We start from the raw sequence: 51,622 nt of genomic DNA, 5'->3' as shown, positions 1-51,622 counted from the left end.
CTGTCTCAAAAAAAAAAAAAAGAAAGTGGTGATATGTAAAATGTACCTCAATAATTTTATTTTCTTCTATTTACTTTTTTTTTTTTTTTTGAGACAGAGTCATGCTCTGTCACCCATGTTGGAGTGCAGTGGCGTAATCTTGTCACACTGCAACCTCCGCCTTCTGGACTCAGACGATCCTTCTGCCTCAGCCTCCTGAGTAGGTGAGATTACAGGCACACGCCACCACACCTGGCTAATTTTGTATTTTTAGTAGAGACAGGGTTTTGCCATGTTGGTCAGGCTGGTCTTGAGCTCCTGGCCTTAGGAGATATGCCCACCTTGGCCTCCCAAATTTCTGGGATTACAGGCATAAGCCACCACATCTGGCCAATAATTTTATTTTAAAATCAGAACTACCACTCTAAGTAGTCCCACAACAATTCACAATTCAATCAAAAATTCACTTGATTTTCTAGAATCATCTCAGTTCTTATAAACTCATTTCGTATAATGTGTTTTATATTTCCTGATTTGATGTTATCTGTGAACATCTATGTAAACAATTCAAGAAACTTCTGGTTGCCTCCTCATCTATATAATCTATTATTTTATTTTATTTAGCAAATATCTGTTGGGCATCAACTATGTGCCAGACATAGTCCTAGTCTAGACAATATATTTGATGTTCTATGTAAAAGATATCCAATTGTTCTAGATGGAAATGATATAGCAGCGAACAGTCATGTTTCTGCTATCATGGTGCTTGCAGTCCACGGAGGAGAACAACAATAAACAAATGAAAACACAATATGACATAATTTTAAGATGTAATAAATGCTTTGAAAAAAACACAGTAGAATAAGAATATATAAGGGATTGGAGGTCAGGGAAGGCACCTCTGATTAGGAAGCACTGAGCAGACAAGTGAATGATGTGGAAGAGTAATGGACAGGAACACCCAGGAGAACAACTTTCCTGGCAAAAAATAACAAACATAAAGGCCCTGATCAAGCTCGGTGTATCAACAGGATCAAGCTCAGCCTATCCCAGGAATAGCATCAACAACTGCATGGATGGAGGCCAGGGAATTAGGGATGGAAAGAGGAGGCAAGGATCAAATCATGTAAGGCTTTATGGGAAGTCATAGGGAGATTTTTCCAGGAGTGACAAAATCATAGGGGCTGCCATCTAGACTTAAGAGGGAGGGTAGGAGAAGAAACAGAAGAACCAGTTAGGAAGCTGTTGAAGTAGCCAAAGTAAGAGGTGATGGTGGTTTGCACTAAAGACGAGTGGGGAAGGCAGGATGATAATGGTCATAGCGGTTGAAAATTGTTGAATTTAAGATTGTAATTTTCGATGGGTAAAGAAAGCATGGTAAACATACGTAGTGGAATATTATTCAGCCATAAAAAAGAAGGAAATCTTGTCATTTGCAACAACATGGATAAAACTGGAGGTCATTTTGTTATGTGAAATAAGCCAGGCACAGAAAGACAAATATTACATGTTCTCACTCATATGTGGGAGCTGAAATTTAAAATTTGAACTCATAGAGATAGAGTAGAATGATGGTTACCAGAGGCCGAGAAGGATAGCAGGGAGTCAGGGATAAAGTGGAGATGGTTAATGGGTGCAAAAGTGCAATGAGATAGAATGAGTAAGAACTAACATTTGATAGCACAATAGAATGACTACAGTTAATAATAATTTATTATATGTTTTTAAATAACAGAAAGAGTAGAATTGGAATGTTCCTAACACAAAAAATGATAAATACTTATGATTATGGATACCCCAATTACCCTGATGTATCATTATACATTGTACATCTGTTTCAAAACATCATATTTTGAAAAATATAAGCAACGATTTTGTACTCATAATTTTAAAATTTTTTAATTAATGTTTAAAAAGATTATAATTTTCAGGAGGTCATGAATGTTTTCCAATAATACTCCCTGTATATTACATGCAAATATGATTTTCCTCATGTAGAAATAATATTAATATAGAAAATCATTTCTGTAAATCCATTCTGGGAGTAGAATCCTAAATTTAAATTTTGAAAGATTTTTATTCTTTAGAAAAATCACTGTTCCTGCATATCAGTATAAAAGTACTTCTATCCCAATTGAAAAATGATCAGAAGACATGAATAGAAATTTCAAAACAAAAGAAACATATATGACCAGTAAACATGAAAGGGTTGTTCAACCTCATTACTAAGTGTGGAAATGCAAATCAAAACACAGTGAGATACAAGTGAAACTTACATGCCTGACAAAAAGTTAAAAGTCCAATAAAACCCAAGTTATTGGCATCAGACATGGAGAAAATGCAGGGGATGTGGATCTACAAATTGTCTAGGACACTGCTGGTAGAAATGTAAAATTAGTATGTTTTGAAAGATAATTTGCACTATCTTGTGATGTCAAGTATTCACCTACTCTATGAGCAATTTCCATCTCGATATATACCCAAAAGAAGTTCTCACACATGTATACCCTGTGATATGTACAATAACATTACTATATCACTATTTAAATATAAAAAACCTAAAAACAACCTAAGGGCTCATCAACAGGTAAACAGTTACATAAACTGTGGGATACTCACACTTTTAAAAACAAAAGCAAGGACATTGTGAACACAGGATTCCAGGAGGTAGCTGAGCCCCTTGGATGGAGTGAGATATGAGGATGAGAAAGGGAAGGACTATAGATTTAAATGCAAAATATTGTCAATGTCCTAGTTTTTGTACTAAGTGGTGGACTCATGGGTGCCTATTTAAAATAATTAAATAAATGAGATCATAAGTGGACCAATGATTAAAGTATATAGAACCAAGAACTATGGTTAATCAGGGGTCCTGAGGTCAATTAAAGAAACGAAAGAAAGGAACAGAAAGGGAAGGGAAAGGAAGGAAATAAATCATTATCAAATTCCATTTCTTCTATGGTCTTCGCTCCAAATGAATGAGCTTCATGGGCTACATGACCACCCTCACCCTTTGCAAGTCACTGGGCTGACACATCTGATAAGCCAACGGAACAAATGTCTCCATAGGTGCCAACACACTTTGCCTCCTGAATAACATGGCCAGCCCTTCTTACTGTCCTTAGCCCAGTGGTCCAGCAATTTGCCTGTGGAAAGTTGGGCGCTCTGGCAGGCCTGTGGGGGTAGCATTTGAGATCAGGATGGATTTTTCTTCAGGGAATTTCTTCAACTGGATCTTTGCATTAATAACAGTTGTGAATCATTTACAGTACATTTTGCAGAGCCTTTATCTTGAACAATGCTCCACTTCAGGCTGAACTTGAATTTCACTTTCTGAGGGTCAAGTCCTTTCTTCCCTCTCCTATCTGTCTCTAAGCTTATGTCATCTGTATCCAGAGCACTATTCATAGGCCTCCAAGGTGTCTCCTCGAAGACTGGCTGACCCACTTTCCAGATGGAGCCAACATCATCCTCTGTCTCATCCGTAAATCATGAACAGAAGGCCCAGGAAATGAGAAGTGGAGCCCCCACTGGGAGAGGAGCAGAGCTTCCAGCATGGGGCCCACAGCGAGATCACAGAAGCACAGCGGAATTCTCCAGAAAGCCCAGTTGTGATCAACGGCAGCACAGCCTGGTCCTACATGAAATGTCCCTGGATTTTAAAACACAAATAAACAGTAATGCAGAAATTAGAGAAGACGTATCATTTACCAAATTTAATCTGGCACATTTAATAATACATTATGATAATTATGGCACCTGAAAGCTAGACATAAAAACTCATTCCTTTGCAATTCATTGGCAATAATAGTTATTTCTGACATTCCCTCGGACCAATGATGGGAAAGAGAAAAGATAAAGTTAATGAGCTTCTCCTTTGACAGAAGGAGGTCACAAGCCACTCTTCTGGTCGTCATCCCCTAAAAAGGATTAAAGGTATGAGTTCAGGGAAGGATGACTTCCCACAGTACTTTCTTGAAGTTCTTTTGGAAGAAGAAATAGTTAGATACCCTAGAGAGGCTGATTTCAGTGTTCATTTAGAAGCCAAAGGCTTCAGGTCAGACCTTGGTCTCATAATAGATTAGCAGCAAGAGAAATTATTACTGTGGGTTTTGTTTTTGTGCTTATTTACTTATCTAGACATCAAGAAACTGTGAAACTGAGCAGCCCTTCAGTGGGAGCTGGTAGGAAGGACAACTAGATATGTAAGTAATCTAGAAAAACAGCCGTACTTTCAATAATCCATATCAATAAAATTTAGTTCAAATATTTGCCTAAGACTTTCGCTTTTTAGTACTCATACGTTTTACTACTCATTTCAAGTAAATTAAGAATTGAAGTCGGAAAGGCCAGATCACAGAATGCCTCTTAAATATAGGCAAAGGATTTTAGATTTTATACAGTAATTCCTTGATCACTAATAAGTTTGTCTCTAATATTGACCCAAAGCTGAGGAAAAGAGTAGTTCTCAGACAAAAAGTGTCCAGGAATAGGTGTCAACATAGCCAAATGACTTGTGAATTAGTGAATTCCTAAAAGCCAGGACAGAGAAAGTTATTTTCTCCTCCAGTTTATTGGCTTTGTGTTACACTGTCTAGGAAGGAAGCTAGGTTTCCCCACACTCACATCTACTCCCGCCTATGAAGAAGGCAGATGTAGGACAAGGACCAGGACAGTACCGGACCATAGCACTAAGGGGTAGGCTTTTAGGAATTAAGAGTGCAGAAGATAGGCCAGGCACGGTGGCTCACACCTGTAATCCCATCACTTTGGGAGGCCGAGGCAGGTGGATCACGAGGCCAGGAGATCAAGACCATCCTGGCTAACACGGTGAAACCCTGTCTCCACTAAAAATACAAAAAATTAGCCGGGCATGGTGACGGGCGCCTCTAGTCCCAGCTACTCGGGAGGCTGAGGCAGGAGAATGGCATGAACCCGGGAGGCAGAGCTTGCAGCGAGCCGAGATCTTGCCACTGCACTCCAGCTTGAGCAACAGAGTGAGACTCCATCTCAAAAAAAAGAGTTCAGAAGATAAAATTTAAAAATCAATCCATTTTAATCAATAAAACATCTTATCTCTGTATAGTATACCCACCTGAATTCCTTTTTCAGAATCGTTTTCCTTATTTAAACTTGCCATTTGAGCAGCTGAAGTAAAAATATGGGCCCAGGACCCCCTTCTTAGTGAGAAAATCACTTCCTACCCTCACCCCAACAACATCGTCACTAAAACAAATCGATAAAAACAGCCTCCAATCAAAGGTCAAAAGAAACCAGGGGGAGCTAAGGGAAAATGTACCATTAAGTGGGCAGTTCAGCCTGGTCATTTAGATCTTCTTTCTAAGAGCGCTAAGTTTTAATTCATAAACTATCTCTTCCTGGTTTGGCTTGGCTTTTGTGGTTTTTTCCTTGCCATAGAAGTGATAAGGCATGAAATTCCAAGTTTAGAGTGTGAGCCTGGGGGAAAAATAGCCAAGAAAACCACTTGGTTGCCTTCCAGATAGGCTTCTATGTCATAGGGACAAAAAAAAAAAGAAAAAGTTCTTGCAACTGCTCCTAGCTGAACGCACTAGACAGAGGGGCCATGTCCAGGTTGGAGTAGAAATTCTAACAATTAACAGTATGTGTGACTTGGGGGGTGGTTTTCACCTCCTACATATAAAGCTGAATGAGGACCCCATTCAGTCAGGCTGGGCACATTCTTTATGACCAAGCCTGATTCATACCTCCCACTGCCATTGGATGGCTCTGAGGTGGCATACAGGAGTACTGCCTGTGACCAGGAAGGGTAGGCTAGGAGCATGCCCTCTGACCTGGGCTGGGCAGATCTCTCATACCAGGTACTCTGCAACTCAGAAGGACCACAGGGAACACAGAAGAACCATGTGAGAACACAGTCAGATACAGGAGTAGGGGACCAAGAGCATGCATCCATCCTGAATCTTTTTTTTTTTTTTGAGATGGAGTCTCACTCTGTTGCCCAGGCTGGAGTGCAGTGGCCCAATCTAAGCTCACCACAACCTCCACTTACCGGGTTCAAGTGATTCTCCTCCCTCAGCCTCCTAAGTAGCTGGGACTTCAGGCACCTGTCACCACGCCCGGCTAATTTTTGTATTTTTAGTAGAGATGGGGTTTCACCATGTTGGCCAAGCTGGTCTTGAACTCCTGACCTCAGGTGATCCACCCACCTCAGCTTCCCAAAGTGCTGGGATTACAGGCATGAGCCTCTGTGCCCGTTCTGTTCCTTTTTAATGCAAACAATACTTTTTCTTGAGGTCTGACCATTGTACAACAAGAGTCAAGTGCAAGTCACCAAGATTTTGAAACTCCAAATTTGTTTTTGTTTTAGTTTTTTGCTTTCTAATCATCATAAGCAAAAATTTCGGTTAACAAACTCAGATGTATATGGATTGTGGCTTTAAATATTCTAGAAGCTAAATTTTTACTCTAATACTTCATCTAAAGGAGCAAATCAGAAATTCAGCCTCAACCATTCTGGAAAGATCTGCCTGTCCTATACCAGACTGGACCCAGTTCTTGGGCCTCACATGGTGGCAAGGCATTGGGGCATAGTCGTCGGGATCTAGCCGTGCTGTTTACCACTAAGATATAAACTGCCCTTGATTGTATAGACCCAGACCCAGTAGTTTTTTGATGCATGCCAGACTGTGCATGGGCCACGGGCATATCTGTCTCATGCCACACTGAACTCTGAGGTGCGTGTAACCTAGGATTGCCAGATTTAGCAAAAACCAAACAACCAAACACCCAGGATGTCCAATTAAATTTGGATTATTTGAAATTATTTGGAAAAATTTGGAAATTTGAAATTATTCAGACAAATAATACTTTAGCATAAGTACATTGCATGAAATATTTTAGACATACTACACAATTATTCATTATTAGCCAGGTGTGGTGGCTCATGCCTATAATCCCAACACTTCGGAGAGGTAGGAGTATCACTTGAGGCCAGAAGTTTGAGACTGGTCTGGACAACATAGTGAGATCCCATCATCTCTACAAATAATTTTAAAAACTGGAAAAAAAAATGTTTAATAAAGTCTTTTCCAGAAACTTGACAGAGTGAAAAAATAAATATATGAATTTAAAAAATTAAACAAATGGCCGGGCGTGGTGGCTCACTCCTGTAATCCCAGTACTTTGGGAGGCTAAGGTGGGTGGATCACGAGGTCAGGAGATCAAGATCATCCTGGCCAACATGGTGAAACCCCATCGCTACTAAAAATACAAAAATTAACTGGGTATCGTGGCACGTGCCTGTAATCCCAGCTACTTGGGAGGCTGAGGCAGGAGAATTGCTTGAACCAGGGAGTCGGATGTGAGCCGAGATCATGACACTGTGCTCCAGCCTAGTGACAGAGAGAAACTCCGTCTCAAAAACTATAAATTAAACAAAGTATTCAGTATTTATATAAATTTTAATTTTAACTAGACATCCTGCCCTTTATCTGACAGCCCTACTATGATCCCTACCTACCAATATTCTTCTCTAAATCTTGCTGCCTCCCTGAGACACCGTCAGTAATCAAGGCCTGGGTCACTGTTGCTCTGAAATTATGAAACTCTTCTCTTTTTTTTTTTTCTTTTGAGACAGGTTCTCATTCTATTGTTCAGGCTGGAATCCAATGGTATGATTATAGCTCACTGCAGCCTCAACCTCCTGGGTTCAGGGGACCCTTCCACCGCAACCTCCCGAGTAGCTGGGACCACAGGTACACACCACCATGCCTAGTTAATTTTTTAAAAATTTTTGGTAGAGATGGGATCTCCCTGTGTTGCTCAGGCTGGTCTTAAACACCTGAGCTCAAATGATCCTCCCACCTGGGCCTTTCAAAGTGCTAGGATTATAGGTGTGAGCCACTGCACCTGGCTGATTGTGAACCACTTCTAATACCAGTTACCAGGGGAATTTCCTGGGGAATTTATTCTCATTTGGAATAGACTTTTTGAAACAAAGCCAGGAACATCTTGCAGATGGTTCTGCTTTCTACCTGCCACATACCTGCCCTGAGACCATGAATTACCGTCTACAAACTTGAAAGAGTGGAGAAATTAAAGTCTCAAAAGGTTTGCCTATACTTTGTTTTTTCCCTTTAGTTCTCTCTCTCTCTGTCTCCTTCTCTCTCTCTCTCTCTCTGTCTCCTTCTCTCTTCCCCCCCCACCGCTCCTCCCACTTCTTTCTGCTTCCTTTTCACAATATCAAAAGAAAATATTGGAAAAAAGCATTTTTCTTCTTATCAAGAGATTAGGCCAGTTCTGAAATTATGAAAGAGATTTGTTTAAATACAATAAGATGTTAGAATCCCAGGAAGCCATAGGCACCTTAGAGCAGAAATACGAAGGGGCAAATATATTCACATCTCCCCAAATCATTTTTTTTAGATTTATATTTCAAGATGGAAGACTTTCTCTGTATAAGTGTGATCCCATTATAACTGAAAAGAGAAGTACTAAGAAAATACATTGTTGTCTGACAGCTACACATGCTTGTTTTTAAAATGTGTTTTATTTATTTTATATATGTTTCATTGACTAGATTGTTCCAACAAACTCAGGAATTCATTCTGAGGAATGAATGACGCAGCTGCACAAGATATATGTGAAAAAGATGCTCACTGCAGCATTGTTTATGACAAAAGTGTGGACCAATTTAAATGTCCTTCAATCTAACATTGGCTAAATAAATTTTGTTATAATTACCGACTACAGCTATTAAGCTGGATATTTTATTTATCATTGTTTCAGAGTTTCTAAAGAAAATGAAATTAAAAGATATAAAGAGTTGAAAAGAAGTTATAAAATTGCAATTATCCAATGACAACATAACTGTGTTTGCATAAAATCTAAAATAATCTGCATATTAATTATGTGAATTAATAAGTGAGTTTAACAAGGTTGCTAGATGCATGTGCAATATACAAATATTAGTTACATCAATATGGATATTGGATCATATGTATCTATATATATATATATTACACCAATGTAGTTTAAAGTTGAAATATTTGTTTTAAAAAGTTAGGCTAGGTGCAGTGGCTCACATCTCTAATCCCAGCACTTTGGGAGGCTGAAGAGGGCGGATCACTGGAGGCCAGGAGTTTGAGACCAGCCTAGCCAACATGGTGAGACCCCATCTCTACTAAAAACACAAAAAATTTGCTGGGCGTGGTGGTGCATCCCTGTAGTCCCAGCTACTTGGGAGGCTGAGACAGAAGCATCACTTGAACCCGGGAGGCAGAGGTTGTAATGAGCCAAGAATGCACCACTGCACTCCAGCCTGGGTAACACAGCAAGACTCCATCTCAAAAAAAAAAGAAAAAGAAAAGAAAAGAAAAGCTTACAGTGGCTTCAAAAAAGGGAAGATTTGCAAATACTCTGCACAGAAAACTATAAAATACTATTTAGTGAAATTAAAGGAGACCAAAATAAGGGAAGAATAGATGATGTTGATTAAATACAAGACTTAATACTGCAAAAGTGTCCATTTTCTTCTGGTTGAATCTATAAATTTAATGTAAGCCCAACTAAAAACCCAGCAGATGTTTTTATGCCTGATGATTTTGGGACTTAAATGGAAATGCAAAGAGCTGCACAGAGCCAAGACAATCTCGAAAAACAAAATGTCCTTAAACTCCCAGATATTGACACTTTCGGTAAAGCTTCAGTAGTTAAGACATTGTGGTATTGGCTCAAGGGTTGTCAAAGAGACAAATAAAACAGAATAGAGTTCAAAATCAGACCCATGTATATGGTCACTTGATCTGTGACAACGGCGGCTCTGCAGAACAGTGGGAATAGGACCCTTCTCAATACGTGATTCTTAGTCCACTGGATTACACAGATCCACCTTCAGCACTGAGGCACTCATTCTCCCAGTTGCTGGGAAAGTGGGCTGCAGATGGCTTGGAGCCGCATCCTTCTCTGGAACTTTTCTTAGTTGAAGAAAACTGCTTCATCCAGCATGACATTCTCTCCCTGAGAGTAGCCCATATTCAAGAACTGTTTGATGCATAGGTTCAAAGTCCTGGCCCCTTGCCTAGATTGGTCTCTGAAGGATACTTCTGGCTCAAATCTCCCCTTGGGAATAGTTTAGGTCACTATTGCAACAGTACCATTACAGCTTAAGTTCTCCCTCCATCGTTCTGGGGGAAGTGTCAGTTCTGCTTCCTTCACTCCCTTTTACGTTCTGCCTGAGAGTTTTACCCAAGTAAAACTTCACACAAATCTCAGTGTCCCAGATTCTGTTTCCCAGGGATCTTGACCTGAAACACGTTGGAAAAAATTAGCCTTGACCCTAGCGCATACCTAACATACAACCACTTCTAGTCCAGAGGTTATCTAAAAGTAAATGATAAAACCATAAAGTTTCTAAGAGAGCTTCTGACATAAAATCTTTATTACTTTGGAGTAGAAAAAAAATATTCTTAAACAGGACACAGAAACACTAACCATGAAAGAAGAGACTGATAAATGCAACTACATTAAAACTTAACAAATTTTATCAAAGGATATCACTAAGAGTGAAAAGACTAGCCATGGAATAGGGGAAGATATGCACGATATCTATAATCTACAATGGACCTGTATCCCAAATATAAAAAGAAAGACAAAAAAAAAAAAGAAGAAGAAGAAGGTTGACAACCCAATAGAGAAAACAGCGAGAGACTTGAACAGGGAACAGGCACTTCTCCCAAAAGGATATCATAATGGTCATGTGAAAGGGAATCCAAACATATTAGTACTTAGGGAAAAAGCAAATTAAAACCACAGTAAAATACTCAAACCCAGCAGAATCTCAAGACTGACAGTACCAAGTGTTGATGAGAATGTAGAGCAACTGGAATGCTCTGACACAGTTTGTGGAGACTTGTTTGACATAATCTATTAAAATTGAGTGTGTGCATTGCCATACATTGAATGTTTGTGTCCCTGTAAAATCCTTATGTTGAAATCCTAATCCCCAATATGATGGTATTAGGAGATGAAGACTTTGGGAGGTTATTGGTCATGAGTGCACAGCCCTCATGAATGGGATTAATGCCCTTGTAAAAGACACCCCAGAGAGTTCTCTTGCCCCTTCCAGCAAGCGAAGTTACTGTCAAAAGACCCTGTCTATGAACAAAGAAGTAGGCTCTCAGCAGACACTAAATCTGTTCATGCCTTGAGCTTGGACTTCACAGCCTTCAGAACAGTGAGAAAGAAATTTCTGTTGTTGCATCAATAAACCAACTCATCTATGGTATTCTGGTATAGCAGCCTAAATGAACTAAGGCATGCATGTATGTCAGTTTTAGGAATGTTCTCAACAGAAATGAGTATATGTATATACCAAAACACTTGCATAAAAATGTTCATCTCCCATGCAAAGCTGAGCTCTATGATTGAGTACTTTCATTCTTGATATATGCCCCAAAGAAATTCTTGCACATGTATACCCTGTGATATGTGCAAGAATGTTAATAACATTACTATTTAAATAGCAAAAACCTAAAAACAACCTAAAGACTCATCAAGAGAACAGTTAAATAAGGGATACTCACACTTATAAAAACAAAAGCAAGGAAATTATAAACACAGGATTCAGGGAGGTGGCTGAGCTCCTTGGGTGGGGTAAGGTATGAGGATGGGATAGAAAAGTACCATAAAGCGAGATGTAAAATATTGTCAATGTCCTAGTTTTTGTAATATTGTACTAGTATTATTCGTAATAACAAAAAAATGAAATAGTCTAAATTCCTGTTAATTTTTATAGCAAATAGATGACCGGGCACAGTGGGTCATGCCTGTAATTCCAGCAGTTTGGGAGGCTGAGGCAGTTGGATCACTTGAGGTCAGGAGTTCAAAACCAGTTGGCCAACGTGGCAAAACCCCATCTCTACTAAAAATACAAAAATTAGCAAGGTGTGTTGGTGGGTGCCTACAATCCCAACTACTCAGGAGGCTGAGGCAGGAGAATTGCTTGAACCTGGGAGGCAGGGTTTGCAGTGAGTCAACCAAGATCATGCCGCTGCACTTCAGCCTGGGTGACAGCGAGACTATGTCTCAAAAAAAAAAAAAAAGAAATAGAGTCAAAATATATAAAGAGGAATGAAGAAACACCTAAAAAGCAATCAGATTATGCTGAAGCAGAGGGCCTAGAAATTGGAACAGCCCTAAGTGAGAGAATGGTGGTAGAAATTAAATTAAAATTGTAGACATGGTGTCTCAAACAAAAAACTGGTTAATGGGTACAAAAATATAATTAGATAGAAGGAATAAATTCTAGTATTTAACAGCACAGTAAGGAAATTATAGTTAACAATAATTTATTGTATATTTCAAAATAACTAGAAGAGAAGTGTAATGTTCCCACTACAAAGAAAAGATAAATGTTTAAAATAATACATATCCCAATTACCCTGATTTGATCATTCCACATTGTATACATGTATGAAAATATTACATGTAGCCCAAAAATATGTACGAGTATGATATATCTTTTTTGTTTTATTTTGTTTTTATATTTATTCTTTTCCCTTAGGATCTAATATCAACTTTTAGAAATACAAAAATAATAAATAAGTTTTTTAAAAGAAATAATTAGGCCAGGCATAGCAGCTCATGCCTGTAATTCCAGTGCTTTGGGAGGCCAAGGTGGGAGGATTGCTTGAGGCCAGGAGTTTGAGACCAGCCTGGGCAACATGGCAAGACCCCATCTCTACAAAAAAAAAAAGTTAACCAGGTATGGTGATGTGTGCCTGTGGTCCCAGTTACCCAGGAGGATGAGGCAGGAGGATTGCTTGAGCCCAGGAGGTCAAGACTGAAGTAAGCCATGTTGGAACCACTGCACTCCCACCTGGGAAACAGAGCGAGACCCTGTCTCAAAAAACAAAAAAACAAACAAAAAAAAAAACAAAGGGGGAGACAGAGAGAGAGAGAGAGAGAGGAAAAAGAGAGAGATATAATTATTACTTTGTTTATAGTCAAAATTCATATCATTCGTCCCTTTCCTCTAGCAAGAATATTAGTTTATGAGTTAAAATAAGCTGAAAGTAAATAAAGTAGTATATCCTTTAGGAGGCAGCTCCCCATCATATCTCTACTCCTCTTACTTATTCAGTGCAGTAGCAGCACACCACGTCACTGGCACCACTTCCCCCAGTCTGGTAGCAGGCAGCTTTCCTGTGTACAAGCCTGTGATGATTAATTTTATGTGTCAACTTGGCTGGGCCATGGTGCCCAGATATTTGGTCAAGCATTATTCTTGGGGAGGAGGTGGTTTTTTGGATAAGACTAACATTAAAATTGGTAGACTTTGAGTAAAGCAGATTGCTTTGTTAAATGTAGGTGGGCCGCATCCAATCAGTTGACGGCCTCTATAGAACGAAGACTGACTTTCCCCAAGCAAGAAGGAATTCTCTAGACTGCCCTGGAGCTCAAATTGCAACTCCTCCCTGAGTCTCCAGCCTGCCAACCTACCTGCAGATTTTGGACTCACCAAGCTTCCACAATTATATCAGCCAATTCCTTAAAATAAATTTCAGTCTCTCTCTATCATCTCTCTCTCTCTCTCTCTCTCACACACACACACACACACACACACACACACACACACACACATCTATACACATCCTCTTAATTCTGTTTTTCTGGAAAACTCTGGCTAATACAAAGCTTAATACCTAGGAAAAGTCCATTTCCCCACCTGGATAAGCCTGGCATGAATTTTCCTGGCTTCCTTGTATTCCTAGTTCTATGTGAAGACTGCCATGTACATTTCTGTAATCTCTCTGATGCTCATAGTCTTAAATGTGACCACTGTCTCAGTCTCTCAAATGCCACGATTTTTTCTGTGTCTTTACAGGGAATAGACTGTATTTTTTTCCCTGTATAAATAAATATACATTTTTTGCAAGAAATGGGTACCTGTGTCAAGTTCTGGTCCTTTGCTGTGCTTTTGTGTCTGCTCTGACATTTGGATCTCCTCTGGGCAGGCCTGTCCCAGCTCAAGCGTCCTCTGACATGCTTCAGTTCTTTCAGGATCTATTTCATTCTATTAGTCTTTATTCAACAGATTGAAATATCCACAAACTAAACCCTTCTCTTTAATGTGAAAGCATTTCAGATTTCGTTTTTTTTTTTTTTTTTTTTTTTTTTTTTTTAATAGAACCACATTCCCCAAGGTCAGTCTTGCTCAGCTCTGCTACTGAAAAAGACTGATATCCTAAGGTTACAGAATCTTCCCTCTGGCTAACTCCAAGAAATCCTTTCCAGCCCTAAGGTTGATTCACTACCTTATGATTCTCTAGCTCAGAATTACCTGAAGGGCTTATAAAAACACAAATTGCCAGGCCCCACTCCCAGAGTTTGAGTCAGGAGGTCTCAGGTGAGGCCTGGGAGGCCGTCCAAGGGGAAGATGATGCAGTGGATCCAGAGGCCACACTTTGAGAACCACTGCTCTAGCTCTTCTGAATTACTATCTCTGACCCTGTTCCTGCATTGACTCTCTTTCATCTTCAAATACTTTTTTAAGAGACAAGATCTCACTCTGTTACCCAGGCTGAAGTGCAGTGGTGTGATCATAACTCACTGCAGCCTCCATCTCCTGGGCTCAAGCAATCCTCCTACCTCAGCCTCCCAAGTAGCTGGGACTACAGAAGCAGGCCATCATGCCTGGCTAATTTTTGTATTTTTTCGCAGGGGCAGGGTCTTCTGTGTTGCCCAGGCTGGCTGGTCTCAAACTCCTGGCCTCAAGTGATCCTCCCATCTTGGCCTCCAAAACACTGGGAGTAGAGGCATGAACCACCACACCTAGTCCTTCCAAATCTTTTAGAGATATTATTTCTGCTGGTTTAGGATGAAACTCAGAATGGGGAAATGGACTGGAAGCTTTCCACTACAGAGACAGGCCAACGTTAGAGGGAATTCAACATCACAACCATTTCTTTTGAGTGACTAAGCACTTGGAGAGGAAAGATTAGAAAGAACAATAAGTTTCTGCTCTCGAGAAACTTAAGATTTATTAAGGGGAAAGGCCTGCACAGAGATAACTGTAATATAAAGGAGAATATATTGTAATAAGTGTTAAAAAGGCCATGGAACAATGAGGAACACTGTTGGTGCCCCAAGATTATCCCCAAGGCCCGTCCCAGATGTCAAGGTCAAAACTTGCTCTCAGATTTGTGCAAGTGCAGCTCAGTAAGTCCACAATCCTTAAATTGTGCCTAGGGTGACTTAATTGTCTCCCCCAAATCCTGGCCCTGACAGAGGTCACGACAGAGAGTTCCAGTATGCCCTAATGGGTTCCAGCATTTCTCTGCATAGGGATATTCTCAGCCACAGGAGCCTGCTGAGGAACAACCTATCGGATTAGGGACCAATTCTCTTTTAATCTATAGGTTAAAACTTCCTTAAAGGCCCTATCTTCAAATACAGTTACATTGGAAGTTAAGGCTTCCACATATGAATTTGAGGGTGACACATTTCAGTCCATAACAATAATGTTACATGCTACTATGAGATACAGGGAGAATAGAATTGAGTGAATGGGGATCAGGTGCAGTGGCTCATGCCTGTAATACCAGTACTTTGGGAGGCCAAGGCTGGCAGATCACTGGAGGTTAGGAGTTCAAGATCAGCCTGGCCAACATGATGAAACCCCATCTCTACTAAAAATACAAAAATTAGCCGGGCATGGTGGCAGATGCCTATAATTCCAGCTACTCAGGAGGCTGGGGCAGGAGAATTGCTTGAACCTGGAGGTGGAAGTTGCAGTGAGCCAAGATTGCATCAATTCATGGCAGCGGCCTTGCGATTGGGACTGTTTTGCAGGCAGCTGAAGATGTGCCACAAGCATTTAGAGAAATTGTCAAGGACAGAGGTAAATGCTCTGGAGTCATCCTGTGGATGGAGTCATGGTTGTAGCCACGAAAGTAGGTATAACCTAGGAAGAGAAGAGCATGGGGCTCTGCATCAAGTCTTAAAAGATACTCACACCTACATCGAAGGAAAACAAAAGCAAATCAGACCAGGCGCGGTGGCTCACGCCTGTAATCCCAACACTTTGGGAGGTCGAGGTGGGTGGATTGCTTGAGGTCAGGAGTTCAAGACCAGCCTCATCAATATGGTGAAACCTCGTCTCTACTAAAAATACAAAAATTAGCTGGGCATGGTGGTGAGTGCCCGTAATCCCAGCTACTTAGAAAGCTGAGGCAGGAGAATTGCTTGAACCCGGGAGAGAGAGGTTGCAGGGAGCTGTGATCATGCCTGTACTCCAGCCTGGGAAACAGAGAAAGACTCCATCTAAAAAAAATAGAATAAAATAAATAAAATAGAGAAAATTATTTTTAAAAAACAGAAAAGGAACAGACTTTGCCTCTGCCACATGTATACCAATAATCAGATAGCTCCAGAGTTGCCACCACCTCACACTTTTAAATTCATCTCTGAGTGAAAGGCACAATGATAAAGAGTGAGAGCCCTTGCTGGCTTCACGTTCCATGTTTACCATCTATTAGCTGAGTGGCCAGAGTGAAGCACACAACCTCTCTGTGATTTTCTTATGCCTACAAGACATCTACACCCCCGTGTCTATTGCAGTAGTAGTCACAACAGCCAAGACATGGAATCAACCCAGGTGTCCAACGAGAAATGATAGAATAAAGGAAATGTGGTGTATACACAGTGGAATACTACTCGGCCATAAAAAAGAATGAGGTCCTGTCAGTTGCTACAGTATGGATAAAACTGGAGGACTCATGTTAAGTGAAATAAGGCAGCAGCAGAAAGGTAAATACTGCATGTACTCACTCATACTCCCTCATAGTGGAAGCTAAAAATGTTGATCTCATAGAAGCAAAAAAAAAAATACCAGAGGCTGGGAAGGGTAGGGGAAAGAAAGAGATGGGGAAAGATTTATTAAAGGATACAAAATTACCACTAGAAAGAAGGAATAAGTTCTAGTGTTCTATTCCATTGTAGGATGACTATGGTTAACAGCAAAATATTATGCAGTTTCAAATAGCTAGAAGGAGGCTGTTGAATGCTCCCAACACAAAGAATCACTATGTACCCCTCAATACGGACAATTATTATTTGTCAATTTAAAATGTGTTAGGATTTTTTAAATGGAGATAATGACAAGGTCTACTTTGGAAAACTGTTAAGATTGAGATAATACATAAAATGCCAGCAAAACCCTGGTGCATCATATACATTCTTTATTTTTTCTTTTCGTTTCTTTTTCTTTCTTTCTTTTTGTTTTTGTTTTCTATTGTTGTTAAAATAGAGACGAGGTCTCCCTATGTTGTCCAGGCTGGTCTTGAACTCCTGACTTCAAGCGATCTTTCTGTCTCAATCTCCCAAAGTGCTGGGATTACAGGCGTGAGCCACCACACCCAGTTACATTCTTTAAACTTTATTTAAAATACAGGAGTTACCTTGTCCTTAATCTCATTTGTCTACCTGTGTCCCTGATGGGGAATAATAGCATTGCCCTTCACCTAGTCAATCTTTTGAGAACCCTGAGTCCATCTTTGATTCCTTCTTCTTCTTCATTCCCCGTATACAGTAATTCACTGAGTGTTACTGATTCTAGCTCCACACTGTCTTTCAGATACAATCACTTCTCCCTGTGACCTCCACTGCTGCTCTCACTCAGCTTCCCAGCACTGTCACTTGGACCATGGTCACGATGTACTTCCCGCCAAAAGCGTCGCCACTCACAATGTGTTTGCTACACTCACCCATTCTCAACATCATCTCCAGGGTGGTATGCATAAGCCACAGGTCATTTTGCATCCATCCCCTTCTGGCAGTTTCTTTTTACAGACAGGATTAAGTGGAGACCCCTCAACATGGCATTCAAGGCCCTTCACAACCTGGCCCCAGCCTATATCTCCATTTGGAGTCTGTTTTTATATTTCACCTTTTACTTTGAACCAATAATACCTAAATAGGAATCAAGACACTTAAAAATTTCATATGAATAATTGTCTTATGACTGCGTATGGACCTGATAGATGGAAGCAGACTTTTTATTTGCCTCCATAGGGGAAAATGCACAATTCTTTATTAAACCTTTCATAGAGAGGCTGGGTGCAGTGACTCATGCCTATAATCCCAGCACTTTGGGAGAGCAAGGAGGGTGGATCACCTAAGGTCAGGAGTTCAAGACCAGCCTGGCCAACATGGTAAAACCCTGTCTCTACTAAAAATACAAAAATTAGCTGGGCATGGTGGCACACGCCTGTAATCCCAGCTACTTGGGAGGCTGAGGCAGGAGAATCTCTTTAACCCAGGAGGTGAAGGTTGCAGTGAGCCGAGATCATGCTACTGCACTCCAGCCTGGGTGACAGAACAAGATTCTGTCTCAAAAAAAAAAAAAAAAAAAAAAAAAAATCAGACAGTTTCCTCCTGAATACTTCCTGTAAGCAGGGGGATCCCAAGACAGATGTAATTTTTTTTTTTTTTTGGCTGTTTTTGTTTTTTTTTTGAGGCAGAGTCTCACTCTGTTGCCAGGTTGAGTTCAGTGGCACAATCTCGGCTCATTGCAACCTCCTCCTCCTAGGTTCAAGCTATTCTCCTGCCTCAGCCTCCCGAGTATCTGGGATTACAGGTACACACCACCACACCTGGCCAATTTTTGTATTTGTAGTAGAAACAGGGTTTCACCATGTTGGTCAGACTGGTCTCAAACTCCCAACCTCAGGTGATCCACCCACCTCAGCCTCCCAAAGTGCCGGAATTACAGGCATGAGCCACCGCGCCCAGCCGTGACTCCATCTTAGAGGCTAATCTGCCATGTTGACTTCTGATTATTCCCTGGCTACATGAACGCCTCCTGACTCCTCCTTTATTTGCTGTCCCTACTGTAAGAACAAATCTACCTTAATGTTATCACACAAATTATAAGCTATGGCACACAGGATAGCACTCTTGCCTGTACTGAAGAGTTGCTTTGCCTTGTCTTGCTGGAGCACAGATACCCTTTCCCTGTGGGATATAAGTCCTGAGTCTGGGGAATAACAGTGCAGAGGGCCACCTGTCCTGTGGCCACCCAAGACCACACCTCCGTCTGTCAGTTCCCGGATAAAACACCTTTAAGAACACACTGGACTGATCTACCTCCTTCTTTGGTTTCTCAGCTCCTTTGGCATTTAGGGGTTGCTTTGTATATATAGTCTTTTCGTGGAACACCCCATTTTTCATTCTCAAAAGTGCTCTGCTTTGGGCAGTACGTTACATGGTTGCCTAGAACTCCCCCTTGCCAAAATAAATCAATCTGAAGACGTGAAGGGCAGTCCCAGAATGATCGTTCCTATTCTTCCCACCCAGTTGGCTCTGGAAGTCACTCTCCTTTTCTGTCAGCATCTCCTCCTACTTCCCTTTGGAACCTCTTCAAGCCTGCTTAGTCCTTGCTGAAACATCTTTTAAGGTATTGCCTCATATTTTCTCAACTCCTTTATTAAAAAATGCTTCACGGCCCTGTTCTCTGAACCTAGTTGATTAGACAAACTATAGCTAAGAATTAGCTAGATATGCCACCTTCCCACAGAGCATGCATGAATTTTAAAAAGACCTTAAGAGCCCTGACCAAAGGAATGACTAATGGAGGGATTTTAGGAGAGCTGTGTAGGTGTCAGCAGTGTCATTAAAGTGATGTATCAGAGGCCAGGGATGGCGTGAGGGACCAGGGATGACGTGAGCCATTGCTCACACTCTGACCAACAGGAGCAGAATAAGGGAGAGAGAGACATGGAGGTGGGGGGCGCTAGGGGAAGCATGTTTTTAATGGATGACCCTGGAGACTATGAGCAAGGTAAAAATTAAAGAAAAGAAACATTCAGAAAAATTGCAGCTGGGAACTCTGGGTATGTATTTGGAAAGCAAACATGAGAAGGAAATTGTCAAGAGAGGTAGAGAATATGCAGGCTACTACAAAGAACCAGAAGTATTCCAGCCAAGCCAAGCCACGCAGGCACAGGTTAGGGTGCATGGGATGGGACAGCAAGGGACCTGGCTATCTGGGGCTCCCACGCTCCCCATCTCTGCTTGGGACTGAGAGATGTTTCAGAATCTGGGTTGAACAGGAGAACCTTACGGTGGCAATGGAACGACATCCAGGAAGCAATTACATAAGGATGGGATCACTTCCTTCAAAGGGGCAGGAGAATCTCATTTATCATTAAGAGAGCAAAATAAAGCATTTTTGCATTTTGTATTAGGGAAGACTTAAAATCATAAAGAAAAAATACCAAGGTTTGTGAGGAAGGAGTAAAATAGGTAATCATATACAAATGTAAGATTACAAATAGGGACAAGATTAGGCAATATGTATCAAAAGCTTACAAAAGTTTACATAAAGAAAGCAATCAAAAATATGCAAAAATCAGCAGGGTGTGATGGCTCATGCCTGTAATCCCAGCATTTTGGGGGGCAATGCAGGCAGATCACTTGAGGTCAGGAGTTTGAGACCAGCCTGGCTAACATGGCATAACCTCGTTTCTACTAAATATACAAAAAAAAAAAAAAAAAAAAAATTAGCCAGGCATAGTTGTGCATGTCTGTAATTCCAGCTACTTAGGAGGCTGAAGCAAGAGAATCACTTGAACCTAAGAGGCAGAGGCTGCAGTGATCCAAGATTGTACCACTGCACTCCAGCCTGAGCAACAGAATGAGACTCTGTCTCAAAATAAAAAAACGCAAAAATAGTTTTATATAAAGATATTTATTGAGATGTTACTTATAATCATGAAAAAATTAGAAAAAATAAATATGCAATATTAAAGGATTTATTAAATAAATTATGAGGCATATAATAAAATACTGTATTATTAAAGGTCATAAGAAATATAAGCATGAAGAATATTCATATTATATTTAAAAATAAAAATTATAGAAAAGTATTACATATGAATTTCAATTTTTATCATATTATATATGTATAATAAAAACTGAGAAACGGCTGGGCAAGGTGGCTGATGCCTGTAATCCCAACACTTTGGGAGGCTGAAATGGGAGGATCACTTGAGGCCAGGAATTCGAGATCAGCCTGGGCAACAAAGCAAGACCTCCATCTCTACAAAAATAAAATAAAATAAAAAATTAGCCATGGCGGCATGTGTCTTTAGTCCTGGCTACTTGGGAGGCTGAGGTGGCAGGATTGCTTGAGCTCAAGAGTTCAAGGCTGCTATGATCACACCACTATACTCCAGCCTGTGTGACAAAGCCAGACCCTGTCTCAAAAACAAATAAACAAAAAGCAACAACAACAACAACAACCAACAACAAAAAACAGTGAGATGGTTTTTTATACAGCATATAGATACACATGTATATATATATAATATACACAATATATGATTACACATACCTATATGTAGATAGATAGGTACATATACAGATATATAGATAAAGATCTTTGTTTTGCTTTAAACTGAGCTAACCACTATGGCCAAAGTTCTGATATAGATCTTGATGTGCCAAGGTCCCTGTTGGTCTAGGACTTGGCACATGCTGTTCCTCTGCCTAGCTACGTAGACTGTTCTCCCACCATCTCATCCTCCACCCCTGGTGTCTTCATCTGTTCTCTTGCTGCTAATAAAGATATTCCTGAGACTGGGTGATTTATAAAGGAAAGAGGTTTAATGAACTCACAGTTCCACATGGCTGGGGAGGCCTCACAATCATGGCAAAAGAAGAAAGAGGAGCAAAGTCACATCTTACACGGTGGCAGGCAAGAGAGAATGTGCAGGGGAGCTCCACTTTATAAAACGATCAAATCTTTTAAGACTTATTCACTATCATGAGAATAGCACAGGAAAACCTGCCCTCATGATTCAATTACCTCCCACCCCATCCCTCCCATGACACATGAGGATTATGGGAGCTACAATTCATGAAGAGATTTGAATGGCGACACAGCCAAATCACATCACCTGGTAAAGCTCTAATCATTTTTCAGAAGACAGCTGAAGGATATGTTCTTCATGGAAGCCTTCCCTGATATCTGGCCCTGACCTGATTCCTCCGTTATGCGCTGTCTTAGACTAGCCTCCTGTTTCTTCAGAACCCCTCAGTTAGCAGTAATTCACATGTTCATTAGCATAATTATTTTTTCAATGTCTGTCATTCCCACTTGAAAGTAAACTATACCAGAGCCCAGACCATAGTTGTTTTGTTCACTATTGTATCCTCATGCCTAGCCAGTGCCTAGCACATATTTTTTTTTGTTCAATAAATATTTGTTGAAAGGATCCATTAATATTTGAATATTCATATTTGAATGAATGAATGAACATCAAGGTTCAGCCTAATTTGATAATCTGGAAATCTTCTGTAAAAAATAGTGCTCAAAACTGGTAGAAACCAATATGAATCCTCCAGGCTTGTTGTGGTTTGGAGTCAAATAACCTTCGTCACCCAAGGGTATAGATACCCAACATGCTGCATACATTTATTCACCATCTGTGAACATAGTGTAGAGGTTAAGATCACAGTTTCTAGAGTCAGTGGCCTGGTCAAATATTTACTGTGTGACCATTGGCAAGTTAATGAGCAGCTCTGTTTCCCCATCAGATAATAGGACTTTTAATAGTACATGTCTCAAGAGGTTGTTGGGAGAATTAAGTTAATATGAATAAATCACAAAGCTTGGCACATGGCCACAGTGTGTGGGATAAATACATGTTAATTATTGTTATTATTACTATTAATTTTTGTGTATAGAATCCTTGGTACTGTAGGATATGTAGGATGCAGTGATAAATCAGGCAAGATATTGCCCTTCAAGAGCTTGTTAAGTAGGTGAATGGGTAAGTGTGATGGTTAATTTTATGTATCAACTTGACTGGGCCACAAATTAAATATTCCTTCTGAATGTGTCTGTGAAAGTTTTTCCAGATAAGAGCCACATTAATCCCAGCACTTTGAGAGGTCGAGGTGAAAGGATAACTTGAGCCCAAGAGTTCAAGACCAGCCTGGACAAGATATTAAGATCTCCATCTCAACAAAAAATGAATTAAAAAAATTAGCTGGATGTGATGGCTCACAACTGTAGTCCCAGCTGAAGGGAGGCTGAAGAGGGAGGATCACTGGAGCCTGAGAGGTTGAGGTTGCAGTGAGCCATGGTCACGTCACTGCACTGCTGCCTCGACGACAGAGCAAGACGTTGTCTAAAAAAAGCAAAACAAAACATTTAAATCCATGGGCTTAATAATGTACATCACCCTCCCTAATACGGGTGGGGCAGTATCCAGTCTTTGAAGGCTTGAACGGAAGAAAAGGTGGAAGAAGGAGGAATTTGCCTCCTTTTGCCTGCTTTTTTTCTGTCTCACTGTTGGAGGTGAAACGTTTCATCTCATCTTCTATTGCCCTTAGACTGAGATTCACACCATTGGTTCTCCTGGTTCGCAGGCCTTTTGACTTGAACTGATCGCACAGTTGGCTTTCCTGGGTCTACAGCTTGTGGATGGTAGATCGTGGGACTTCGTGGCCTCCATAATTACATAAACCAGTTCCTCATAAGAAATATATATGTGTATGTATATTATATATATGTGTGTGTGCGTGTGTGTGTGTATATATATACATATATACATATATACACACACACAGATGAAATATATATATATACAGTATAGATAAAACAAGAGTGCTAGGAGAATTTAGAGGAGGGACTAAAGTCCACCCAAGGTTGAATCTTCTGTGGGCATCAGATCAAAAAGACAAGCTCCCTCGAGGCTGCGGTGAACTATGATCACGCCACTGCACTCTAGCCTGGGCAACAGAGTAAGATTTTGTCTCAATAAATAAATAAATAAATAAATAACTCCAATATGATTTAAACAGCAAGATATATCTTGTTTACATTTCAATCACCTCAGACAGATGCTTTTAACCAAATTAGACAAATTCCCCACCAACCTGGTTAACCAGTCTAACTCATTTTTGCTGTAGTCACAGCAAGAGGAAGCCACAGCTCTGTTCACATTTTGGAAGGATTCCCACAAAGTAGAGACAATCTCCATGCAACTTCTCTCAAAAGCTGGCCAAGGAACATAAACATCAGACTCTGGACAGTCCTATTCCCTATACCCGTAGTATTCTGCTATTCAGCCTGATAGAAATGAGGGACCACTCTTTATCTCATTTGGAAGCAGCAATTATCTGGCAGAATAAGATCACACCAGAGAACATGATTATTCCCTAATAAAACATCTTTTGCAATGCAACATTTATCATGACTGAGTAATTTTATGAACCACTTAGAGAAGTATCACTTCCTTCACCCCAGTAGAAGTCTGTGTATACATTTTGTCTTTCAGCATAATAATTATCAACAACCATCAAAGGGCCATTGTCCTAGAACATTGTTTATAGACAGATTAGCCCCATCAGGGCTTTCTCTGAAATATCCACTACCACCATCATCATCCTCACCTCCACCTCCCCCCAACATCTTTCTTCCCTCATTGTGAAAGGCCTGTTTATCCAGGCCCTCAAAAAGTTTACCACACTTCAGTTCTCAGAGTAGAACAACAAAGCAGCATGTGTCAAATGGTGGACAGAAAGGAAAGTAGATCAAATCCAAACACAGCACCATTTAGACTTTAATACACTTATTCATAGTATCTTAAACAAGCATAAAGGAAAATAAGCAGTCTTTGAGATCCACAACTTCCCTGACTGATAGACTTAAACCACCTTAATGGGAGACTTGGGGTGCTTTTCCACAGTTCTGAGGTTAAATAGAATGCATGTATTTTTAAAAAAATAAAATTGAGAATTCTTGCCTAAGGCCTTTCATGAACTAACTTCCATGCATTAAATGACTCATTCTTGTAGGCAGTCATTCATTTATCAAAATTGTACTGAGGACCTGCTTGTGCTGGTTAGTGTTTAGAGGCAGGGGATACAGCAGAGATCCAGGCAGACACATTTCCTCACTTATAGAAAGGCAGATGGGCCAGAAACAAGCAAGCAAATACACATGGCACTTGCAGACTTTCTAAGTGTTATCAAGAAATAAGTGGGATGGAATAAGAAGAATAACCTGAAAAGGGAGGTAAGGGAAATAGATGGGGAAGCTAGAAAAGAGAGAGTAGCCAGTTAAGGCCTCTGTAAGAACATGATGTTTCAGCATGAACCATGCAGAGTGACCTACACAGAGGGAACAAATTCAAAAGTTCAGATATGGACAAAAGCTTAATGTGTTAATCAAACAGAAAGGGGACTCTAACAATGTCATGTAGTAGGGTGAGGAAGTTGGAGTGCTGAGATAAAGTCGTAAGATATGCTACATTGAGTTTGGATTTTATTTTTTAAATTATTGAAACACCACATATAAAAGTTGTCTCAAAATGGGTCAAAGACCTAAACATAGCAACCAAAACTATAAAACTCTTAGAAGAAAACATTGGGGGAAAGCTTCATGACATTAGATTTGGCAGTGGTTTCTTGGATATGAACCCAAAGCACTGGCACCAAAAGAAAGAGTAGATAAATTGAACTTCATCCAAATTTGAAGGTTTTATGCATCCAAGACACACTATCAAGAGAGTAAAAAGGCAACCCATGGAATGGGAGAAAATATTTGTGAATCATATATCTGATAAGCAGTTAATATCCACAATACAGAAAGAACTCCTAAAACTCAACAAGAAAAAAAGTCCAATTCCTAAATAGGCAAAGGACTTGAATAAATACTTCTCCAAAGAAGATATACAAATGGGCAATAAGCACAACAAAAGGTCCTCAACATCACTAATCACTATGGAAATGCAAATGAAGACCACAACGAGGTAACACTTCACCCATTAGCATGGCTACTGTTTCAAAACAAACAGAAAATAACGAGTGTTGGTGAGGATGTGGAGAAATTGGAGCCCTTGTGCCACTGCTGGGCAGGAATAAAAAGTGGTACAGCCACTGTGGACAAATGTATGGTGGTTCCTCAAAAAATTAAACATGGGGTTGATCCAGCATTTCGCTTCCTGGTAGGCACCAAAAAGAACTGAAAGCAAGGGCTCAAACAGATACTTGTACACCAGTATTCTGGCAGCGTTACCCACCAGAGCCAAGAGGTGGAAACAACCCAAATGTACGTCAACAGATAAATGGATAAACAAAATGTGTACATGTACAATGGAAAATTACTCAAAGCTAAAAAGAATGAAATGTTGACACATGCTACCGCATGGATGAACCTAGAAACATTATGCTAAGTGTAACAAGGCAAATTCAAAAGGACAACAGTATAATCTACCTATTTTAGTTACCTAGAATAGGCAAATTTATAGAGACAGAAAGTAGAATGGTGGCTGCCAGGGGCTACAGAAAGGGGAAAAGTAGAAGTTGTTTATTGGGTATTGAGTTTCAGTTTGGTGTGACAAGAAAGTTCTGGAGATGGATGGTGCTGATGGTTGCACAATAACGTAAATGTACTTTAATGCCACTGAATCACACACTTAAAAATTCGATATTTTAAGTGAGGCGTGGTGGCACATGCCTGTAGTCCCAGCTATTTAGGAGGTTGAAGTAGGAGGATTGCTTGAGCGCATGAGTTCAAATTCAGCCTTGGGCAATGTAGCAAGACCCTGTCTCCAAAAAAAGTTTTATTAAAGATGATAAATTTTATCTTATGTGTATTTTGGTACAATAAAAAAGTTATTGGAAGATATTGAAAAGTTTTAAAAAGGGAATTTTCATAAGTTGGCTTACCTTTTTAAAGATAATTTGTTTTATGAAGGATAGATTTTTTTCACAGGTGGAGAAACAAGTTAGAAACAGAAGAACAAGCTGTTCCATGTGAGAAATGAAGGGTTAGTGACAGTGCAGAGTGCACATGGAGTCAAACGGCCAGATTTGAGATTTTGGAGGTAGAGCTACAAAGCTAGAGGATGGACCCGAAGTGGGGTGTAAGTAAAAGAATGAAACAAGAATGACACTCAGGTTCTTTGCTGGAGCAATTGAATGACACCATTAAAAAGACAGGAGAGAACTAGGCCTGGTGGCTCACATCTGTAGCTCCAGCATTTTGGGAGACCGAGGAGGGTGGATCACAAGGTCAGGAGATCGAGACCATCCTGGCTAACACAGTGAAATCCTGTCTCTACTAAAAATACAAAAATTAGCTAGGCATGGCGGTAGGTGCCTGTAATCCCAGCTACTCAGGGGGCTGATGCAGGAGAATCGCTTGAACCTGGGATGCAGAGGTTGCAGTGAGGTGAGATCACGCCACTGCACTCCAGCCTGGGTGACAGAGTAAGACTCTGTCTCAAAAAAAAAAAAAAAAAAAAAAAGAGAGAGAGAAAGAAAAAAGAAAAAGATAGGAGACTCTAGCCAGGTATGTTTGCTATTTCCTCTGCCTGGATGTCTGTCTCACAAATCTTGGACTTTTTTTTAATGATAGAGTCTTGTTCTGTTGCCAAGGCTGGAGTGCAGTGGTATGATCTCGGTTCACTGCAACCTCTGTCTCTCTGTTTCAAGTGGTTCTCCTGCCTCAGCCTCCCGAGTAGCTGGGACTACAAGCATGCACCACCACAACCAGCTAATTTTCGTGTTTTTTGTACAGATGGAATTTCACCATGTTGACCAGGGTGGTCTTGAACTCCTGGGCTCAAGTGATCCACCCGCCTTGGCCTTCCAAAGTGCTGGGATTACAGGTGTGAGCCACGGTGCCAGGTCTTTCTCACAAATGTTAATATGGCTTTTTCTCTATTATTTAAGTCCTTGCTTAAACATGGCTGCTTCAAAACAGATTTCCTTGACTACCCTAATCACTCCCCACTACACCCACAATCCCTCTCTAGTCCCCAGCCCCCATATATTCTCCCCATAGCACATCATCACTACCTGAAAGGATACTCTGGTTGTTTGTTTTTCATGATTATTTGTGTTTACTCACCCCACTAGAATACACAAAGGAAGGGACTTTGTCTTCTTCACTATGCATCAACAGGGCGTAGCTGTAGTAAATGCTCAATAAACATGTTTGGTGAATGAATACATAAATGCAGTTGAAGGGAGATCTAAGAATTTGCTGGTAGAAATACAAAGGAGGCCCACTCTTTCCTTGATCATTTTTCACCCCAAGTTATTGGCTGAGAATTTGTTTGTTTGGGGGTTTTTCTAATTGTAAATTAACAATTTATAACTGTACATATTTATGGAGAACAAAATGATGTTATAATTCATGAATACCATACGGAAGAATTAAATCAAGCTAATTAACATATCCATCACCTCAAATACTTATCGCATTTTGTGGTGAGAACATTTGAAATTTACTGTCTTGACAATTTTGAAATTTACAATGCACTATTGTTAACTATATTTACCACTCTCTGCAATAGATCTTAAAAAACACCCGTATTTCTCCCGTCTAGCTGAGATTTTGTACCCATCACCTTCCTGTTCCCCCCACCCCCACAACCTCCAAAATCACCATTCTACAGCAGAGAATTAGTTTTTAAGAGAGGTACATTACAAGGGAGGAAAGTGAAGAATGGAAAAGTAGGATTGTGTGAAATTAAGTCACCACTTGAGTTTTGTGGTTCCAAATTCAAAGTGAATTTATTCAGCAAATATTTGAGTGCCTGCTCTGGGTCTGTGCTCTGCTAGTGATTTAACAAGAGAGGAGTCTACCCAAAGGACTTGACTTTATATCACCAAACTTGACCATGTCACGGGGAGTGTCCTTTCTCCCCGACACCTAGAAAATATGACAACAGCAGCAACAGGAGTTGAGTTTACTTGAGTTCAACTCTCATTTTCAAATTACCTATAAGATGCAAAACATGTATTCAGCACTCTACGATTAGTATAATTATACCATGTAATACACGCCACTGTCCTTGTGGATATTATACTACAAACTACTTAGGGAAGCCAAATATTTAGATAAGCCAATCTGCATGACCTCCAACTTGAGTCCTTGAACACCAGGGTAAATTGAGCTAAGACTATTGGGTAAAATCCATCTGTGGATATTCATAGAACTAGTCTTTTGACTTCCTTTTGGCGAGAGTTTTATTTTCTATTTGAAATTGCTCTTCCCCAGGCTCTGATTAGGACTACACAGGAAAGGAGCGTGCAGAGGATGTGGCCTCTGTAGGAAGCACGTTGAGTGGCATGTGTTTCGTTGTAAGAAATAGAAAACTCAACACAAACTGCATGTGCAATTAAAAAGTCCAGAGATGGCCGGGTGTGGTGGCTCCCAGCACTTCAGGAGGCTGAGGCGGGTGGATCACGAGGTCAGGAGATCAAGACCATCCTGGCAAACACAGTGAAACCCAGTCTCTACTAAAAATACAAAAAAAATTAGCCGGGCATGGTGGCGAGCACCTGTAGTCCCAGCTACTCGGGAGGCTGAGGCAGGAGAATGGCGTGAACCCGGGAGGCGGAGCTTGCAGTGAGATAAGATCACGCCACTGCACTCCAGCCTGGGTGACAGAGCGAGACTCCAACTCAAAAACAAAAAAGAAAAAGGAAAAAAAAAAAAAAAAAAAAAAGTCCTGAGAAGCCATGCTTTCTAAAGGCTGTTAAAAAGAAAAACAATAATTAAAAAATCCAGAGACAGAGTAAAAATCAAATGGTATTTGATCAGGACTCCAGCACAATCTTGGCAGTTATCTCCATTTCTCTGTGACATTTCTTACCTATGTCACCTTCAAGGGTGTGTTACCTTCATCCTCAAGCTAGACATCTTTGAGACAAGACAGGTATACATGGAGGCATCAGTCCCAGGCCTCCTATTTCCACCTCGTTCCATTTAGGAGGAAAAGAAGCTCCACATCATTCCATCTAGGAGGACAAGAAACTTTAATTCTCTAACCATCAATTCTTACACTTTAATTGGCCAAAGTTAGCTCTCATATCCTCTTGGAACTAACCAGTGAGACCAGGACACTGTAAGGGGCTGACTTTCATTGGTTTAGAACTAAGAAGGGACTCTCTAAGACAGTCACCAAGGAAACATGGATGGGATTGCGCTGATTGGTTTAAGAATTGAGGACCCACCCCTCCCCACTTTTGGCTGAGGGTAGGGGTGTCAGGAGTCAATCTTACCCATAAATATCCGGGTTAGGAAGCAGGAAGGGGAAGATTTTACCAGAAAGGAAAGTAACAACATACACCACAGTAAAGGTCTGAAGGGGGCTGTGAAACAGGCAATTTTATAGACCTCTTTTCAGACTTTTCAGTTTCCTCTGACACTGGAAAGCTTCAGACTCATTCACTAAAGGAAGGCAATAATATGGTGAGAGATTTCTGGAGAGATGAATCAGTGCCTGTAAAGCATTTTGTAAGAATGACCTACTAAACAGTAAGACTGTGATCACTGGAATGCTTCATAACCGCACTAACTCTGCAGCCTGCCTGAGCTCAGGATGACTCTGCTACTGTTACTCTGGCAGCCGTCCTCCTCACCGAGATTGTTATGATGGGACCAGCTGAGCCTACAGGGTTCTTCAGCTCCTCGTTCTTCTCTATGATGCTTATTACCTATTTCATAGTCCCCTCAACATTAAAAGGAAGGAAATAGGAGGAAGCTGAGCAGTCATGGAACCTGGACACCTCCTTGCAGCCCCTTCTCAGCACAAATCTAAACACCTTTGCAGGAATGGGCTAGACCCTTCACTGGTTCAGTATCTCTCATCACTCCTTTCTTGGAAGGGAGCAAGTTCATATCTACCTGCCTATCAGCTGCCTGCTTCTCATCACGAAGATGTCAGGGAGGACACTTGATATGGATCAGACCACTGGTTTGGACATTAACCCAACTGAGTTCTACGCAAGGCCATTCTGCAGTGTCTACTGTGTGATCTTAGTCCTCATCCTTCTGAGTGTCAGTTCCTTCTCTGCAAAATTGGTTAATGTTGCCCTCTCATGTCTTAAGGTTCTAGGTTTCCTGAGCCAAGTGAAACTTCCCCAGTAGAAAAGTCTCAATCTTAGTTCAAAATTTAAGACATTCTGTCTTAGTCGGGTGCCCTCCAAGAAACAGACCCTGAGATGGAGATTTATGTGAGGAAGTTTGTGGGAAGCACTCTTCGAATCAACGCTCATGCAGAAGAGAAAGAAACAGGATTGGGAAAGGGAGGGGTTACGTTGCAGTGTAACCTTAATGAAGGCCTCAGTCATCATCACACAGACGGCAGGAGAGCTTGGATGACCGTTCAGAGTCCGACTTGAGGCAAGGAGCCTGTGTTTTATCCCATTCCCCACCATCAAGTCCCCAGACTCGGCTTCCTCCAGTGACAGGGACCTAACCCTGGGCAAAGAGTTTTTCTTCAACTATTGACAACTGCCTGGAAAGGATTCAGTGGCAAAATTTCAATAGCCAACACCCCCATAAATCAGGGCATATGAATGTCTCTATCCTGATGGGAGATTTGGGGATCTGGGTGTTGAAGCACAGCACCCACTGCGTGTCCTACCCCTAAATCCTCTGGATGGGGGACTGAGGCAACCAGAGCCACATCTCTTCCCTTTCCAGTTTCTGTCCCCATATCATGACCCAAGGTATCCCGTTTTTCGTCTGGGGACTTACTGAAGGAAAAACTATCCCTGGAGTCCTCCTCACTTAGCTTTCCTCTGATGGTGTGAGTGAGCATAAGTCAATTCTGCAAACAGTCCTCAGAGGAAAGCCAGGCTCCTTGGCATTACAGAGGATGTTACGTTGACCCCACTGAGCTAATGCACTCCCTTTTAAAGGGCATTTTAATTTATCTGCCAGAAAAAGGAATTTGATGCATTGAATGTTATCTTTGTGAACAGCTCTACCCTGAAATATCTTCATAACAGTTAGTAACACCTAGTGAGATATTATTAGCATTTCCTTAATTTATACTCGTGGGAGCTAAAGACCAGAAACCTTTTTCTGAAGGGGTCCTATGTTTGAAAAACTCTAGTGAGAAAGAAACATTCTTTACAAATGGAAATAACCTAGCTGGCGTAAACATTTATTTTCTTTTACCTACTGTTTTCCTCTGACTTAATTAATTATCTTAGAGTATGCTTTTCTTATATTTCTGTCCTTTGGTTTTGAGTAAAAGGTACATCTTAAAAATATCTAATCAATAAGGAAGATGCAACCCCATTATGCATCACTTCCTTTAATAGAATCTATTTTAAACTTGGACTTCCTGGAACTAAGATATCCAGTGGTTTATCAGAAACAATCAGACATTTCGAATATAGTACATTTATAGGTCCACAGCTACCTCTTTGGATGCAAATTTATACACAGCCATCCTAGGAACTCTCTTAAAGCTAGCCCACCTGAGATGACATCCTCATTGAAATAGAATCATCCTATTGTGGTTATTCAGGAAGAAGCAAATAGCACAGAACCTCAAAAATAATTGTTGCTAGAATCCATCAGGGGTTTAGGAGAACCCAACTTTCAAAATATAACTCCATGATAGAAGACATTTTCCTGGTTGAAAAAAAAATGCTCACTCTTATTAAAATCAATTGTAAAAAAATTTACTGAAAGTTCATTTTATGCCCAATAATGCTGGCATAAAAAAAAAAATTCTGAAATTTACAGTCTCACTGGGGAGAACAGACTAGCACATGAAATAATTAAAGCACAATTAAATCTGAAGTCCTGGAAGTTTAGTGGTAGTTCGGGGAGGGGAGGGCTCCACCACTGCAGGCTGATGTAGATATGAAAAGCTTTCACAAGGGGTTAGGAGCAAAGCCTTTGAAAGTCCCAGTTGAACTGCAGAAATATTTTCTGGGAGGGGCAGTGTTTTAAGTGCTCATTACTTTTTCATGTCTTATCTATAAATTATTGATTAGACTGCTGAACGCTGAGCTGTACTTGAAAGCAATAGTCAGGTGAGTGTGGAGAAGGAGGACTCGGGGAAGGTCTGAGAGCTGGTCGGCACCACTTGCGGGAGGGTAGGCCTGGGTAAGAGTCCCAGTGTCTGCAAGAGGATATTGACAGTCAAGGTGGATAAAGAGACATAAGGAAGAAAAGAGGCAACCAGGAGAGGAAGTTTCCCCAAAACAATTTGCTCTAAAATTCAGGACCACGCTTGCTGACCCACTGCATTAGTCTGTTTCGTGTTGCTAAAGTAATACCTGAAGCTGGATAATTTCTAAAGAAAAAAAGGTTTCTGTGGCTCACGGTTCTGATGGTTGGAAAGTTCAAGATTGGACATCTGCATCTGGTGAGGGTGGGCCTCAGGCTGCTTCCACTCATGGTGGAAGGTGGAGGGGAGCTGCAAATGGTGCAGAGATCAGATAGCAAGTGGGGAGGTTCCAGGATCTTCTAAACAGTCAGCTCCGGCAAGAAGTAATAGAGTGAGAACTCATTCGCCCCCACAGGAAGGTTATTAACCTATCCATGACCAGCTCCATCATCCAAACACCTCCCACCAGGTTCCACCTCCAACCCTGGGGACTGAATTTCAAGATGAGGTATGGAGGAGACAAACATTGAAACTATAGCACCCACCATTGAGTATTAAAAGAGGGGGAAGTATTTTGGCCCCTCTGGTCATTTCAAATAACCCCTGGTCCTGGGGCACAGTCACTGTCTGCAGGGGGTCTTGTATGGTCCCATCCCTTTTTGCTTATTCTCAGCCTTCAAAGAGAGGGGTAGGGAGAGATTTAAAGGATACAAAATTATAGCTAGATAGAAGGAATAAATGCCAGTACTTTATAGCGCTGCAGGATGACTACAGTTAACAATAATATATTACATAGTTTCTGGCCAGGCACAGTGGTTCACGACTGTCATCCCAGCACTTTGGGAGGCTGAGGCAGGCAGATCACCTGAGGTCAGGAGTTTGAGACCGGCCTGGCCAACATGGTGAAAGCCTGTCTCTACTAAAAGTATAAAAATTAGATGGGTGTGGTAGCGCATGCCTGTAATCCCAGCTACTGGCAAGGCTGAAGCAGGAGAATTGCTTGAACCCAGGAGATAGAGGTTGCAGTGAGCTGAGATTGCACCACTGCACTCCAGCCTGGGCAACAGAGGGAGACTCCATCTCAAAACAAAATAATAATAATAATAATAATTATTATTATTATATATTACATAGTTTCAAATAGCTAAAAAGAGTATATACAATGTTCACAATACAAAGAAATAATAAATGTTTCTGAAGATGGATATGTTAATTATCCTGATCACTGTACATTATCTGTAATTGAAACAACACTATGTACTCCATGAATATACAATTACTATTTGTCAATTGAAAAATAGGGCCAAGCGTGGTGGTTCACTCCTGTAATCTCAGCACTTTGGGAGGCCAAGGCAGGCAAATCATTTGAGGTCAGGAATTCAAGACGAGCCTGGCCAACATGATGAAACCTCATCTCTACTAAAAATACAAAAACTAGCCAGGTGTGGTGGTGCACACCTGTAATCCCAGCTATTCGGGAGGCTAAGGTGGGAGAATTGCTTGTACCCAGGAGGTGGAGGTTACAGTGAGCTGAGATTGTGCCACTGCACTCCAGCCTGGGCAACAGAGGGAGACTCCATCTCTAAATAAATAAATAATGCACTAGAGTACGTGTGGGAAAGGCCTGAGCCACAGCAGCAGCAAACTGACTCAAGACTTCAGAGGGGAATCCTGTAAGAGCACATAATAGGCAACTGATAATAATAATAACCATTAATCGGGCAGGAACTGTCTGCCTGGGCCTGCTGTATGCATTTCTATTCAGTACCTCATTTAATCTTCAAAATCCTCCACTGAGACTGGTACTGTCCCATTGTACAGATGAGAAAAGTGATGCTCCTGGAAGGTTAAAGAGCTTGCCTGAAGGGAAGTATTGGAATGAACCCCATAATTCATCCACTGAAGGACTACCTGAATGAATACATCAATTACAAATGTCCCATAGGAATAAAAACTACCAAAATTATCAAGGTTTGTTAAGTGCCTAGAGTACTGACAAAGAACTTTCTTACGTATTGCCTCTCTCTTACCACAATTCGGCAAGGAAGACACTTACTTCCTCCTTCTAATTCTCCTTCCCAGAAAAATGTGACTCTCCCATGATCTCTCAGCTCGTAAGAGCAGATTGAGGCTGGGCACACTGGCAGGGCCTATAGTCCTAGCTACTTGGGAAGGTGAGGTGAGAGGACCATTTGAGCCCAGGGGTTCGAGGCTGCAGTGAGCCTGCCGCGAGCTGCAACAGCCCAAGTGATATAGCAAGGTTTCCTCTCTGATAAAAACAAAAATGACTGAAACAAGATTCAAACCCAGATGTTCCAACACCAAAGCCCCCTCTGCTCCCACCAACCGCTCCAAGTCCAGGAATAGGAAGACAGTGTGAGGGCTGAAGGGAAAAGACGCCCTCACATGGATGAACACAGTATGACTTACAGGATTGGTGGACATTCCCATGATTACTCTTTTGATTTCACTGTATCCCATTATCTTGCATACAAAACCCTCCTTTTTCCAAAATGGAATTTTGTTTTGGTTGGGGGTAACTCTGGTGGACAGCAGGGAAGGTGAGCACAGTCAAAGACAGCATCCTACCCTAAAACTAGTCTTGAGCAAGAAGAAAGGCTTGATCACAGTGATCTCCAGGATTAAGAGAGGTGACGCCAGCAGAATGTCTGGGGTTTGGGAAACAGAAGAAAAGGGGCATAGGGAAACAAGAACAGACTTGAAAGGCGGCATTGGGGCTTGGCTGGTGAGAAACCTACCTGGTCCGTGCCACTGGGGATATTACCATGGCAGTGGGAATAAGGACCCAGCCCCCAGCAGCCACCCAACAAAGTCAACCCTCTCTTGGAAAGACAGTGTGGAAATCATTATGATAATGCAGTTCCTTGCCAGCTTTGCCGTTGGGAACACCAGGCAGATCCCTTGAGCCAGACTTTCTCAGAATGGAAGAACTAGAGGAGTTGCTGCCATGGCAACGCATTTCCCCTGCCCATTTATACCATCGGTGAGCTGGGGGAGATCCCTGGAGGAAGTGGATCCCCACCTCCTTCACCAAGGCAGGGAAATCGCCAAGGACACACAGATGGAGATGAGCCTTAGGGAATGTTCCCTCTAGCCTGAATGGCTGCTGGAGTTGCCATGGCAACCGGATTCCTTGCCCACCAAACCATGAAGGAGGGAGATCAGCTTCAGCTGCAGGAGCCCGTCTGTGCCAGCACAACTCCCGGGCCCCCAATCTGGCGAGCTCTAGCGAGGGTGCACCTTAGGTGAGAGGCATCCCTGGGAGTCCAGACGTTTCCTGTGGTGCCTGGAGGGACTGACTCTTAGCTCCTTCCATGGAAGGACATGCCAATGCCGTCCAGGAGAACAAAAGGCATGCCTAAGGAAGATGCATGGATGGTTGCTGTCAATCTCAACAGTGGTTTTGTCATTGGGAAGCCTTTGAATTGCATGTGTCATACTAAGCTTTATTTTTGTCTCTGTTTTTTGTTTGTCTGTTTTGTCTGTCTTTTTGAGACAGGGTCTCACTCTGGCACCCAGACTAGAGTGCAGTGCTGCGATCATAGATCACTGCAGCCTTGAACTCCTGGCCTCAAGCAATCCTCCTGCCTCAGCCTCCCAAGTAGCTGGGACTACAGGCACGCACCACAACCCCTAGCTAATTATTTGTTTGTTTATTTATTTTTTTATTTATACAGATGAGGTCTTGCTATGTTGCCCAGGTTGATCTCAAACTCCTGGGTTCAAGCCATCCTCCCGCCTTGGCCTCCCAAAGTGCTGGGATTACAGGCATGAGCCACCAAGCAGGCCCTGTCTCTGTTCTTGAGTTCTCTTGGGCAAATCCTTTAACTAATACTAATGTAGCTAATATTCAAATAGGTGGGTTTTGTCTCTTGAGGGCAAAAGAAGTAGAAAGGGGAGGTGGGAGTCTCTGTGGGAGAAAACTTCTAATAAGTTAATTTTTTAAAAAATTTTACATTCAGGAGGTACATGTGCAAGTTTGTCATATGGATATATTGCATAATGGTGAATTAGGGCTTCTCATGTACCCATCACCCAAATAGTAAACATTGTACCCAATAGGTCTCTTTTTAACACGTACCCTTTTCCTACTGATCCAGACCCTGTAAGAGGGAAAGGGGTCCTGATCCAGACCCCTTAAGAGGGTTCTTAGATCTCACATAAGAAGGAATTCAGGGCGAGTCGCTAGAGTAAAGTCAAAGCAAGTTTACTAAGAAAGTAGAGAAATGAAAGAATGGCTATGCCATAGACAGAGCAGCCCCAAGGGTTGCTGGTTGCCCATTTTTATGGTTATTTCTTAACGATGTGCTAAACAAAGGGCGGATTATTCATGCCTCCCCTTTTTAGACCATATAGGGTAACTTCCTGACATTGCCATGACATTCGTAAACTGTTATGGTGTATAGCAGTGAGGACGACCAGAGGTCACTCTTGTCATCATCTTGGTTTTGGTGAGTCTTGGCCAGCTTCTTTACTGCAAACTGTTTTATTAGCAAGGTCTTTATGACCTATATTTTGTGCCAACCTCCTATCTCATCCTGTGACTTAGAATGCCTTAACCATCTGGGAATGCAGCCCAGTAGGTCTCAGCCTCATTTTACCCAGCTCCTATTCAAGATAGAGTTGCACTGGTTCACACACCTCTTACATTTCCCCTCTCCCTTTTATAAAAGAACCCTTAATCCTAAGGGTTGTAGAGGGACAAAGATTCATCTTCTGTAACTTCTTCAGGCTGAATAGGGGTGATGATTCCTGCCTATTAGAGTCTCTTGTGTTAGGGGTAGAGGGGAGATCTATCAGAAAGCATCAGTGTGGTAAGGGCCATTCATAACTCTTAAGTTCTGACAAAAGGTGCTATCTGAAAAAATAGTAAGAGTTCAGTTTAAGACAATGTTGAGTAAGCTTATCCTGCATTCCTATACAGAGTAAAACAGCAATATATTCCACAACAGTAAAGCAAAATAAGTAAAATTATTCCAAGTAAACTAAATTAGAAGGCTTTCCATGAACTGGGCAACTGTTGGAACCAAGCTGAGATGCGGTTGCTAGCTGATTGCAATTTGCCCAGAATTAGAATATTGATTTAGATTTTTGTATTACGTATCCCTCTTGTTTTTTCTGAACAGCAGTCAGAGATCACTAGTTGGTTCACAGGAATAAGCAGGGTTAGCCTAAATTGTAGAAACAAACTTAAAAACAACTGATGAGAAAAATTTAATACAAGCGTACCATAGTTTCTGAAACGTAACTTCTCTCTCCAGTTTCCCATTTTTATTAATGACAAATCACGGTAAGACTGATTTGCTTTATTATACTTGGCCTAATTATGTGTATAAAGTGCAGCAAGAATAATTGTTTTTCACATAAGCTCTTTTTAAATTGGCTTTGATGGAACCCTATTGCATAGAAGGAATCTTAGATAAGACTTTTTTAGAGCCCAACCCTGCCATGGGTTTGTACCCTCAAATACCTATGAGTTGAGTAAATTCTTCTTTTCTTGGAATCCAAAGATAACTTGGGGTTCCTGGACCTGTTAGAAAGTGACATTCTTTACTTACCACAGGTCAGAAACCCTGTACAGGGACTCTTTAGGCAAGGTATGAGGCCAGCTCCTCAAACGGCTTTTATTGACTTTATGAGTCAAGTTTGATTCCTTAAAGGAAAGCATCCATTCCAGTCAAAGCCTTGGTAGAATAACCAATTTCTCCAATGTTGTCCTGTGGCAAAAGAAAACAGGTTCTTATTGCACTTATGAAAATAACTATATTGCCATAAATTAAGATCTTACAAATAGTTTCCAAATTCTAGAGAAATCAGGTAGAGAGAAACAAATATGCTCCAGATTTTGTTCAAAGGAGTACACTTTGCTCAATTGTTAAAAGCTGTAAATAACTAAAAAGAAAAGTTTTCTGGACTCTGGAAAGCAAAACAAAGGATCAGCAATGTTTTAAGCAAAAAGTGAAAAAGATTTTTTTAGACTGTTGTTGGTGCAGTCAATTCATTTAACTCCTGTTCTGCTTGATATGTATGAACACTCCAGTTCTCCATGTGTCCTGAAACTTTTTTCCTCTATTATAATGTCACAATCTCCAAAGTTATCAGAAACTTGCATTTAAGAACTTCTGTCAAAGTCCTGGCCGGGCATGGTGGCTTATGCCTATAATCACAGCACTTTGGGGGCCAAGGCAAGTGGATCACCTGAGGCCAGGAGTTCGAGACCAGCCTGGCCAACATGGTGAAACCCCATCTTTACTAAAAATACAAAAATTAGCCAGCCGTGGTGGCACATGCTTATTATCCCAGCTACTAGGAAGGCTGAGGCCGGAGAATCACTTGAACCTGGAAGGCAGATGTTGCAATGAGCCGAGATCACAACACTGCACTTCAGCCTCGGTAACAGAGTAAGACTCCATCTCAAAAAAAAAAAAAAGTCCTATAGCTGATTATAAACCATCTCCTAAAGAGGATTAAAACATGACAACAATTATCTGTGGATGACAAAACATCTTAAGACAGCCACAGTCAAAAACTCGATTGACAAAGAAATTTGGTTACCTCTATGGCATACAATGATTTTAACATAAAAATTATTAATAACATACACTAGGTCATACCAGATTTATAGGAGTTTCCCATAATTTTGGATCATGCACCAATAACACATTTATACAAATACAGCCAAAAAAAAACCAAACACTATTTCACATTTGATAATGCTCCCTGTATGACCTTTATACCAAATAAGCCAAATGTTACTGTTGCATTAGTGCATTATTGATGTCAAACCCAATTCTTAATAAAACCTTACAGACAAGTGTATTTAATCTTAATCAATTTGACCATAAGGTAAGATTCTCATAAACCTTTTATAACGCTTTATAATTTTTGTCAAAGACCAGATCATAAGCAGGTTTTTGCTTGAAAAAAACGTATGCATTTATTACAATGTTTAATTTACAGAAAAACTGAATACCCCTTTGACTTTAGCCAATATGTTTGCACACAGAATCTCTTCCACAACTGTTCAGACCTTCAGATTTTTCCCATCTCACTTAAAACCATCCTTTTACCCTCTAAAGTTAGGCAAGAAATCCACATTTCTATGCCTTCTTATAATCTTTTACCAAAAGTACATTCTACTTTCCTTACATGTCTAGTGTATCTAACTTTTTCTTCAGTGGTCACAATTACAGATATTACAATGTTAGCTCTGAGTGATGCTTATTTGTGATGAAAACCTTGGTAAGTTCAGGATTTTAATTATGTGCTAGGTGTGGAGCCTAGCCCAGGACACACCAGGCAAAAGTAAGTGCAGATAAGGGCTGACTTTTTCCAGCACAGCTAGAGGCATGACTAACTCCACATGTCCCCAGGCCTTACCTAGAATCTAATGCTCCAAAGGAGATACATTGAACAATTTTTAAAAGTCATAGAAGCAGTTTATGACCTTAAAGCATTTAGCAAATTTAATATCTGACCTGCATAACTTAGACCAAATGTTTTTATTTTACCAATAATCTTTAAAGCTGTTTTTATTTCCTAAAGATTGCTAAAGTCACATGAACTAAATAAAAGGCATTACACTTTTTACTTTTCTGACATTTGATTTAGGTTCTTCTTATTATTAAATCAATTAATCAAAGCTCTTTTATATTACACACACATAATACATATAAATACATAGACCGACAGAAGATAAAGGACCCATTCGTTCCCTAAGCCAGGAATTGGACCCAAAACTGGGGCCATCATTGCGAAAAGAGAAAGTATGGCCACATGGTTACGAGGTCAAGCTCCCAAGGAAATGAGTGACCACTTTTTTGGGCCTTCTTGAACAGCAGGCTTACATGTGTCCTAAGCCTGTGTTCTATCCTAAGGTACCCCTCTTATGACAGAACAGTACAGAAAGACATACAAAGCACCCCAAATTCACTACAGTTAAAGGCGAGCCTCACAAATCCTTTTTCCCATTAATCAAAACTTTACAGGAGATAAACAATCATTTTTACCATTCAACCAGTTTGCACAGACAGAGAAAGAGAGAGAGACAAAAGCATTGCCTTAAGCAGGGTGGGGAAGGCGAGGCACAGCAACCCTGAGAAATTCAGGCAGCCGCTTCTCGGTAGTGAAGGGATCTTTTCCAGCAGTCCCATCAGCTCTCAAGTTTCCCCTTTTAGGGAGGAGAAAGCTCCCCATGTCCCACGATCCTGTACATGCCTAATCCTGTCACCCACAGCTGTCAGCAAAGAGTGCAAGGCAGATTAATCCAAAGAGAATAACAGTTAATATCCCATAGTGCCAAACCTGTTCTTAACTGAGAGGGACTTTGTGAGAAGGACTTTACTGAGAGGGGCACTCACCCCCTAAATCTTAGAAGGGACTCTAACCACTCCTAAATTGGGCCTCTAACCCAAGGTTGGTCAAGTGTCCTTGCCTTTTATTAAGAGGGGCCTCTAAGCCACTGTCTTAGGAGAGACTCTAACTCCCTTGAGTTAGACCTCTAACCTATTCCCATCCTCTACCCGGGAACCCCACCACTTACCCAAAGTTGTCTAATCAGTGCTGCAGTCTATTTCCTTTGGATTGGGGGGTCTCCTCAGTATCAACTTTTTGGGGGGTTTACCAGAAAGATGTTACCAGACCCCACCACTTACTGGGGGTTTCCACACTATCGTCCCATCTGTGGTCACCAGAAAGATATTACAGGACCCCAAACTTACCCAAAGTTAACCTTTGGGTCAGGGGTTTCTGCATTATAGTCCCTTCTCTGGTCAACAGAAAGATGGTACAGGAAAGGGGTCCCAATTCAGACCCCAAGAGAGGGTTCTTGGGTCTCATGCAAGAAAGAATCCAGGGTGAGTCTGTAAAGTGAAAACAAGTTTAATAAGAGAGTAGATAAATAAAAGAATGGCTATTCCATAAGCAGAGCAGCTCCGAGGGCTGCTGGTTGCTCATTTTTATGGTTATTTCTTGATGATAAATGAGAGGTGGATTATTCGTGCCTCCCCTTTTTAGACCATATGGGGTAACTTTCTGACGTTGCCATGGCATTTGTAAACTGTCATGGCACTGGTGGGAGTGTAGCAGTGAGGACGACCAGAGGTCACTCTCGTCGCCATCTTGGTTTTGATGGGTTTTGGTCACCTTCTTTACTGCAACCTGTTTTATCAGCAAAGTCTTTATGACCTGTATTTTGTGTCGACCTCCTATCTCATCCTGTGACTAGAAAGCCTTAAGCATCTTAGAATGCAGCACAGTAGGTCTCAGCCTCATTTTACCCAGCCCCTATTCAAGATGGAGTTGCTCTGGTTCACACACCTCTGACACTTCCTTTCCCCGTTTTGGAATCCACAGTGTCTATTGTTTCCATCTCTATGTCCATGTGTGGCCATTGTTTAACTCCCACTTATAAATGAAAACGCACAGGATTTGATTTTCTGTTTCTGAGTTATTTCACCTAAGATAATGGCCTCCCGCTCCGCCCATGTTGCTGCAAAAGACATGATTTCATTCTTTTTGGTGGCTGAGTAGTATTCCATGGTGTATATGTATCAATCGTCATTTTCTTCATCCAATCATCCATTGAAGGATATTTAGGTTGATTTTATGACTTTGCTATTATGAACAATGCTGTGATAAACATGAGTGCAGGTGTCTTTTCTGTGTAATGATTTCTTTTCTGGGGAGGTAGATACCCGGGAGTGGGAGTGCTAGGCCAAATGGTAGTTCCATTTTTAGTTCTTTGAGGAACCTCCATGCTGTTTTCCATAGAAATTGCACTAATTTACATTCCCACCAACAGTGTATAAGTGCTTCCTTTTCTCCACATCTGTTGTTTTTTGACTGCTTAGTAATAGCCATTCTGACGGTATAAGGTGGTATCTCACTGAGACTTTAATCGGCACTTCACTGATGGTTAGTGATATTGAGCATTTTTTATGTATATCGGCTGCTTGCATGAGGTTCAAATTTTAATATCCAAATTATGTGTGTATGATTAATGTGATTAAAATTTAAAAGAAATGGAAAATAAATGGAAATAGAGCCATTCAAAGAGCCAAAAGGCATGACTTCAATAGTCCTAAGACTGTCGATATCAAGAAGCGTGTTACTCAATTAAAGCACGGAGACCTCAGGGTCTGCATTCCCGTGCACCACCATATTCTGCTTGTCAAATCCAGAGACTCACATGAGTGGAGGATGAATAAAACACACTGATTTATATTTGGTTGGTCTTTTTATTTCATTTCCTCTAACTGGGTCATTTTCATTTCCATTTGAGTTCAGAAAATCAGCATCCCTTGACACATGACGGGGGTGGGAGGTAAATTAAGGCCACATGGCTAAACTTGCATTAATAAGAAGAACGAACTGAATTTATTTTACCATCATTTTACCATCCGAGGACTACACAGAGGCATGGCACAGTGACCTCGGCGCAAGATGCTGGCTGCAGGTAACGTGTCACACTCCCATGTGACCACAATGACAGCGACCATATATCGGGTTCCTATTCTGTGTCACACACTGTGCTCCAGGCTTACGTAAATTCTTTCTTTTCATCCTCACAACAACACAGGGGAGGAGGTATTATTATTCCCAAAGCACAATTGATGGAACTGAGGCTAAGAGAGGTTAAGCAGTTTTTGCCTAAGGGCACTTGGAAAGTAAATATAAAATGCCCAGGCAATGCCCAAACCCAGTTCTGGTGCAAAGCAGGTGCCCTTGACTCCTATAGCCTAAGCTTTCTGGGTGGTTCTGTACATAGAAGCTGCCTACCTCGCCAGTGGCATCTGGATTTATTGGAATAGGATAATACAAATAAAATCGAGGGAATGATTAACAATTTCCTCCTCACATTTTTCATTTAAACTCAAATCCTCCAACAATACCACTGTTTGCTCTATCAACTTCAGGCTGTCTCTCCTATGCCTTTCCTTCCGCTGCTATGTGCTTTGCTTGTGTGGTCTGATTAGCTCTCAAATGCCACAATAATTCTACAATTTATATTTCATGTCAATGCATACAGAGTCCCTACTTCTAAATGTGCAAAGCTAGTTTTATTTCAGATGCTATAAGAAGAAGGAAGATGAATGAAAAAAAGAAAAAGAAACATACAAATCTCTTAACAACCTTACAAATCCACTGGAAAAATGAATATATTTCAAGTCAATAGTTGATCAGCATGTTATATCCAAGTATCTATGTAAAATTACTCAGTCTCACTAATTGTAAAATATGCAAGTTAAAATCAGACGCCATCTCTTCTTATCTATCTCATTCTATTTATTTGCAGAGGTATGTTTAAATGCATACAAACACACACACAAACAAATAGTGCTAATAAAGTTGCAGTGGGAGTGGGCCTCTCATCTATTGCTGATAGGATTTTAGTTTGCATCTGTCTTTCTCAAGGGCCACTGGGCAAGATGAATAGATAGATGGATAGATAGATAGATAGATAGATAGATAGATAGATAGATAGATAGATACACACCCACACGCACACGCACACACACACACGCACACGTATATATGTGCTCCAGAAGTGTTTCTACCACTTGGCCCAGTGATTCACTTTGTAGATATCTACCCTAAGGAATGAAACTGAGAATACAAGATTTACCTAAACGCTATTTATCATTGCTTTATAGTAGTAAAAACTATAAAAACAACTGAGATGTTGGCAAGAGGGAGACCAGTTAAATAAATCCTGGTACAGTCATATGAGGTGGACTATTGTGAAGCTATTGAAATTATGTTTTTGAGAAATATTTAAAGACCTCAAGAAATGGCCACCTTATACAGTTAAGTGAAAACAGGATACAAAACTTATGTAGAATATGATTCCAATCTTGTAATAGAAATTAGATAGATAAATAGATAGATAGATAGATAGATAGATGATAGATAGATGTGTCATTATACTAAAACTTTATCAAATACATTTTTCTTTTTAGAAAACGTGGACAGAAAGGACACTGAAATTTAATAGCACTTGTATTTTGTGGGCTATTAATTATATTCTTCATATTTTTCTGTACTTTTTAAATGGTCAGAATGACTACTTCTAGAGCCAGAAAAAAATAATGATGCTACTTTTAAAAAAAAACAATCCAGGCATAGTGGTACATGCCTGTAGTCCCAGCTACTCAGGAGGCTGAAGCAGGAGGATCCCTTGAACTCAGCAGTTTGAGGCTATAGTGAGCTATCATCACACCACTCCACTGTAGCCTGGATGACAGAGCAAGACCTCTTTTCTTCTTCTTCTTCTTAAAGACTAGTTTGATAGTAGGGACTCCATTTTAACAACAACAGTAACAAAAAAGCAAAATAGTAAATGAGCCTGGCCACAACCATTTATTGCCAGCATTTCCTGCCTCTCCTCATTCCCATAAAAGGGGCTAACTAGGGCATGGAAGAACAATCCAAACTGGGATTGCCACCATTAATCCTGTGAAATACAATGACTTTTCTACGTGGGCTTGGTGACATAGATTTTTGCCGTTAGTGTCTGTAAAAGGAAGACCATTGGTAACTTGCATAGAAACATTAGGTTAGGCATTCTAAGTCACAGGATGAGATAGGAGGTCAGCACAAGACACAGGTCACTTACTACATTAAGATATAGTAACATTGTATACAGATATCAAACTATCACAGGTACCCCCAAAATATGTACAACTCATATATCAATTAAATGTGTATATATATAAATAATAATTGTTTCAAATACCTAGTAGAAGCTGTGTTGAATAAGGTCATGGCCTTTTCAGAGGAGAAGGAAAGCTGTGTCATACTCTGAGTACCTATTTCTAGCACTTTCCTTTGTATAAAGATAGCATGACTAGATTACAACAAAAGAATCTTAGGAAAAGTCACTACCAAGAGGGAGTCAGTCATGTGAAAGGGTCAGGGGAAGAAAGAGCAAGACAAGTGTGTGGGAGGGGCATCGCAGACACACTGCCCAACAGACAGAAAATAGACATCCGTATATCAACAGCGGTCCCCATGGTCACGGGGCGTCACTCATATCCATGACTTTGCTCTCTGAACTTGATTATCTCAAATACGTGAAAACATTATCAATCAGCCTTCCAGAAAAATACCAACTAATGAGGCACCTTTTCGTTTCTTTCATTTGTCTATGTTATAAGTTTCAAAGTAAACCTTCCTGAAATAGACAGCAAATTTATTAAAATATGTTTTAATGAGTGGCCCTCCCCATTTCCCCTTTCCCGTTACTCTCTATTTCTCTCAGGAGAAAAATAAGAAAATTTATTCAAATTCTTTTGCAATTGATTATGTGTTGATTAGTGGTCCTGGGTTTTGTTGTTGTTGTTTTTAACCTTTTTTAAAAAGCTGGGTTGGCACAGTGGCTCACGCCTCTTATCCCAGCACTTCGGGAGGCTGAGGCAGGCAGATCACTTTAGGTCAGGAGTTCCAGACCAGCCCGACCAACATGGTGAAACCCCATCTCTACTAAAAATACAACAATTAGCCAAGCATAGTGGTACACACCTGTACTCCCAGCTACTCAGGATGCTGAGGCAGGAGAATCGTTTGAACCTCGGAGGCAGAGGTTGCAGTGAGCTGAGACCACGCCACTGCACTCCAGCCTGGGTGACAGAGCCTGATTGCGTCTAAAAAACCAAAATATTAATTAAAGTATGCTCAATTCGTTTTGATAATCTCTTTATAGGCATAAAGAAATAGCCAAGGAGGTTCATCATTGCCATGAGATCAGCAATCTATTAGCTTCAAATGCAGTGTGGATTAAATGCTTCTATGCAGGCAATCCTCCCTCCGGGATTCCCACTGGCCAGATTCAATGTAGCCTGGTGTAGCATGTGTGGAGCACCACAAGCAAAGCCTGTGAGATACAGAGAGGGAATGAGCTGAAGAAGGTAGACTTGTATGCTAGGCCAGCCCAGGTCTGCTCCTGAAAAGGCAGGACTTAGTGGAAAATTCCTAGATCCTGTAATCCCAGAGCAGGGGAAAGGAGGTTGCTGGGCTGTGGTGCAGGTGCGCAACGAGAAAAGTTACATAAGTATGGCACAGAGAGAATTTCAGGACCCATGCCCCCAAACCCAGGCCCGGAAAATATGCCTTTGCTGAGTAACAGAACTCGTACCTTACGTGGTAGTGTATATTGTTTCTGGATGCTGACAGAACTTTTTAAGATGTAGATAAATTACCGAGGGCCCTTTTAAGGAGACTCTCACCCCAGGAAGACTGCTGATTATCACAGCTGCAGAAGGGGGACCCCAGGAAGCCCAGGTCTGTGTCTTTGGTAAGAAAAACATCACGCAGAGAGCCTGGAGGATTTTTATTAAGCAAAAGATTCACAGGTTACCAAAATAATATAAAAGCCAAGTTTCATTTAAAACACACAACTGTAGGAAACCTTCCATATAACCTCAAGATCCTCACCAATCTATTTATTGCAGAAAAGATGCTAAAAATATTCCAGGTCTATGGAAGAAGTCTGGAAAAAAATCCATAATTAAATTTTGGAATTTAGATGATGACAGGATGTAGAATAAAGAAAGACTCAGAGATCTTTAGGGTTGATCAGGTGTGGCCATATGGAGGAAGCGATTTGGGGAACTTTATTTCCAATGTGTTGGGAACATAATGGCAGAGGAAGATGAAAGATCTCAGGAATGTCTACAGTAAGGCATGGACTGGAATAACCACACATGCCAAGTGAGGCTGCTTAACCCTACCACCTCGAAAGGAGCAATTCTGGCTTACAGTCAGCCTTGGTAAAGATACCCTTGTCTGCTCTGGGTCAGATTAGGGGGTTCCAGAATGTTCTGCATACTCCCCAATTTTCTTTCTAAAGCAAAGTCTGCCCTACTCTAGGAATCTAGGGTCTCCCAGAGATCCTGTTACTCAGGAAAGATAATTGCATCCTGGAGACTCCTGGGATCCAAGCCTCTGGTCAACGGGCTTCAGTATCTAAATTCATATTTGGATGAGTTCAGTTAGTCAAAAAGCTGGGGATCAGAAGTTGAAGCCCAGGAGTTCGAGACTGCGGTGAGCTACAGTCATGCCACTACAATACAGCCTGGGCAACAGAACGAGAGACCTGTTTCTAAAAAAGAAAAGGAGGATGAAGAACAAAATGATTTGCAATGCTCATAAAATACACGGGGAAAGGAAGCATGTGGCAGAGAAAAGCACAGGAAATGGTAGATACAAGATGGGTCGGCTGGGCGCGGTGGCTCACGCCTGTAATCCCAGCACTTTGGGAGGCCGAGGCGGGTGGATCACGAGGTCAGGAGATCAAGACCATCCTGGCTAACACGGTGAAACCCCGTCCTTAATAAAAATACAAAAAAGTAGCCGAGCATGGTGGCAGGTGCCTGTAGTCCCAGCTACTTGGGAGGCTGAGGCAGGAGAATGGCATGAACCCAAGAGGCAGAGCTTGCAGTGAGCTGAGATCTTGCCCCTGCACTCCAGCCTTGGCAACAGAGCGAGACTCCATCTCAAAAAAAAAAAAAAAAAGACAGGTTGAGATAAGATAATACAGCTTAGTTTACTCTTTATACTGAAGGTAAGTAATTAGAAACAACAGGTAGATTTTTCTAGCCCTTTCTACTCATATAAAACCAAAAAAAAAAAAAAAAAGCAAAAAAAAAAAAACCATGTTGAGCGGTGGGAAACACAGGACAGGTTCTTTCCCATAGTTATCAGAGATAGCTGCCCCCTCATGTTAGATCTGAATCGAGAAAAAAAAAAAATGCTGCCCCTTTGCAGAGATGAGGAAGAAGGAGGGAGGGAGGGAGGGATGGAAGGAAGGAAGGATCAGTAGCCATGGGACATGACACTTGCCTGTCCCAGAAGGGCAGCTTTGCCATAGCCCATAATTCAAGGTGGCTGATACAGACTAAATAAGTCAACATGCAATGAGCACCTACTAAGCCCAAGATCTGGAGGCTGTGGGAAATACAAAGATGGGTAGGGTATGGCTCCTTGATCCCGGGTTTGCAATCATCTAGAGGGAACCAGGCCAGAATAAGAATAAGAAGGAAATCCAGGCTGGATATAGTAGCTCACGCCTGTATTCCCAGCACTTTGGGAGGCTGAGGTGGGCAGATCACCTGAGATCAGGAGTTTGAGACCAGCCTGGCCAACATGGCGAAACCTCATCTCTACTAAAAATACAAAAATTAACTGGGTATAGTGGTGGGCGCCTGTAATCCCAGCTACTTGGGAGACTGAGGCAGGAGAATCACCGGAACCCGGGAGGTGGAGGTTGCCGTGAGCCAAGATTGTGCCGCTGCACTCCAGCCTGAGTGACAAAGTGAGTCTCCACCTCAAAAAAACAAAAAGAAAACAAAGTAAATCCAGTCTTTAGGATCATAATAAACCAACCCTAAGGATGCCAAACCATGTATTCAGGAGAAGAACAGCAATCTGCTCAAATGTAAGCCAAAGGCAGTAGCTCTCAGCCCTGGCCAGCCTGCCACGTAGACATCGTTTGTGATTTTGGGGGTTGCCAACTAAGAACACCAAATCACAATCCCTTTTTGGCCCCTGGTAGCCCACAGTCCAGTGTTTCACATCTCTGAAGGCCTGGTAGCCCACAGTCCAGTGTTTCACATCTCTGAAGGTTCTCTGGTATCTCAAGCAAGGTGTGAGCTTAAAAGTAAGAACTCCCTAGATTCAAATCGTGACTACCCCATCTACCGTGTGACCTTGGGCAAGTTACATAACCTCTCTGTGCCTCAGTTACCTATTCTGTAAAGCAAATACCTTCTTTGCCACATTGTTGAGAAAATTAAGTGAGCCAATACTTGCAAAGCATTGAGAAGAGTGTCTGACATATAGTAAGCGCTGAATAAATGTTAGCTACTTTTATTTTAAAGGCCTTTGTTTAGGAAGTCCTTATTATTCCTTATCAGCCAATACCTTCACAGGAATGAGCAAGAAGATACATAGGTTTAAGAGGGTGGAGGTGGAGAGAAGTGGAGTGAGGAGTTAAAAGAGGAGCAGAAAACAAAAAGCTGTTTCTCAGTGCCGCTGGGTATCTGTCACCATGGTGATATGGGGCTGGGACTCGGGGAAGGCGCACAGTGAAAGCAGCTGCCTCGGCGCCTCTCAGCCCCACCCTGGATCTGGCTCATCTTGGCACTCGTACTCGTTTCTTCCTAGGGCCTTTCTTTGGGTTTACCTGGCATCCTCTTTGATGAGATAGGAAAGAACATGGACAAATGCATGAGAGAAATAAAGTTAGAAAACTAGTTACTCACCAAACATTCTGTAAAACTACAGTCAATGTGGAAGCCCGAGTGATGCCCACTTTCAAACACCGCTGCCCCCACCAGTGACTCAGTCTAGAACAAGTAGAGTCTCAATAGAGAACACCCTCCATCAGCTCCCACTCCCACCCCACACCCAGCTGAGAGAGCTGCCCAGGGCGGGTGAGAGTTAGGAGGGACTGTCGCGTCAGCCGCGGGGAGCGCGTCAACCTCATTTAACTCTGCAGAAGCATTTCCTCCTTGTTTGTACTTAGAACAAAGCAGGAATCCATTCTTTCACAGAGCACTGCTGCTGTCCTGAGCGGGCCGCTTTTCTGGTAGCCAACCGAAATGTCTAGGCGCCCCCTAGTGGTAAAGGTTTGTGCCGTGGCTGTGGAGAAGGCACCTAAGATCCTGAAAGGTGATGGGAAGGGTTTGGGAAGGCGCCTTCTTCCCTCCCCTGTGCAAATGGACGTGCCAAACATTTGCTGCACCAGAGGCCACCTTGACTCATTTCTCTGCCAGACACTATGGTGGGAGGTGAGATGCTTGCTGGGCAGAGACCAAATTTAATTTTCTGCTTGTTTCCATAAGTAAACTGTCTGTCCCTTGTCAGACCTTCTCCTTAAGCTCTTTCTGCCTCAGAGTGGTAGACACAACATCTGTGGATGCTTTTGATTTCTTGCTTCTTTGCCTAGGAACTAACTGGAACCTCTGTGAAGATGGAATACGGTTTTCTTTCCCTTTTTCTTGGTCCACCTGTCAGTAAGGGGACAGGAGGGAAACTCTCAGGGCTGGCTCATGTCTTTAAGGCAGCCCCTGAATAGTATTCCCTGTGGATTGGCTCACTGGTCTTTAACTTCCAGGCTAAGCTTGATCATAGATTTTAGACATATTCATACTTAATGGTAATTAACAAACACCGATCATTTGAAGGAATGTTGCTTGGTGACTAAGGGCATAGGCTCTGGTGCCCAGACTACCCAGAATCAACCCTCATCTTTATCACTTACAAGTTGTGTGACCTTGGGAAAACTCCTTAACTTCTCTGTGCCTCCGATTTCTAATCTGTAAACAGGGGTAATAAGAGTAATTACCTGATAGGGTTACCCAGAGGACTAAATGAGTTAAATGTGTAAAGCCCCTGGAGCAGAATCTGACACATTGTGAATGCTGTGTTAGTTATTAGGAAAGTTGTTGTTATATGTCATGGATATCAGTAACTCTTATGTTTAGTATTATTATGCATTATTATACATATCACTTCCTTTATCTCTTCCACAATCCTTTTGTTATCCCCATTTCACAGATGAGGAAACCAAGGCAGAAAGTTGTTAAGTATCTTTCCGAAAGACTGTGTCAAACGGGTCCAGCACTGAGAAGTTCATGCAGTCCATCATAGGAGTTCAGAGAGTCACAGGGTAAGCTCATGATCTAAATAAACATGCG

The 51,622-nt window shown here is 41.3% G+C and overlaps 1 long non-coding RNA gene across 1 annotated transcript; it reads right to left on the bottom strand.

Moving 5' to 3' along the window:
• Positions 1 to 1,861: 1,861 nt before the first annotated feature.
• On the bottom strand, positions 1,862 to 50,810 carry LOC144331089 (uncharacterized). Its single transcript, XR_013397971.1, has 8 exons — positions 50,186 to 50,810; positions 47,150 to 47,242; positions 46,446 to 46,567; positions 37,006 to 37,109; positions 35,493 to 35,572; positions 34,923 to 35,172; positions 5,075 to 5,205; positions 1,862 to 3,631 (listed from the first exon to the last, which is right to left on the bottom strand). It is a non-coding gene; the product is annotated as an uncharacterized LOC144331089 (long non-coding RNA).
• Between the last annotated feature and the right edge of the window lie 812 nt (positions 50,811 to 51,622).

This window comes from Macaca mulatta, chromosome 9 (assembly GCF_049350105.2).
Source record: "Macaca mulatta isolate MMU2019108-1 chromosome 9, T2T-MMU8v2.0, whole genome shotgun sequence".
NCBI classification, from domain to species: Eukaryota; Metazoa; Chordata; class Mammalia; order Primates; family Cercopithecidae; genus Macaca; species Macaca mulatta.
This window is presented reverse-complemented; position numbering and strand designations above follow the sequence as displayed.